The sequence below is a fragment of the Medicago sativa genome, chromosome 8, assembly GCF_051527215.1.
Source record: "Medicago sativa cultivar Bolivia chromosome 8, Bolivia_mono, whole genome shotgun sequence".
Lineage (NCBI taxonomy): Eukaryota > Viridiplantae > Streptophyta > Magnoliopsida > Fabales > Fabaceae > Medicago > Medicago sativa.
Window position 1 is genome coordinate 49,932,318 of NC_140756.1, and position 72,089 is coordinate 50,004,406.

The 72,089-nt window shown below is 34.3% G+C and overlaps 4 protein-coding genes, 1 long non-coding RNA gene and 2 pseudogenes across 6 annotated transcripts; 2 read left to right on the plus strand and 5 right to left on the minus strand.

Annotated features, from left to right (window-relative positions):
* Window positions 1–3,577: 3,577 nt before the first annotated feature.
* Window positions 3,578–10,284, plus strand: LOC146899336 (ADP-ribosylation factor GTPase-activating protein AGD5-like; annotated as a pseudogene). The gene is made up of 8 exons (XR_015022964.1): window positions 3,578–3,778; window positions 4,092–4,150; window positions 4,624–4,714; window positions 5,449–5,503; window positions 5,605–5,695; window positions 5,844–6,036; window positions 8,785–9,010; window positions 10,142–10,284. The product of XR_015022964.1 is annotated as an ADP-ribosylation factor GTPase-activating protein AGD5-like (transcript).
* On the plus strand, window positions 3,578–11,736 carry LOC146899337 (ADP-ribosylation factor GTPase-activating protein AGD5-like). The gene is made up of 11 exons (XM_085735929.1): window positions 3,578–3,778; window positions 4,092–4,150; window positions 4,624–4,714; window positions 5,449–5,503; window positions 5,605–5,695; window positions 5,844–6,036; window positions 8,785–9,010; window positions 10,142–10,323; window positions 10,544–10,793; window positions 10,882–10,940; window positions 11,207–11,736. Exons 9-11 carry the CDS (start codon window positions 10,620–10,622, stop codon window positions 11,361–11,363), a joined length of 390 nt encoding a protein of 129 aa, XP_085592055.1. The 5' UTR covers window positions 3,578–3,778; window positions 4,092–4,150; window positions 4,624–4,714; window positions 5,449–5,503; window positions 5,605–5,695; window positions 5,844–6,036; window positions 8,785–9,010; window positions 10,142–10,323; window positions 10,544–10,619; the 3' UTR covers window positions 11,364–11,736.
* A 1,954-nt stretch (window positions 11,737–13,690) lies between these two features.
* Window positions 13,691–17,879, minus strand: CCDA (cytochrome c biogenesis protein family). The gene is made up of 12 exons (XM_085735930.1): window positions 17,742–17,879; window positions 17,396–17,506; window positions 17,230–17,264; window positions 16,939–17,069; window positions 16,751–16,836; window positions 16,637–16,668; window positions 15,764–15,925; window positions 15,300–15,372; window positions 15,112–15,212; window positions 14,199–14,291; window positions 14,045–14,091; window positions 13,691–13,901 (listed from the first exon to the last, which is right to left on the minus strand). The coding sequence occupies exons 1-12, from the start codon at window positions 17,809–17,811 to the stop codon at window positions 13,826–13,828; spliced, it is 1,017 nt and encodes a 338-aa protein (XP_085592056.1). The 5' UTR covers window positions 17,812–17,879; the 3' UTR covers window positions 13,691–13,825.
* Window positions 17,880–20,520: 2,641 nt separating this feature from the next.
* On the minus strand, window positions 20,521–21,271 carry LOC146899339 (uncharacterized). Its single transcript, XR_015021997.1, has 2 exons — window positions 20,864–21,271; window positions 20,521–20,768 (listed from the first exon to the last, which is right to left on the minus strand). It is a non-coding gene; the product is annotated as an uncharacterized LOC146899339 (long non-coding RNA).
* A 1,980-nt stretch (window positions 21,272–23,251) lies between these two features.
* On the minus strand, window positions 23,252–27,049 carry LOC146899340 (lysine-specific histone demethylase 1 homolog 2-like). Its single transcript, XM_085733811.1, has 4 exons — window positions 26,939–27,049; window positions 26,723–26,763; window positions 24,819–26,364; window positions 23,252–24,259 (listed from the first exon to the last, which is right to left on the minus strand). Exons 3-4 carry the CDS (start codon window positions 26,353–26,355, stop codon window positions 23,544–23,546), a joined length of 2,253 nt encoding a protein of 750 aa, XP_085589937.1. The 5' UTR covers window positions 26,356–26,364; window positions 26,723–26,763; window positions 26,939–27,049; the 3' UTR covers window positions 23,252–23,543.
* A 3,749-nt stretch (window positions 27,050–30,798) lies between these two features.
* LOC146899341 (proteasome subunit alpha type-6-like) lies at window positions 30,799–37,209 on the minus strand. The gene is made up of 9 exons (XM_085735931.1): window positions 36,992–37,209; window positions 36,021–36,115; window positions 35,847–35,931; window positions 34,781–34,877; window positions 34,296–34,354; window positions 34,051–34,133; window positions 32,897–32,992; window positions 31,321–31,380; window positions 30,799–31,103 (listed from the first exon to the last, which is right to left on the minus strand). The coding sequence occupies exons 1-9, from the start codon at window positions 37,065–37,067 to the stop codon at window positions 31,011–31,013; spliced, it is 744 nt and encodes a 247-aa protein (XP_085592057.1). The 5' UTR covers window positions 37,068–37,209; the 3' UTR covers window positions 30,799–31,010.
* Window positions 37,210–48,630: 11,421 nt separating this feature from the next.
* Window positions 48,631–49,162, minus strand: LOC146899342 (non-classical arabinogalactan protein 30-like; annotated as a pseudogene).
* Window positions 49,163–72,089: the final 22,927 nt, after the last annotated feature.

Here is a 72,089-nt window from a genome sequence, read left to right on the forward strand (position 1 = left end):
GCTTCTTTTCCTAAAAACAAATAAACAAATTGGAGTGTTTTAATCATAAAGTAGGATCGTATATGTAAACTTTGTTGAAAGTATTATGTGTAGTTTGTTGAGATATTTCTCCTAAATAAAATATTAGAAATTAAATAAAAATTTAAAGAAAATATTGAGTGGATAAGATCAAAATGTTGTTGAGATATTTATGTTAAATAAAATATTGGTTTTTAAAATAGAAAAAATAATAAAAATATTGAGAATGAATGTGGAAGTGACAAGTGGCATAAAAAACATTACTTTATATATATATACTATTGATTTTAAATATAACATTTGACTTATTTATAAGGCTTAAATGCTCTTTTGGTCCCTTAACTATTTATTTGGTATCGCTTTGGTCCCTTAACTAAAAAAAAGATTGTTAGAGTATTTTATCTTTATCTCCGTTACTGTTTTGGTCCATTCCGTTAAATAAATTCAAAAAAACGTTACGGTTTGTACCAACCCAGATTTTGGGACCAAAATGATACCAAATAAATACTTAAGGGACGAAAATAACATTTAAGTTTTTTTTTTTATCATCTTCTTTTTCTTCATCTTCTTCCTTCATCATCTTCACTATCTTCATTAAAATCTTCATCAAAAAACTAGTAAAAAAAACAGCATATTGTTTTCTTCTTAAATCACTACACCATAACCATCATCTTCATCCTCTCATCACTACTATTAACAACAACACCTAATATCATCATACCCATAAATATTCTAACAACAACACATAACATTGAGTTCAAATTCTGCAGAAATCTTCATAAATCCAATTGTTTCATCAACATCACTAAAACCATACTCACATATCATCGTAACCTCAAAGCTTCATCATTTACCACTTTCTTCACCCAAAGTCACAATTTTTTTCATTTGAATCATAAAGATATTATTTTTTTAAAAAAAAAGAAAGAAGAAATTTGGAACCTAAAAAAAAAGAAGAAAAATATGTTGATTTGGAACCAATTAAACGACCTAATGTTGTTTGTGTTTCTTCAACTTGTTGTTTTCATTTCCATAAAATCAGCTTGGTGATTGAAATATATAGAATTGATCCAATAAGTTTTGATCTGTGTTGTTTAACTATATTAATTGTGATATGATTCTCCGGATTTGAAGTTCGAACTCAACATGATAAAAATTAAGAATTTGAAAGGGCTGGTGTAAATAAGTTTTGATTTAGGTAAGGTTTTTTAATCACAATGGGTGATTTTGCGATTGTTATATTTAATTTGTAGCTATGGTAATAAATTTGAAGAGATGACGATTGAAATTTACAAAAATAAAATTGAGTTTTTTATTTTTTATGGGTTTGAAGATAGGTGTATGTATATGATGAAGATGAAGAAGAGGAGGAGGGAAGAAGATGAAGATAACTAAAAACAATTGATTGTTGATGGTATATTCTATGGGTATGATGATATTAGGTGTTGTAGATGATGAAGAAAATGATGAAGAGGAGAAAGGAAGAAGATGAAGAAAAAGAAGATGATAAAAAAAAACTTAAATGTTATTTTGGTCCCTTAAGTATTTATTTGGTATCGTTTTGGTCCCAAAATGGGTTGGTACAAACCCTAACGTTTTTTTGAATTTATTTAACGGAAGGGACCAAAACAGTAACGGAGATAAAGATAAAATACTCAAAGAATCTTTTTTTTAGTTAAGGGACCAAAGCGATACTAAATAAATAGTTAAGGGACCAAAAGAGCATTTAAGCCTATTTATAAAAAAGCTAAAAAACATATATTTTTAAAAGGCCAATAGGCGAATAAAATTTTGTAAAGCATATCCATTTTTAAAAGGCCAATAGTGCTAAAAAGCATATCATTCTCACTTGATATGCCCCTATATATATATATATATATATATATATATATATATATATATATATATATATATATATATCATTAACTTAGTTCGATAATAATGTGAAGGCTAAATTACATATTTGGTCCCTTGATTAATTTTGTAGTTTCACTTTGTCCCCTAATTAATAAAAGTTTAGTTTTGCTCCCTTAATTCCATCTCTCGTTTGCCAAATTGGTCATTTATGTTATGTTTTAACCCTAAATTATTTGTGATATGATTTTAACCATTTGATTGCGAATGTCTATTGTATGAATCCGTGAACCACCAACACCCAATTTTTTTCCACTTTTTCTCCGTCTTCTTCCTTCTCCTCTTCATCAACTTCATAATATTCATCAATCAAACCCAAAATAAACCAAAAAAAATTATTAAAAAAATTCAAAATGAACTCCCCTCATATGGCCTCTCTCTCGTTTTCTCTCATCTTCCATGGCCTTTCTCCTGTTCGTTTCTAATATTTTTCAGATCTAGCTAATTACTCCTCAAACAACATTGGTTAATATGTTGATTGTTTCAAATTTCAATCAACAGATCAACATAAGTGATTTTGAATGAGAAAATTTCTAAAGTGATGATGGAATTAACTAAGACAAAAAAATTGAAGAATAAAAAAAATGGTTTTTTGGATGTCAAATGGGACCTGGGGAGGATCCTCGTGGAAATAGGGAAAGAATGATTTGGTGTTGGTTGTTCAATTCTATGTATGGGCGAGAAAAAAAGGCTTAATAGCAAGTTTTCGCCCCGCAACTTTCACGAAGTTGCGATTTTGGCCCCTTAAGTAAAAAACTACAAAACCGCCCCTATGTTTTGCGGCCTATAGAAGTTTTGGCCCCCAAGGAAAAAAACGTGGCACCTCACTTATGGTGCCACGTCGCGTAACAGGAGTCAAAATTGGCCTTGGGGCCAAAAAGTCACAGTGCAAAACTTAGGGGGCGGTTTTGTAGTTTTTTCTTAGGGGACCAAAAAAAACTGCTATTAAGCCAAAAATGACAAAGAAGAGGAAGAAAGCTGCTTGAATTTGGGAAGGTGTTGGAATCAAAACCCGGGAAAGTGCTCAAATAAAAAAATTCAAAATGAATTTGGGAAGGTTCTTGAATAAAAAAATTCAAAATGAATTTGGGAAGATGCTCGAATAATTTTGATGTGAATCAATTGTATGTTTTTATCTTTTGGGTTTTCGATGAAGGTATTGTGAAGATGATGATGGAGAAGAACAAGGGGAGAAAGAAGATAAGAAATATAAAATAAAATTAGATGTTGATGATTCATTGTTAAATCTCATAGACCTTAAAAATCTAACCGTTCTCTATTTCAAAAAAAGATCAAACGGTTTAAATTGAAAAATTTAAAAGGTCTATGAGGGACATCTATAATGTTGGTCTACCTTTAACATTTATGGCTAAAACATAAGGACCAATTTAGCAAACGAAAAGGGAGTTAAGGGACCAAAACGAAACTTTTATTAATTAGGGGACCAAATGAAACTCAAAAATTAATTAAGGAACCAATATATTAATTTAGCCTAATGTGAAAGAAAGAGTAATCAAAATTGGGTGATTTTAAAATGAATAGATCAATTTGTTGAATGAATAAAAATAGAAGGACCAAAAGTGTAATTAAAAAGAAATGCATATCGCTTTTTGTATTTCCATTCTTCCTTCACCGTAATCTTTTTGTTTTGCTTCCAACCTAGAGAGAGAGAGAGAGAGAGAGAGAGAGAGGGGAAAGAGAAAGCGCGTTAAAAGACGAATTTAATCATCGATATTCTTCATCGTCTTCCTCTCTCTCTATCGCCTGATCGATCGATCATCGCATTGGTGTAACCATGAACGAGAAAGCCAACGTTTCTAAAGAGCTCAACGCCAAACACAAAAAGGTTCTCTCTGTTCTTGAATCCACGATTTCATTTCGATCAATCATCGTTAATCGTTAATTCTTCAGATTCGAATTTCAATCATTTCCTGATTCAAATTTCTATTTAATAATTTTTATTATTTCGATACTTGTAACTTTCTAAATTCGATCTAAGGAAAGGATCTTATTTGATTTGAAAAAATAAATTAATTTGTATTTGTTGGATTTTTTCTCAATGTATGAATTGATCAATTCATGATATTTAATTTGGATAATTTCCTTTTTCTCATTTGATTAAATTAAATGTTTTTTAATCTAATTCAAATTTTATGCAGATACTAGAAGGACTTCTTAAATTACCAGAGAATAGGGAATGTGCTGACTGCAAAGCTAAGTATGTCATAATCTAAATCATTAGGATGCCATGATATTGTTGTTAAATTGTAACTAAGCTATAGCGTAGCGGATTTTTGAATACACCTTCGATATGCTATTTAGTAGTACAAAATCTGTCAAATGGCGGTTATAGGGGCGCTATAGCACTACTAAAGGGCAAAGGGCAACCCAGGTGCACAAGAGCTCCCGCATATGCAGGGTTCGGGAAGGGGTCCCACCATTTGGGTGTATTGTACGTAGCCTTACCCCGGTTTACACGGGAGGTTGTTTCCAGACTCTGAACCCGTGACCTTTCGGTCACATGACAACAACTTTACCAGTTGCGCCAAGGTTACCCCTCGGCGCTATAGCACTACTGTGTAGCAGAATTTTAACAACCCGCTATTTTCCGCGATTGACAACATTTCACCAATATTGGATTATCTTTGTATATGATTATCTTTTTAATTTTATGGAAATTTTGATTTGCAGAGGACCAAGATGGGCTAGTGTCAATCTTGGCATTTTTATTTGCATGAGTTGTTCAGGAATACATCGAAGTCTTGGGGTACATATTTCAAAGGTAACAATGTTATGTTCCTTTGTATGGTAGAATTGTTGAGGGTTGTAAGTTTCTTTTATGATCTTGATGCTTAAAAAGGTTGTAGTTTGATCTATGAGAAAGTCAGAAATCAAGTCACGAGGTAGAAATTTTGTGCTATGGTTGTTTCATATGGAAAATATATTCTTTGTGAATTCAAGAACATTGAGTTTTTTGTTTGCATTATGGCTATGTTACTCCAGTTGTGTTGTGGGATATTAATTTTACAGTATAAACTATATTGTTTTGTTTTGAGATGCTATTGTTCGGTTTGAATTCACTTGTTAGCTAAAAATACTATAAAATGGTTTCCAAATTTGCAGCATTATTGAAATGCATTCTTGAATTGGTAATTTGACTTGAACTTTTGTTGATAGGAATCCGTTTGTCAATATATGGTTAGACTGTTACCTTTTTAATGTGGATTTAAAGATTGCTGGGATGATAGTCTACTTAGTTCACAAAATGTTTCATTATAATTTTTTCCTTTTAAATTTAAATCAATTATTAATGTGACTCAGTTTGACGTGGAACTACTGAAAAATCGCTCCTAGGTCCTTTTTTATTGGATTTCTGTTATGATTTTAGCTGTTGTTATTATGCTTATGTTAACAAAAGAATTTTTCTAATTTTCAACTTGCTACTACAATATTTTCATTAATATTTTTTTTACAATATTTTCATTATTACATGCTTACTTCTTGGTTTTTCTGTAGGTTCGTTCTGCTACTTTGGACACCTGGCTCCCAGAGCAGGTTGCATTTATTCAATGTAAGTGAATCTAAATGGTCATGACCTTGTGGTTATTGAATTTTGTACATTTGTTATAGTATTCTCACTGTATTTGAATTTATGTGCATTGTTTTAAACAGCTATGGGAAATGAGAGAGCAAATAGTTACTGGGAAGCAGAATTACCTACAAATTATGACAGAGTTGGCATTGAAAACTTCATCCGTGCAAAGTATGTTAGTTTATACCTTGAACCAGAGTGGTTTTTAAAAAAAATAAAATATAATAGTCTTTGTACAGAAGTTTGAAGTGTTTATTTCTTTGTTATGTGTACCTGGTGAAGCTGACTCTTCGCTTTTATTCGCTGCACATATTTGAAGGTATGAAGACAAGAGATGGGTTGCAAGGGATACTAAACCAAAATCACCTTCTAGACTGATAGAAGAGAAAAGTCCTTCACAATGGCAAAAGCCCGTGGACAATACTTTTGAGGAAAGGAAGAAAATCCAACCGTCAAATGCAATTCCTGCTACTAGAATTAGTGTTCTTGCTCCTCCTAAAGGACATGTGCAGGTCGGTCTCTCTCTATTTTTCATATTCTTGTGATGAATTGTGTGTCATTTTAGTTCTAAACTCTGATCATGTAGTCAGAGTAGACCCATAAGTCAGTAGCATTTTTTTAGCAATATATGTACTATAAGAAGAGAAAACACATTTATCCCTTGTCAACTTTGGAGCCATAACAAATAAAATGCTTAACCTGAAATTTTAGAAAGTTAACCCTTTATTTTTAAGAAAACTGTCCCACCAGGTAATTACGTATCCTAAACGCCCAGTTTTGAATTACATTTTGGTAAACCAAGGTATCCCGACGTGCAGCTGTGGAGATTAATCCTTCAAGGTAACTAGATAAATTTAAGGGGTTAACCTCCGCCGGCACATGTTTTTCAACACAAAAGGTTCAGGGATCAAACTGCTGGCCAGTTTTTTTTAAAATTTAGGGGGCATAATTAACAATTGATAAATTGGGGTTATGTGCTGTGCACTTCTTACCAAAACCCAAATTTTAATTAGAGTTGGGCAGTGGGCACATTGTAAAACAATAACATTTTTTATCTAGGAAGAAGGAATATGGTGGGTAACTTTGGGTCACTTTAGAACATAGCCTTAATGTTGTCCTGTCACTTTGTTGTTGTTTTTCTTTGTTAATCCTTCTCTCCCTGCTTTGAGTTCCACAGTTTTGATTTAAGACCTTAGATCTAAGATAAGTTATGAATATTAGAGTAGGTGTCCTTTACAGCCTTCTAGCCTTTTTTTGCTATCGGCAGAAACATGAGTGATTTCCCAATTCCTGCTTCCATTGAATTAATCAGTCGGGCAATGATAAATGAGACAAAGAGTTTTCAGATCTCCAGAACCTATAGGCTGGATCTACCTATGGTTCTTACCTCTCCAGTAAGAACCATATTCCCGCTTGCCATCCCAAATGAGTTGGACATCTTGGGACCATTATGCGTAGTTTGAGAAACTTGGATGCTGTAGTTGGACATCTTTTGACCTCCACCACCTGGACCAAATGGACCAGCGCCGCCATAACCACCATTATAGCCACCGTCGTAGTAGTTGCCGAGTCCTCTATACCTTGCGCTTCTGCCGTCGCTTGCACCGCTGCGAGAATCCCAGGGCCACCACCCCTTGTGGCAACTCAAGGGCTGCCATCTCCTACAGGACTCTCAGGGCCGCCACCGCCTGCTGGGACCCCAGGCCTCTGTCGCCTACAAGAATCCCAGGACCGTCACTTGCCAGGACCGCTGCCGATTTCGATTCCTCTTGAGCCACTGGGGAATAATATTTTCCCTTGATCAAATAACCAAGGGCTTATGATACCATGTGGAAAAGATTATAAAACTCAATGTAGATTACACAGTCAACTTCTCAAATCAAGGAGTGATATACGAAATTAAAATAAAGACTGAATCAACTGTTATCAATAATATAACTACTAAACATTTCAAAAGTTGCTAAAAGCTGGAAGTATGAGTGATAGGAACCAAGGGATCCTATATTTGAACCACACTAACAAAACAAAAGAATGTAGATGAAACAGTGGTAATTAAGGAAAATAGGGTGCTTTATTGATACAAATGAAAATAGTAGAAGAGGGTTTCTCTAACTACTCCCAGAGCAAAGCTCCGACACAACTCAGAGTGGAATCCTACTTTGGCCCTAAACAAAAAAGCTTATTCTGTCATACTCTAAAACTCATATGAATTCCCCTTTATATACAGATATAAGAGAGAACATTCTAGTATTTAATCTTAATGGGCCACTTACTAATAATCTACTTAAAACATCCACCCATACTAGGTCCTAACATTCCCACCATCTTGAAAATCAGACTTGTCCTCGAGTCTGAGCTTGGGAATTTGTCTCTATCAAATACAAAGTTGGGCAATCAATAAAAAATAAGTAAACCACTCCAGCAGTAGTCACACTTTGAAGCTGTCATAGGAGTGTTGAGTTCTCCCGTCGCACCCGTCCATGGCGCTGTTGTCATCGGCAACTCAGGGTTCGGTGCAAATGGACGGATGTCTGGCGGTACTGGTTTGGGAGGAACCTTTGCCGGTAGAGCGACGACCAGTGGCTTTGGTGAAGGTGGAGTGGCGACTACTGGCTCTCATTTGTCACAACCTAACAGCCTTGCACTTTGCCTTCATTTCACTCTTTCATGTGCGAACTACTGAGTGATTGTTATTTTATTCACTAGAAGGTTTTGTGTGGAGAGAATGTTACGTTGTTGGTTGGATCTAATGATCTAATAGCCGATATTTCCACAAAGTCTCTTCTAGGACCAAGAGTTTATATATGACAAGCTTGATGCATACAATTGGTATGCTCTAGCTTGACGGAGAGTGCTCAGATACTGTGTAAAATTAGGATCATTCTCTTCAGATTTGACTTTATCCTTTCCTCATTTTTAGCCTTGCCTTGTATGTGTATATTTAAATACTCTTTGTTATGAATAAATCAATTAAAAGTACAGTTTCACCGCGATTTCCTCTCTGATATCAACTTGGTTGAGATACATATTGATGTTGGTGGATGTTTGGAAGATATTATCAGTGATAACTTTGACATCTCTTACAAAAAATAAAAATTAGTTTAACATACATTTTCAATAGCTTACATGATAAATTATAATATGGAACAATTAATGTCTTATCTTTTCTTGTCTAAAAGAAATTAATTTGCTTGCTCTTTAAAATTGAAAGTATCACAGTTTGTTTCCAGAGGTATAAAAATAATTAATCTCTAAAACAGGTAACTCCAGTGGCTAAACATCAGCATATTGAGAAAGTGGAACCTCTGGTGCCACAAGTGCAAGCTGAAACATCACAGACGACTGCTACAGTTTCTAATCCCCCTCCAAAAGTTGACTTTGCGACGGACCTTTTTGACATGTTGTCTATGGATGATCCAAATGAAAAGGGCTCTGACGCAGCTGATGCTACTGCTGACGATGATAACAACTGGGCAGGTTTTCAGTGTATGTTCTCGGTTTACTTTTTAAAAATACAACTAGATGATGATCCGCATTTCGCGGCTGGAATTTATTTGTCTTCATGATATCTAATATTATAATATGAGCTAGAATAGGTATATGAAGTTATGGGAAAAGTTAATCTGTTATAGAATAGTGATGTCTTTGAATGAGAGGTTTATCTAATACATGACCAATTAAAGAACATTTCTGCTGATGAAAAATCAGGTGTTGATTCTAAAACCGCAGTATCTTATATTTTAAACTTATTTGGCAACCCAATCTCTAATCACTTAAAGAACATTTCTACTAATGAAAAATCATGTGTTGATCCTAAAATAGCAGTATCTTATAGAATTTTGTCCCGTTAATAGTAAATTTATATATTTTACATGTCTATCAATTAAACTAACATTCATAGACGCTCTATAGTGTTGTGATTATCATGTTATCTCTACTGTAAGTTCTCATAATAAGCATGTTTCTAACCGAATAATGTCGAGTGTGAATATCAATGAAAGTTACTGTACGAGAAAACTTGGAAGAAAATGGATTAAAACAATCAAAACTTTTTCTTAAATAATTTGTTGGTAGAATGAATAAAATTTAAAATGAAGAATGTCTAAAATAGGTTTAAAATTTTGTTAGTACAAAATGAAATTAGGAATTTGATAGAATTTTAATGCTATGTAAAACCTTCGATCATTATCTATAACTAACTTAGTGGAAGATCCATCAGTAAGATTTTGTATATGTTGTAATGAAGGGATTTATAGAATTTTTTGTTTAATGGGAATTATGTGTTTTGATGCTACATTTTCAAAATGGAAAAGAGAGGAGACAAAAGGGTAGGTAAGGGATGAGAGAGGTTGGGGTGAATAGTCGCCGAGTTAGATATGAGAAATGGATGAACTGTTTTCCATGATCACGTCGCATCATTTTATGATGTGCAGTATAGGTGATTTGGTGTCAATCAATTGTAATTTGGTTTTGTTATAGATATTATAATAGATAATAGACAATAGTTTATAGATATGGGAATGGGAGCCCCATCACAATAGTGTTTTCAGACATTGTTTTTGAGGATTTGGAGAAGCTTCTTCTAATGATCGTTTTGTATTGCTGTAATTGTTGCAGCTGCTGCAGAGACGTCAACAGCCGAGAAAACTGACCCCAGGAAATCGGTCGAGAGTACACCCCAGCCTACCTCTGGAATTGAGGATCTGTTTAACGACTCATCTTCAGTGACGCCAAGTTCTTCTCTTGAAAAACCACAAAAAGATGTAAAAAATGATATTATGAGCCTTTTGAAAAGGTTAGTACAATTCTTTTAAGATTGTTAGAACCTTTTATATGACTTGATATGGTTAGTCTTATTGAGTTCTTTCATGTCACATGAGCCATTTCGAGTGAAGTTGTTCTTTCACGTTCTATGAGCCAGTACGAGTGAATTTAGCTGCTGATCTTTCTACAGATAGCTTGTTTTGTTTTGGTATTTCAATATGATTTTACCTTACACAGTAAATGGGATATATGCAGAACAACAATATAGTGTCTCCATTTGCTATGCATCAACAACAGTTGGCTATGCTGGCACAGCAACAGTCTCTTCTGGATGGCAGCTGCTGCTGCTGCTGCTGCAAAATCTGCTGGTGGGGATGTGAAATATCCTGCTAATGTACAGCAACCTGGTTCCAACATTCCTTTCCAAAGTTGGCCAGCTGCAAGCTACCCAATTCCAGGAGTAATGCCCGTGGGTGGTCAGGGAGAATTGCAGAAAATTATGCAGGTAATAATCCATGTGAGCTTTAGTTTAATGATTGACGATTTATTCTTATCTGTTCTGCAACTTGTTTAACTTCTTCCTTCTTGGTCAGACAATAAACATGACATCCACTCATCCAGCGGTGAGCTCAGTTCAGTATCCACCATCTAGGTACGCCACTAGTCTGTGTATTTAAAGGTGTTAAATTTAAGTATTGATAGCTGATAGGGATTTGATCTGATGGTTGCATGATCTTGCTGCATAGAATTTTGAATAATCTTATGTAAAGTTGGCATGATCTTGCTGCATAGAATTTTCACCCAGTGTTAATCCTTGTACTTCATTTAGTCATGGATATTTCATAATTTTCGATTTATTTCTTCAATATTTTTTATCATACTCCTCCTTTTGTTTAACCAAGTTGCCCATTGTTGCAGTTTTTTTACAATGCCGCAAGTTGCGCCAGTTAATGGCACAGCGACAACCGTAGCAAGTAAACCTCAATCAGCAACTCCGGTATCGACAAACACTACACAAACGGCGAATGATTATGATTTTTCCTCATTAACACAAGGAATGTTTGCGAAACCCTGATTGGCTTTTATTTAATATTTTTCCCCTTTGTGGGTCATACATACCATGGAAAACTAGTTAAATTTACAGAAAACAGCACTTCCTTTTTCACCTTTCCCTTGACTCATCCTTGGGTTGTAAACCATTTGTAGAGCTACTAAGCCAGTTCGATTCGTCCTCTAATTTTTATATGAAGTTTTTTATTTCTTTCGGGTGATTGCTTCATTTGTATCGATAGGTGTATTTTTACAATAAAATTTAGTGTTATTTTTATATGGTCCTGTATTTCCTTCCTTATACGTATTCTGGACTACGGGTGTTAGGTCTTCCACTATGATGTATAAAAACTTGTTCAATTATGTATAAAAACTGGTTCAATTATTAATATTTTAAATATTGGAAGTTGTGTAATTGTTACTTAATTTAAGTGTTGTGCACACAATGAAAAATTGATGACTAAATGTATTTAAACTTGATATTTTTTTTCAAACCCCTCTGCAAGTGTATGTAGGATTTTAAAGAAAATTCAGATTTTGAACTCGGAATTCGGTATTGATTTGTCATTAACCACTTCAACCCAACTACTGGTAAATTGACACTATTACATCTATATTTTAATAATGGGTATATTAACAAATAAGCTACACCAGTTAACTTGTACAATTCACAAAATTAATTTGAATTATTTTAAGATCAAATAGTTTGTCTCATAAAATTAACAAATTTTGGTTATGGTCTTTCCATAAATTTCATAGGTCTTTATTCCTACACACAATTTTGGAAGTGCATTGATATTCCTACCGGTTTGCTGTGTATTGTGCATTTGTTCCCTTAAGGGTGCGTTTGATTTGTTAAAAAATGAAGGACGGGACAAACAACTCAGGTTGTCTAGTGTTTGATTTGCAAAACCTGTTTCGGGGACAGACAAACCGGAGGCAAGGGATATGACAAAAACTGAAATTTTTGTCCCTCACCAAACCACAAGACAACTTTTTGTCTCACGTACAAGTTGTCTAAAACACCAAAATAGCATTTCGTCCCCCAAAAATCATATAAAACAAAAAATTATTCAATACCATAAAAATTTGTCCTGTGTTGTTTTGCCTTGTGTTGTCTTTGTTCTACCTTGTACCGTTCGTTCAAGCATTCTTACCGTTTTGCAAACCAAACGCACGGGTGTGTTTGATCCGCTAAAAAATAAAGGATAAAACAACTCCAATTATACAATATTTGATTTGTACAACTGTTTATGGGATAAGACAAACTTCAGGCAGAGACAAGACAAAAACATAAATTTTTATCTCTCATTATACCACAACACAACTTTTTGTATCACCTACAAGTTATTTAAAATACAAAAATAGTTTTTTGTCCACCAAAAATCATGTAATACCAAAAATTATTCAATACCATACCATAGAAGTAAGTTTGTCGTGTGCAGTTTTTGTTGCATAGTTAAGGTACGTGATGTTTGGAACAAGTTTCACAGGAATACGATGAATAATATAAATTTTCTTTCCATTTGGCTTGGGCATGGTTAAAGTTGATTAACATGGCCAAATTGATAGAATATAAGAGACTGAATTTCTTTAGTGTGTACTGTATAATGGAAATGGAGATAAACCTCCTTTTATCATCATATTTTTTTACCGTAAGTTATGCTCTGAATAAACCAGAAAACAGTGAGTTTCTTTAGTGTGTATTGTATATTGAAAATGGGTTCTTAATTAACATGGTGTTACTGGTACTTTGACATATGGAAAATGGAGTCTAAACCTCCTTTTATTATTATTTTTTTTACTGTGAGGAAGTTATGCTCTATATAAACCAGAAACAGTTGCATTGCATATGTCATGATGCATTTGATTTTATTATCACATCTTTTAATGATTTTACTGTAAATTATGCTTTATGTTTTTTATTATACTTGCAATAATTCAGTTGAAATAATATTTTAGAGAGATAAAAAACCAATTGTTTCTTTTGAGTGGGCTGAAATCGAAATATACTTATTTTTTAATTACAAAATACTATACTTTCAATTTTTGAAGATATGACGATATAAGAATAATTTTTTACAGGATTAAAATCAAAATTCGCTACTTTATATGGACAAATTTACCCCACTATTTTAATTAAAAAATCATATTAAATAATGATATAGAAAACTTATATTGAATCCTAAAAGTGTTTGTTTGTCCTTGTGAGCTTTAGCTTAAGGACAATGCATAATATATGCAAATTAGAGGTTTGAACCCCGGACACCAACAAAAAAAAGTGTCTGTGTAAACTGCATACGGTATACTTTTATTTATTTTTTAGTGAGTAGTAATTGTAACAACGGTTAATTTTAGAGGGTCAAGAAGAAGGATTCAATTTCATTTAGATTTATCTTATAAGAGTAGTTAGTTGTATGATATATACACACACATGTGACTGCTTCAAGTAAAAGATCGCTACATGTTACAGACCCACAACATTTTCTACATTACCATTGTGGCAGCTGGGAACAGCCTATCTAAGAAGGTATATACACCACCTCCTAACAGCATTGCTCCGCTGTCGAACAAGCAAATCACGACAAGTATCAGAAACATGGAAAATACAAGCTATCCAATTAATTAGGAAGTGGATACTCTTGAAACTAGAAAATAATCATGTGATGCTGCGAAGTGTTTACTGAAAGTTCAGAAACAAATTACCTTATAGGATTGATCCATGCTGAGTACTTGCGAAACGAAAGCAAGCTCTGTAAATACGGATTTGAATTAGAAACGTTGTTTTCAATGAGAGATCTATATCTTAAAGAAACACTTTAATGTTATTTTGTAAAAACAAAACAAATCATGTATGAACCTGTAACGCCCCAGCAAAAGAAGCAGCCAAAAGTAAGGGAGAGATGTATCCTGTTGTGTATGTCAAAAGCAAGCTGCCTCCAATCACTGGATTCTGTACAAAAATATTCATTTCCTTCATTTGCATAAGAGTGACTAAATATGCAAATCATGGTTATCAGATCGAGATTCAAACCATGAATCATAAGAAAATTTTCCGGATCGTGAATTTAATCTTTTATGAATCATAAGATACATTTTTCAGCAAAAAAAGTGATATAGCAAAATGATAAGTTAACTAATGCAAGATTTATCTCATAAATCTAATGAAAAAGAATAATGTCCGGCTATACAAAGTTGACAAAAAAGTGGCAGATCATGAATGTTCGGAATCCAAATTATGCGAGACATTGCTTTTGCTAATTCGAATTGAAGCGTGAGAAAAAATCGGTCTATTTCCAGCATGATATCCTCAGATACCGGATCCTTCATACTTAGAAACTCCAAATGCCTACCATAGTTACGGTCGAGATAGTCACTATCATACCTATCCAAATTATAGAACCTATCCTCGTTCCTAGGTAAAGACTAAACAGAGTTTTGGTAATGATTTAATAGAACACACACACACACCGGAGATTTGTATTGATTGGGTTTATTTTTGTATCGAATCGAGATATGACTCGCATGTATCGTAAGATACTCGTAATCATGATGTGTGAATATTCCTTGATATGCAAACGTAAGTAACTTTGACATATTAGATTTAAAATGCTACCAATAAAATCGATTTGACCGATGTGAGACTGCTGAGTTTTTAAACTGACGAACTGAAACTAATAAGCAAATAAAACTGGTTTACCCTTTTGGCTCTTTTTCCAATCACCATATAAATTTTTACATCAAGAAGAAACATTGGTTACTAACAGGAATACCTTGGATGCAGCGACATATCCCAAAAGGGTGGCTAGAACAGGTGTACTGCATGGTGAGGCAGCTAATGCAAATGTAAGCCCAGCCAGGTATGCTTGCACACCTAACAGTAGAATTTGTTCATGTAAAATGCTCTTCATTAAAATCCATATTGAAAGAACTAAATGTGAGCATGAGAGCATTGACTTACTTGATGGAAAATTGGCGGCAACTGATTTTGGATCAAAACTGTCGAAGAATGAGGGGAGCTGTAATTCAATGATCTGCGAAAAAAATTCAAGGTGAATAACAGACAAATATAAAGAAAAATGTCCATTCGAAGAATTTTTTATCGTTGATTAACTTTCAAAAACTTGCTTCAGTGAATCTGTTGTATGTCTTCTTGCTAAAGTAACTAATTTAGTCTGAATATTTCATTATGTAATTTTATCTTAGTAGTTAAGAGTAAAAGAAACTACATCTTGGTAAAATATAAGACTGCTTTTATATACCTAAAATACTGTTATTTAGAAGAGGTTGAAAAAAAAGGTTCCAAAAAATTTAATGAATAACACTGCCAACTGAGAGTTAGACTATGAATATTGTTGTAAACACAAGGAAATTAAACAAAAAGATAAGAAAAGTGATCTCACAGATTCGGATTTGTTTCAGTACCTCAAGAAGGTTCAGACCCATAATTACAGCCAAACCAGAAGCAGCCACAGGTAATCCTTGGCCAATTTGTCCATAAGCCTTTCCTGCAAAAGACGCTCCTACGCCGAGCAGTGCTAATGTGGTTGCAAGTCCCAGGGAAAATGCTATAGAATCTCCAATAACCTGACAGGAAGAAGACATTGTTGAATGAGAATAAAAGAGAAAGGCGAATGGTGAAATTGATTGTTTGAACTACAAAAGTCGTTTTTAATACATAGGCTCAACTGCTCAAGGCAATCTATACAAATAAATATAGAAGATACTATTGCTATTTACATTATATGATATGCCTATACAACAAATACAAATATCATATTATCTTTTGAACAGACATCATTCTTTGCGAGAATTCTGTCTCTGTTATGTGTTTGTGGAGCACGAAACACCCAAATAGAATTTGTCGAAAACCAAGAAAACAGAACAACAAGTGATGACAGTTATACTTATGAGAAAATTCATACATGAAATGTTATTGGTCTTGGTGACGTCCTCAAATATGCAGCTAACAAAATTTATATTCCGTGAAAATAGGAAGTAGAAGGATCAAGAGACCAAACATCTAAGCATTTGACATAGAAAATGTCTCTTCTGTTCTAAAGAAAGCATGTCCTAAAGAGCAATTCGCTGGTTATAAAATGCTGCCATATATTAGTACCTTTCACCTAAGTGAAAACCTAGAACACTAGAAACCTACACTTTCCTAAGCAATGGTGTCTAATGACATATCCCTTAGTACATTAGTAATAAGAGAAAATCAATCTTCAAATAGGGCCATAAAAATGGATAATAAGAAGAATAATATCATCTGGATTAACTCGGGCGGCAAGAGATTACCTGTGCTCTGCTTTTTCCAGAGCCAAAAGCCCCTGCCATATTATAACAGATTTAGATTTTAGTCATTTTAAAACGTTTTTGGTACCGAAAAACGTAAAACAACAACAAGCTTACCAATGTAACCGAGAGTTAGCGGTAACACACTAAGCGTACAGGGAGAAAGGCTGGTTACAAGTCCTGCCCCATAAATTACAGCCAAACTGCAAAGTTGAATAAGAAGCATATAAAAAACCATAAACACAAGTTTCAATTATTAGCTGAAATGATAGAAATAAAATCATTCGGCGGAATTTATAGTGCACCTAGTGAAACTTAAGGAGGATAGTTGGTCCAGAACTGCTTCATTGGCCTGTTGTCCGGCTGAAAATAGAATGCCTCCAAACCAGTCACCGATGCCTCCATCAGCCAAAGTAAAAACAGGAGCAACCATTTCCTGATTAAAAAACACAATTCTTGTTCCTGAGACCAAACTACCTCGGAAAATAAACAAATCAAAAGAAACATTGGAAAGAGACAAGAATTCCAGAAGACATTAATGCAAAAGGACATAGAAACATTTCAAGATTCTCACCAACAGAGATATTTAAACTTACAGCTTTTGCAGTGACTGGAGCTACCAATTGTGCAGCTGAAAATATTGAAAATTTGACAAAAATGCCAATCAGTAACACAAAAAAAAAAAAAAAAAAAAAAAAATGCAGTAGCATATTTCATTCAAATTAACCACTAGGTTAAGAAAACATTGAGCTTGAGCATTACCTGTGAATCCACCAATGAATGTCATAATACTATTTCCATTGATCTTCGACTTCAACCGAAGACAATTTTCATGTTCAGTAGTAACTTTTTTGGTGGCAATAATATGCTTGCCTATAACCAAAAAAAATAAAAAATATCTCCAAGGATAAGAAGAAGTTATTTAGAATTTATTTGAGCTTATTTTACAGTATAAACACTTGTGAAAATAGTTAAACTTATTTTAATAAGCTTTTGAAGATAATAGCTTAAAAGAAAAGTTGAACTGCATAATCTCTTTTGTACATTAACATGAACAAAATGAGTAAATTCACCAAATTGTTACGAAGATGTGAGTTTGTATGGTTACCATGAATCGGGTTGAGTTGAGTTGAATTTGTGATTGTGCAAGATTGAAGAATGTTCATACTAAAACTCATCTCAATTCGAACACGGAACGGAACAGAAGAAGGGAATGCCAAAAATCCAACTTGAGTTGAGTTGAGTTGTGGCGGTTAGCTATGTTTCGTTGCTTAATTTGGATGGTTCTGTTTTTTACGACACAAATTTCCATTTTTTTTTATAATAATGCAATTCTTATTGTCAAAACATATAATAATACAATTCCTAACAAAAAAAAAATTAACCATTTAACCCCTTCTTGTCTTCCTCATCGTTTTTTGTTGTTCGAAAATTTTAATTTTTTTTTTATTTGAATGAATTACTCTTAAAACTTGCCCCTGAATTGCCTCCTAAATATTCAAAATTTCATTGTTTAAACTTATTTTTTACTTTTTTTCATATTCTAAGAAAAATGCGAAATTTTTTTGCCAAAGCTTTATTTGATTTTTAGAATTTTTTGATGGTATTTTATATCTTTTTATTTTATTTGAAAGATTTTATAGCTTTTTACTTTGGTTTTGGTTGTTTTTAAAAGCAAATTTCACAACAACTCACATAAAATAAGTTCAGATTTTTTATTTTGAGAAAGAGAGGGGTTCTGATTTTTGTTTATATATAAGGATATTTCAAATATTGAATTTAAACCTTTTTTGTTCGGATTATATAATCCGAACGACGGAGGTATTTAGAGAATAAGGGAGGACGCACGAGAAGAGAGGATGATAGAAAGAGTAGTAGCCGTTATTAATAATTTTAAGTTGATTGTTGGGTTTTCACAGGGAGCTGGTTTAGTTCGATTATGAGTAAATTTTTTGTCCATCAAAAGTCTATGAATTGGTTTTTGTTGAATATACAAAATAATTTGATGAAAAATAGTATTTGTACAATCATTTTGAGATAACTCTTTCTTAGTGTATGTTTAGTATCATGGTGATTCGACATATCCACCATGATACTAAACATACACTTATACTCTTATTGTGTTTTACCTTCTCTACCTATTGTTTTAGTTTTCGTGTTAATACTTATATTTTTTATATATTTTTAATTGTGTATAACTTATTTAAAAAAAATGTTGTTCAAATAACATACATCTTTTAAAATAAAGCTCAAGTCAATAAATAATAGGCTGATTTAGATCGGATTGATCAGATACACTTAAAAAGATGTATAAAATTATTTGTCACCGTGTAACGAAACATAAATAAGTTTTTAACACAATTGATTTTCAAGATGAATAAATAGAGTGTTTGAGATTTAAACCCCGAGTTTTACATATATCAAGGCATTCAACTGAGAACACGGAACAAAGTAAGATATATTTAATCCGAAATTTGGATTTTAATTTTTTGTGGAAAAAAATAAAAAATTGGTTGGGTATGGGAGAGGTGAGGAATATAGTGAACCGCGAGTCATCTCGAAAGAGAGTGATGTAGGCAAGCCACTGACCTGCAAACCTCCCCAATGGTTCATCATGGATTCAGCACGTGCAAGGCATGGCATCAGTGTTTCATTTTTTTTTTTTTTTAACAAGGGGAAAACACAGGTCAAACACCCCCAAATAATAATAATAAATCACCTCTTTAAAATAAAATATTTTAGAGGGAAAGGTTTAGGGTTTAAAAATCACGTGCATCATCCACCACATACACCAAGATGCAAGCTCTTGCCATGAAATGAATATATAATATTTAAACTACTATGTCATTTTCCGATGTGGGACTAACTTTTCTGTTATTCATTTTTTTCTCTATATCTTTATTAAACCATATTACACCTAGGAATCTTCAAGAGTGTCATAAACATTTTTTTCAATAAAAATTATTTGTTTACTAACATAATCAATTTGCATTTGCATAAGACTAAAGTGAACACCATACATACCTGTTTACTAGTTTACTAGATGAAGCTGATATAAATGATTTTGCGCCTAAAATCATCAATAAACTCATTGGCCATTATAGCAGCCACCACAAGTAGAGGTGTTAACAGCAAAAGTAAGGAGCAATAAAAAAGAAAGACAAAACTGCGCATACTAAGAAGTAACAATTGGAAACCCTTCTGAATTTTTCAAACTAACATGGCTAATGTCATCATAGTTCAAAAGACTAGGCATAACACGTTTTGGATTGCTGCAATAGGCTTTCCATGAGAAGCAATAACTGAGGAGTTGAGTGAGTTGCAAGCCATCAACGGTAAAGTGTGTCATGTATTTTATCTAACTACTCGGTAGATTCATTTTACTCTATATGCCAATACATGCTCATATCTCTGGAAGCCACCTATTTCTCTTCACATCATGCTTCCTTTTGTAACTTTGCTATGGTTAGATTTGTACTTTTATCATTAGCTAGAGAGAATATATACACATTAAAATAGTTTAACTAACTCCCATAGTTGTATTCTATTGTATGAGGAATATGAAATTTTTTCTGGTGTAAGAGGTATGCATATGATGTCAGTGTCACCCCATTTTCTTTTGGTCTTGTTGCGATCGAATATGAAAGGATACCGCAACCAAGTTGCATCTTCCAGTGACTACTACTTTTTCTTACCTACCATAATATCACAAAACCTCACAATTTTAGTAGGAAGCTGTAAATCTTCCAGTGAGTAGTGGCTACTAATTTTTCTGTTATCTTTTGATCCACCTATGCAAATTGATTCAGAAATTTTTCTATAATACTTTATTTGAATTTGACAGTGCTAACCAAGATGCGAAACAAACTTTTTCAAGTCTGCAGCAATAGAAAACAACACAAGGAATCCTCGCATACTGATTCAAAGGAGAAAAATTTATTACACGGAATAGATCCAATAGGATACCTAAGACTCTATAAGATTGTTTATTTAGATGTACAACGCATAGGAGAAAAAAATCTCAAGCGGTGAATACAGGCGCTTGATCAATTGGAGGGTTGAGTTGAATGCTTCAATATAGTTGCATGTAGAAGACACACCAGGCCAGGTTTCTTCAGTTGGCGTACCAAGCAAGCTTTACATATAAAAATATTCAACTCATTAATTTGATTTGTTTCATATAAGTACAGAGAAATCATAAAAATAGTTATGGTGTTTTGATAACATTACCAAAATATCGCAGCCAATATCTGCGGTTCATCATTACCAATGAACAGAGGTTCGAGCCTAAGCATCTCAGCAAATATGCATCCCATAGACCAGATATCAATTGCAGTTGAGTAATTGGTGGAGCCCATCAAAAGTTCAGGTGCTTTATAGCACGGATTACCCATCTGAAAATTGAAAATAAATTTGCAAAAGCATTAATAACTTCAATTGTTTTGGGAGTAACATTTATTCATTAATAGAGTAGGGTGAAAGAGGAGGTTCAATAGTTTTTGCCGCACTAAAGTCAGATAGCTTCACTTTCTTGACATCTAATTTTTCAACTGAAGCCAGAATATTATTAGATTTCAGATCTCCGTGTAGAATTTTGCGAATATGGCAGAATGTCAATCCAGAGAGAGCTTCGCGCAGAAAAATCTGCAAGGACAAGAGGAAAATGGATTATATTATAGCAACCTTGTTTGCATCTAATATATAATAATTATCAAACTTCAAACAAAAGTGAAAACTATAATTGAAATCAGATATATAATTGTTTCATAAATTCTTCTTCCTTTTCTTGCACTATAAGATATCTAATAGAAACGCAATAAATTATGGAACCATGATGTTGAAAACAAAGATATATGCAAGTTTGATTAGAATCACACAGATTTCTACACAAAATTGTTAACAAAAGTTGACTTACTTTTTTTCCAGTTTGGAATGTTTAAAAACTCCGGATTGGCGACGTGTTTTCGACGACTAGTGTGAAAATGCTCATAAACAAGAAACACTCCATCCTCAGTTTCCATCACTGCCCGCAATCTGAATAGATAACAGAAAACACATATAAATCACTTCTGTGAATGAATCAACATCATTAAATAATGAACATATATGCATCTTATACTAAAATCATAAAATCAATAAATGTGACAAGGCATGAATGATATATCAATTAATATCTACAAAGAAGCTAACTGTAAAAGAAAAAGATTGACCCGACAATATTGGGGAGGTCCAAGTTTTTGAGCATAGAGACGCGATTTAAGATACTGTGGGAAATCCATTGTTTTTGTGGTTTTCTGGAATGGTTAAAACCATGATAGTTACGTCCTCTTCGCTAAAAATCGGCTTGCACTTGATAATATGCCTTCCACCTTCTGCAGTTATCAGCCTATAATCTTTATATGTGCTATTTATCACTTTATATTGCTCTTCTGTTAGATGCAGTCTGCATCATTCACAATCAAATTCAAGAAATACAAGAACAGAGAATAAGTCTATAGGAGTAAAATAAAAATCAAGATTAAATGAAAATTGAAACTCTACAATTCCTGAATGATGAAATTTGGAGCTTTGTAAATACTTACAGTATTTCCATTGTGAGTGAGAGAGAGAGAGAGAGAGAGAGAGAGAGAGAGAGAGAGAGAGAGAGTTTGTGTTATGAATATGGAATGTGAAAAGAGTGGTGGTTAGTTAGTTAATGTGATTTGCAAGTATAGCTTTATACTAGTTGTAATGTAAAACAACTTTTCCCGCCAAAAACAGTTACTGTTAACTAACTCTTTGTGATCCTCTTATAATTGTTGAGTAAAACAACTTTTCCCGACAAAAACAGTTACTGTTAACTAACTCTTTGTGATCCTCTTATAATTGTTGATCTAGTCAAACCCTTATATACTTCAGTAATTATTATTATTATTTTTTTGGGGGAAAACAAGCAAATGAGAATGATCTCTTGAAGCAACCAAAAATAGTTTTTGATACGCATATGTGAAAGATTGAAACCTCAACCAAATGATTATAGCATCCAAGTATATGTTCCTTTTTTCATGATAGAAATTAAATTAAAGATAAGGAGACTAAAAAAGTCACTGCAATAGGCAAAATGTAGAGATTCTAACTAATAGATAACAAAAACTCTCAAAAATATGTAAGGAAAACAGTGTTTTGTGGCACAAAAGATGATATTCAAATCATGGATGAACAAGAACTAAAATCCATGCAAAGAGTCAAGTGTATATTATTAGATAGATGTTTACCATTCGCATCCCTTGCATGCTTGCTGCTTCATGGTCTTTTTTCTTAGCTTCACTTGTACATTAGTATTAATGATAGGAAAAAACAAATCTGGTAGCATAACTGTAAAGATGGTGCAACATATTTATCTAATTAATTTCAGGTTTTGTAGTCCTACTAATTCCTAATCATAACAATTTTAACTATTAATAACAGTAAATCTATTTAATATCTATCATGTTAAGCAGTAGTATGGATCATTAATAAAAACCTTTTTTCGAAAACAGGTTAATAAAAAATTTCAATAGAAAATTTAAAACCCCATATGAAAGAAGTGCATCAAAAAATTGAATAAAGAATCAGAAATTTAAAATTTAAAACCCCATATGAAAAACCTTGTCTTGGCGTTGGAACCAATTAAGGAATTAAAGAAATAACTATGATACAAATACAACTACAAGCAGAGTAAACAATTTTGCCTGTAAAATCCAGTGATCTGTATCTCCTCTATGAGGTGGGGTATAGCTAAGTCTACAACAACATAAAAAGTTTCTAATAGTTGATACAATGGGATTGGGGATCCCCATCTCATGAAATCATTTCTATGGTTCCATTGGAAGACAGCCTATATTACAAGACATCAAGTCAGAACTGGATAACAAGCATCCCTATATGCAAACTACTTCTTTGGGTCACCGGGTTGCGAGGTGATTGTTCGGTTCCTCCTTCCTTTTCGGGAGCCAGCAATGCTAGCTATTACGTCATTGCCAGCAATGAGTAAAGCGCTTAATCCCATTAGCTTCAAACCTAGGTTTTTTGTCAAATATGACAACCTATTTTCATCTCCTTCAGTAATTTGCTGCACTTGATCAACCTGTTCACGGGATAAAATAGTGTAAAGCTGCAACTTTGTGGTATTGGGATAGCAGTTTAATATCTCCTTGTAACTTTCTTCGGTACCACCAAATGTCATTTGCAGAATCGCTTTCGACTGCGGATCTTCTGAGAAAGGATCATATATGAAAGCGAAATTCCCAGATTCCAAATCAGGCCTCTTGAATAAATTAACCAAGATACCGTTGTTGGGTCCTATATTCTTGGACAGGGACTTCTTAGGACAAGGTTGCTGATCACGGGTTAACTGGTAAATGCGTGAAGCTTCTCTCAAGCCACTCATGAAAGCACCATGCATAGTGGCTGGATATTGCCTACAAGTGGCCTCACCTGCAAAGAACAGTCGGTTCCCCACGTTTTCTGCAAGTATATCATAATCTTTACCAGATGATTGCACACTAACATGAGAGTATGAACCATAAGAAAGGGGATCGCTTCCCCATCTGGTACAAATTGATTGTATTGGATCAGGCACAGTGATACCTTTAGGTTGAAAAATACCTGTAGAAAAATATATAAATTGAAAATTAGAACCACATTTTTTTTTAACAGTGAATCAAATAAATTCATAAGTTAAGAATAATAACATAATAGCTTGAGATAATAATGTTCAATTCAATAAAAAAATATTTAATGGCTGTTCAATTCAATAATTGTGAGCTAGAAATTGAGGGGGAAAAGTACACCATAAGCCTCAGAAAAAAATAAAATAAAAAGCCATGCATCATAAGTCAAAGTGCAGAAAGATGAACGATATCGCCAAATAAGTTTCACATGGTAAGCAAGTGAATGGAGAGGAATTATATAGCCAAATAAATTAAAATCATGTGATTCATATTGATGATATGGAATTTTGCAATTGCATGTATTGTATTTCAGAGCAATACGAGATTCATTCACACATTCTACAAGCAGCTAAGAAGCCAAATCAAATCAAATCGTACAATAAAATAGCAAATCATGCAACCCTATCAAATAACACCTAAAACAGGGGGAAGGAAAATGTGCAAAAGGAAACACCCATATAATTTAATGAACAACCACAATAAGAGAGAGGTACCTTTTAGAGTGTTCAAAACCCGATGAAGTAAGACGATTGGATCTGTGGTTTCAAAGGCTTGTGCAGCTTCACCGGCCACAAGCGCAATAAGTCCTGCGCCACCAGAAACAGTGTGGTAACCGTAAAATAAAAAGAACTCCCCACGATCATGACTATTTTCGTTGAGACATCCAAATGTGTCCAGATCTTCCCCCCAAAACACATGTGGAAAAACCATTGCAATTTTGTTCAGAAGCCCAAAACCCATCCTCTCAATTGATTCGAGTTTTCTTGCAGGTAATTCAGGTTCAAAATTAATGGCCTTCTTTTTCAGAACTCCAAGAGGCACGGTGCATAAGGTGATGTCTGCTTGAAAGACTTGATCCCCAGCAATAATCTCAACACCCTCATTTCCATATCTGATAGTGTTGACGGTCTTTTCATAAAAAATAGGAACTCCTTCACACATAGCTTTTATCAATCTCCAATTTCCTCCAGCAAGAAAACAATGATCACCACCCATTTCATAAGGATCATCCTGATCCCAATAGGCAGCTGAAAGATTTGAAAGACATCCCGCATTTGCATATTCTAAATTTGCAAGATGCCAATCAAACATCTGCTTCTCATCAGTAGTTTGAGCCACCGCATATAAATTCTTGAGTGTCTCCAAGACTGAACCAAGTGAGGTATCACTTGCAAACCCACCCATAATTTTTCTGAGTTCCATAACTTTATCAAGCAACTTATTGAATACAATCTCAACCTTTGAATCTATTTCCTTATCGACCGGCTCCCCGTTCGGCTTGAATAAAGGGCAATTGTCTCGGACTTTATGAAGCGGAATCGAAAGCTGTCGTGCCAAAACCGCTAAAGGGTTAGCATGAATTCCAGTAATTACGCTCCCACCAAGATCTAGGGCCGCAAACTTATCCTCATTCCCTACCTTCTGAGTATAAACTCTGCCGCCAGGACGGTTCCTACCTTCTAAAACAACAACCTTATAACCAAACGACAAAAGCTGCCTCGCTGCAGCCAACCCAGCAAGGCCAGCCCCAATAACAATAACCGTCCCTTCCGTCGCCTCAGGCAACTGAGAAGTAAACGACGGTAAAACCCCAAAATTGATATGACCATTATACAAAAGATAGTCATAAGCAGAATTAATCAAATGTTCAAACTCTTTGGTCACAGTTTCCCTAATTTGTCCCTTCGTCAACCACCTCCTAACATTCCCCCTCCAAAGAGCCAATATATGATTCCTAACAACAACATAATCATTCTGCTCTTTCCCGCCTAATTCTGAGACAACCCCAGATCTAATCTCATGCTCAAGCAAAGCATTCATTGGGAAACCAAGTGAAAAGGCAATCATAGCCTCGGTGTTGGTTTCTTTCTGAATATCTTTACTCTTACTCTTCTTCTTCAAACCACTATCCAAACTCTTATCAAAAAGGTCATCATCTATCAAACCCTCGTCGTAACTACGATAATTCACTTTCTTTCTCAACGACATACGCCTTGAAACAGATCCATCTGAAGAAGAGGGAGTTGCCATTGTTTGTTCCTAGTAAAATAAAATTAACCTAATCAATAACTAAACCGAATTTCCAACCCAACAATAACAACAACAACAATAATAATAATAATAATAATAATAAAATAACATCAACTATGAAGCACATACACGGACACCAAATTAGACATGACACGAACGAGACACCGATCATAATTTGATAAAATGACATAATTCAATGTAATTATATGTGTCGGTACGGTGTATCTGACACTGGGACACACCTAATCCGAGGAGTATATGTGCTTCATAGAATAATAATAACAACAACAATCTTATGAGCAAATAGAAAATATGGGTATGCGGATATAAACAAAAGAATCAAAATTGAAGTTGAAAGATAAATTACCAAAAGGTTGATGAAAATAGTCTCAGTTCCAAATCGTTGTTCTGCAGAGTATGTAAAAAAGATTGTTCAGTAAGCACCGTTTGCATGGTGAGTAACAGAGAAACAAATACTAGAAATGAAGAGAGAGAGAGAGAGAGAGAGAGAGAGAGAGAGAGAGAGAGAGAGAGAGAGAGAGAGAGAGAGAGAGAGAGAGAGAGAGAGAGAGAGAGAGATTACATTACAGAGAGAGATTTAGGGGGAAAATGAAATGGTGTTTGTTTGTTGCCTCCGTGAAAGTGAAAGTGCGACACTCACTATGGAAGAGGATGAAAATTGAAACTGAGATGTGATTGATGGAAAAAGGGTTTTGGTTTATTTATAGTGTCTTAAACGAATAAAAAATGAATCAATTTTGACCAATATTAATGCAAGTTTAAATTTTTTTTTATCTTTTTATTTTTATATTTTACATGATTCAACAAATACATTATTCCAGTCAAACAAAATAAAAATAATACAATTTTTTTTATTTCTTATTTTTAACATTAGAATGATTTCACCCTCTAGAAGAAAAAAAAACATTAGAATTATTTCAAAGGAAAAAAAACTGTTTCTAGTTTATTACATTTATTTTTGGGAATATAAAAATGAGAGTTTTATTCTTATACATTTTTTTAAAAAAAAATGTTTGATTAATATTTATATATTCTCGAGAACCCTTCAAATATACTCTCCTGCTTACATTTATAAGCAAAACAACAATTTCTAAGGTTCATCGAATAACTAATGCATTTGATATATAAATATATAAATGTGACCAGATACATTAGTTATATACATTAGTTATTCAATAAATCTAAAAAGTTATTTTTTGCTTACAAATGTAACCTGAGGAAGTAGAGGTTAATGAGTAGTTACACATCAATTTATTCTCAACTTCGTAGGAACGTTTTATTCCCCCTCTTTTCAATGAAAAAGTTGTTTCCCATAAATCTTTTATACCCATATATAAAATTTAATAAACTTCTAACTAACATTTGAATGCATGCATATTTTTATCATTCAATTACCAAATATATACAAATATAACTTAAAACAAATACACCTTAGTTTAAATATTTGAAATACATTAAGGGTGCGTTTGTTTCAAATTTTTAAAAAAATAGATTTTGTGTCAAAAGAATCTAGAGATTTTTTTTTAGAGATTTTAAAAAAAATCTGAAGTTATTTGTGTTTGCCTACTATCCATAAAAATCCATTTTTTTAAAAAAATGAGTTCTAACATGCACATGTGTTATCTCCTTGTTGTTGAAAAAAATAGATTTTGAGAAAAGCTAATCCTAATAGCTTTTCATTTTAGGGTTAAAATAGATTTTTTTGATAAAATGATTTTTCTAAAAATCCTAAACAAACACTTAAAAATGAAAAAAGTGATTTTTTTAAGGGAAAAAATAGATTTTTTTTGGAAAAATCTGAAACAAACGGGCCCTAAATTAAGCAAGATGTGAGTACATATTTCCTCTTAACTTGTGTTTTCAGTTTGCCTAACCTTACAACAGTTGTGAGGTTTTTCGCCTAAATTTTAATTGGATAACATGATAATACTTTTAGATGTAAACAATATGTCCTCGTGAGCATTTCAATTGGTATGGGGACAATGCATAATATATGCAAGGTCCGGAGTTCGAACCCCGCCAAAAAAAAAAAAAATGTAAACAATATTATTTAGGGAAAATTACATTGACCACTCCTAAGGTTTTATTAAATGTCACATACCTCCCCTCTAGTTTCATAAAATGCAGTAACCTCCCCTCAACTTAACTCTATTAACCATCTGTTAAGTTGAGAAATGAATTACCAATTATCCTGTGCAACCAATTAATTCTAACAACATTGATCTAAATTCTTTAGCGAATGAATATAGGCAGTTTTGCGGTGGCAGTGTTCATGTATATTCATTCATTCCCAATTTTATCTTTGTACTATGTAATCAATGTCAACTTTCACACAAAAAAGAAAATCAATTTAAGGTTCGTTTTCCAAACCCACCAGAGTCTCCCATCCAAGATAGAGATTTGTCAAACATAATATTAAAATTGAATTGGCTTGTGGTTCATTTGTTCATCTGCAAGTCCCCCTTTTGATATGTTTTAGTATTTTTATTTTTTGTCTTTAAATTGGCTTGTGTGCTTCAGATTCAGGGTGAAGCTTTGTTTCAAACTGTGGTTTGTGGAAGTTATCTTTAATAGTACGTGAATGGCTAGAGATGGTGAGAGCTTTAAATTCATGTTTGTATTTTAACGGAAATATAACACTGTTAAGAGATGTTAAGAGAGAAGGGAGGTACTTATTTATTTAAAGAGAACTTAAGGGACGTTAATGTTTATTTTAAAATTAGAGGGGGTGTTTGTGACATTTAAAGAAAACTTAAGGGAGGTGAGTGTAATTTTCCCTATTATTTAACATGTGGTCTTGATAAGTTTAAAATGTAAAATTCCACCATATTTCGTACAAGAATGCGAGTTACATACTTGCTCCATTCTTCACATATATTATAGTCATGGAAATGAACATTCTCGCGAGTGTCTTTAAATACCTAAGCAGGGGAGAGAGGCTTTAATGTAGAAAGAAAAGTATATAATTTTGACGTTAAAAGTTTTTGCCCGACAATAAACTTCATGGTTTTGAAGGTGAATGTTAGGATACACAAGTGAATGTTTTTGGGTACCATACAAAAAGCTTATTTAACCCTTAGTAGTGGGTGAATAGGTTTTAGATGTAATTCTAAATTGTCCCTTTTGTTGTTTAAATCAAAATACCTCCCCAAAACAATTCAATATAAGACTTTTGGCCAAATTAATTTCTCCATTATTAATTGTCCAGAAATAATCTATAGAACTCTTCATCAATCTTTCACCAAACAATAAATGTTTGTCAACCAAAAAACTTATTATTTGTCCAGAAATTTCTTTCTCCGGTTCTCACTCTAACACCATCATTTTCACCGTCATTATCATTTTCATATAGGTCTCCCTCTCTCTCGATCCGCAATTTGCGATCTCGTTATTTCCCTTTTGCAATCTGTAGTTTCTTATGATCATAATTTTTTAAGGAGAAGAATGCCCAAAATTAATGGCTAAATTTCAATGGATAAAGGAGAAAATTGAAATGAAAGAAGGTAAAAAGTCCAAAATAATAGCCAAACGAATGCCCAGAATTAATGCTCCCCAATTAAAGTAAAAAATAATATTTTAATTAAATGTTATTTACTTGATTAGGTTGTGAATATATGGTATTTATTAATTTATAAATGTCAAGATATCAAAATTTATATGGACTAAATTTTGTCATAAAACGACAATTCATCAATTTTTTATTTGTCAAAAATTTCATCAATTTTTTAATTAATATTCAAAAATCCATAAATATAATTACATACAAATTTGGGGTGACACTCCAATAAACCCCTTGTATCACATAAACCCATTGAAGAGATAACTCATCTCTAATCCTAGCCATTGAATACTAATATATCTATGGTGAAAAAATCATTTTTGTATGATACACAAAAAGAGTTGCTTGTGTATACTAAATGTCACCGGTTTTGAAAGACTAAAACTGATGCAAAGAAATATAAAATGCATAAAGTAAAGTATTGTTAAAATAGGGGGACAAAAAATAAGGCGGCAAAACTTCAATTTTTTGTTTTTAAATAGAGAAATCAAAAGTGTATTTAAGTCAAATCTTTTTTATCATTCAAATTTATTTAAATTTTTGTTATTGTAAGCTCTAGTTCAATCGACAAATACTAAAATTGTTAGGAAGGAGATTTGTGGTGTCTCAAGTTCAAACTCAAGAAACTTCAATTTGGTATTTTCTCTCTATTGCCTAGAAGATCAGCTAAAACAAACTCTTCAGGAGAATTATGGATATCAACAAAGTGGAAAACCGTGTGTAAGGTATTAGATTATCCCTTGTTAGATGAAGGCCATTTGTGGTAGCTTATACAATAGAAAACTATTGTTTCACGTTCCAGTAAGGAATATAAGTATTTTGGAAAGAAAAAACAGTAACTTAAAAGAAGATATCAGAGCAAATAAGATTGAAAATGGTTTGTAATTCAGATCAATTACGTCGAATTCATCAAACTGGTGTTTTCTGGTTCATAAAAAATCTCAGCCAGGTAAAAGACACATAGATACTCAAGAGTTTGTTTTCTGGTGTTTTCTGATTCATATGATAGGGAGCAACAAGTAAATGAATTAATCTAACATAAGATGGTTTGGATAGTCATATCCTTATTAAGAACTCAATCACGCTCGCTTATTGCTGTCAAGTGCTCGTCAATTTCCTCGGTGGACAAAACTCTAAATTCTGGATTATCCTTCTGCACAACTCCAACCTAGAAAAGGAAAAAAATACAACCATTGAGTCATATTATCATTATGTAAAACTATTTGTGGGATGAAAAATAAGCACAAACTTGAACATAACCAATGAATTTAGAACATAAATACCGCAAAATCACGAAACAATATCATGAAGACATAAATACCGCAAAATCACGAAACAATATCATGAAGACATAAAAGTATTTGAGAATTAAAATTAAGTCCTACCTCAATCTCAGTTGCCTTAAAATCCTCTTGAAGAACTGATTGCAAGGCAGAAATGGCAGTCTGAATAAAAAAACCATCGAGATCATAGAATTAGAACCTTAAAAGGATATCAGACGACTGTTTAACAAAATCGATAAACAATATATATTTACAATAGGTTTCTACTGTCTCCACCCAACGACGATGTAATTTAACAAAGCACAGAAAGTTCTAATAAATATCTGAATTTCGGCTTTACTACATTATCTGACTGATTTAGCACTCAGAAATACAATAAATATCAACATTATTCCCCCAGTTAGCAAAAGATCCAACACTAAGATCACTTGCATAACATTTCACTATGTCTTGCCAACTTTTCACCTTTTACTAAATACGGCCAATCTTCAGCATCCACATATATCAAATATTTTTTTCAAATAATTCTAATACAGATTAATAATCATAATGGTGGAATATATTAGCATAGTATATATTTATCGAGAAAATTTACAAGATTTGCCAGGAAAGGAAAAAAATATGAGAAAAAAATTGATTGTTTATCCACATTGGTCAACATGTCAAGTGTTCTCAGGAGAATTAGAAATTCTGAAAAGGAAACTTAGAACATTATACTGAGCCTCATTGGTCTCAGTAGAATTAGACAAAGTTGAACGCACGGAAGAATCCATCGTCAAGCGCAAATCAAGAAGCAGAACATGAATTGGGCGATGTCACTGTTGAATGTGGTGAAAGAGAAAGTGGAGAGAAAAAATATGAGGGTTTTGAAACCAAATCAGACTCTTGGTACCGTATTTTGATTATGGTAAAGAGTAAAAAGAAAACTAATTTGAAACTGTAACTTTGTAATCAGATAACTTTACAAAGAGTATCCCCTATAGATAGAGACGCTAACTATCAGTAGCTACCGCGTTGAATAACTGTAACTTACTGGCTGTGTTTTACTTAGTTACTATAGTAGATCATTCCAGTCTAGACCAAACAAGGAAAGTGTATAGGCTACCTGATTAGCAGCAATAAGAATGGGAGAGACTAGGCTCTCAAATAATTAGGCCCATATGTATTTGTTAGTGTGTTGTGTGTCTATGAATAGAATAAGGATGGCACATGTAAACCATCAGGTTGTTGCTATATTTGGTATAGGAAAGTGAGAGACTAGGCTCTCAAATATCGTAGAGGTTGTAACTTTCAGTTCCTGTTTGTATTAGGCAGTTATTACTCTTTGCAATTGTGTAACCACCTCTCTATGGAAGTTATTCATAGAGTATAACTACTTTGTTCATCAATATACTATCATCTATTATATTAAAAGTGTTGCATCCATTATATAGCCCATCATTTACCCAATTCATTTCATACTACGTCTATCAGGGTGTTCATATAGTCCAATAACATGGTAGTCTCCCCTTTTATACCAAAAAAGTTGAGTAAAAGAATGTCAATTTCTCAAGCTAGACGCATGGATCCCCATAACATATAGATTATCAACTTAATACAAAGCAACTGCACCTTTCACACAAAATCTCGCTTGCAAAATGGGAGTGAGGAAAAAAATTGAACAAAGCAAAAATATTACCTGAACTGTCTCGGCATAGGTAAATGAAGGGTCATTCTTCATCTTCTTTTCCAAGAAATTGATTGCCTCTTGGTCCTTTAATCCAGCACTTGTGGCCTGAGTACATAATAGATTTTTAGAAAAATAGATTCTTTAGTTTCTGACATCAAGTGCATATAGTTATGGTAACCGATCAAGGACACGTGAAGTGCTAAAGAAAGTAAGAAAACAACATCTCTTTTTTATGGAAAATTGGCATGAGGCATCATTGTAATGCAAGGAATCCCAACCATGTTGGCACCCCAAACATTACCTATCATCTGCAACACTCCAAAAACTAATTATAAATGAGAAGGATGCGAAATTGGAAGGTGAAAACCAAAACCCAATGAACAAAGAATCAATCAATCTGTGGCAAGGAAGACCTACTCTCTTTTGGTAAAAGTGTTCCTTGATAAAACTTGGAGTTAAATCCCATTAAAGAAACTTTATTCTTCCTCTTTTTGGTCCCATAACTAATTTCCAGTTTTCAATTTGGTCCCATAACTCGAGGGGACCAAATTGAATAACCGAGCAAAAGTTGAGGGATCAAAGTGTTGATTTTTTGAGTTATGGGACCAAAATGAAAACTGCAAATTAGTCGGGGACCATTGGACTAATTAAGCCCTTTTTTTCTTTTTTTATTTCTCCCTTTTTATCTCTTTCTTCTCTCTCAAGAAATTATGATTGTGACTAACCGTCCAACATTGTTGATGTTCTTCTTTCAAGTTCTAAGTGGTAAATACTGGAAGTTACAATTTTTCAAAAAAAAATGGAAGTTAAAAAAATTATGCAATTACTTGGAAACTATAGAAAAAAATAGTAAAAATCAAGAATAAAATTGGAAGAAAAAATGGCAACACCAAAACTCAGTATCCATTGGTATAGATTACAAACGTAAATGATAATTATTAAATATAATTTATGACCTACTTATGATAAGTGTAAGTAAACAACTCATAATCATAAAGAAACAATTTACCCTCTAAAGTGGGAGCTCATTTTAGAAGAGCCAAATTTAATAAAGAATCTTAAACATTTATGGAATTGAAATTACTATGGGCAAGTTTTTCATCTTCTCCTATTAAACAACTTAAATAATCGAGCATCAAAGTAAGAAATAATCTTGAATGTACCTTGTGACCAAAGTAATGACCAGCAGGGTCACATTTGTAAAGCTGGGGCCCAAGTTCATCATCAATACCCAAAACCATAGCAACTTCACACCACAATAGATTAAAAATCACAGAATGAGAAAATGACGTCAATAATGACAATAGGTAATTTATTTTATAAAATATTGTACAAAACAAGTATGCAACTTTCGCACAAGGCGAAAATGGTTCATCAGTGAAAGCTTAAAAGGCAAAGAAACACATACCTACTCCAAGTGGTCTCATATAAGCATGTTGAGTATAGACTTGTGATTTGTCTGCAACCCTGTCAGCATGAAAGAATAAAAACTTCAGATAAAAAAAATGCTATCAACAAATTGTAAAACTATTAAGAACGTGTGAGATTTCTCATACTATCTTTGTTATTACGTTAGTTTATCTCCTAGGATCAATTTCTAATCTTAAGGTTTTTAAATTATCTTCTAGAATTAGTTTCCATATAGCTTAGTTATTATCATTATTTGTTTCTTGATTTTCCTACTTATTTAGGGTTAGTGTTCAATCAATCTTCTGTATAATGATAGTGTCAAGCATATTACACCATAATTATCTTCTTATTATTTTACTCTTCATTTTTTTTCTTTTCTAAAATAATGAATTTTAAAGGAAGACATGAAAGAGTCATAAGCAGCTAGAGTCTAGTAATGTAGCAGCACATGCATACATATTGTTAAAAAACTGTATCACCTACCATTTAGACAGCACATCCACAGGCATCTCATATCCATATCTAAAGCGATACTCAGCAGCTTCATTTCTTGCTTGTTGAACTAGTGTCCTGGCATCAGCTGAAAAGAAGCGAGAAATAAATATATTTTAGATCAAAATAAATGTATTAACATATGTCAACTCACAGAAAAACAACATTATCATTGCCTGTGATTGAAATCCAATACATTTTATCACATACCAGAGTTCAAAATATACTCATTTTTGGGGTCGGAATCTAATATATTTTATCATATACAGTTCAACTCACAGAAAAATGATAGGTTTAAATATATATTTGGTTTCTGCAAGTATAGCAAATTTTAGTTTTTGTTTGTATAAATATGTCTTTTGGTTTTCCTCCCAATAAAGTCAGATTCCATTATTTTTAGTCTCTTGCATCATCTACATCTAGCATTACAAAAACGATGATATAGCAAACGGAGGTCCACATGTGTCATTTTATCTGACGTCGCGTCCACTTTCATCATCTAACTCACCATTATGAATTTAATTAAATTAAATTAATATAAAAAAGACCTAAATTAAGATTTCTGTATTTCCCCTAATTTGCTCTACAACCTACACTATTCATCAACCAAATAACACGAAAGACAGAACAAATGCCACGCAAATTACAAAACTAGATAATTGCTTGTGCCATATCTGCTCCTGAATGCAATGGAGGGCGAGGTCATGAAAGATGGTTGGAGACCGGTACAAAGTGAGCGATAGATGCAACAGCTGTGGTACTTTGTGAGTGCAGTGACATTTCGATTGCAGTGCCGGTTTGTGTAGTCAGTGCTGGTGGCAATGTTACCGCAAAGATGGGGAGTCCATCTCTCTTGTCTCTTCCTATTGTCTCTTTATTTTTGACGTGTTTTAATCATTTTTTATTCTACTATTTACTGGAGAAAGAATAATAAAGGAGGAATCTAGAAGAAAGTAGTGATAAGAAGATGCAATGAAGAACATACATAAACGGGATTGAAAATGTGTTGAATCAACTTCACAGATCTAGAACAAAGCAAATAGATGCAATGAAGAACATACCGTGATGCCGGTGGCCGGTAAACCAAGGTACTTGGTAATAGGAAAGAGATGTGTAACACTTGTATGGTCTAAGAGCTTGTCCTGCAATGAACAGTCCCACCTAATCAGCCAACACAAATACTCATAACAAGCAAAAGAAAAAAACCTAACAGTGAACTTCTTGTACTCACCGGAACCTTTTTCCGAGTAACCACACAGACCGAATCTTTTCCCCTAACACCAATCGAGGTTATCCCTGCAGACTTAACAGCCTTGAAAGCATACTCTATTTGAACACATTCAAAAAAAAAAAACCCAATTCAGAACAATACAGCCTAGCAAACTACACAACTCATTTCCAAATAAGTGAAATCAAGCCTCATTAGCCATTACATTGTCATGTAAATTTTCTGATTTCGAATGATAAATATAGGTGAGAAAACAAATTCCGGATTCATGTTAACAACAGTGTTGTCAATCGTAAATTGTAGAAAATAGTTATATGTTCAAGTTCTGTGATACTACAGTCGTATGCTGCTTCTCTAGCCACTATTTAACAACATATTGTACTAAATAGCGTATCGCAGAAACACAACAATTTGTTCAAATTCCAAATAAATACACGTGGAAAAAAATTCCTTATTCATGTTAACAGCAATGCACCTTGGGGGGTTGGCCTGGTGGCATAGGCTTGTGACCGTGGAGTGTGCTCCTCTCAAGGTCTCAGGTTTGGATCCTCTAGGTGCCAACAATTCATGTGTTGGGCTAGTCCACAAGACCACAACGGGTTTTGCTTTGGGTTCAATTCGCCCCCTACTGGTGGGCGGTGGAATTGGTCCCCAAATTAGTCAGTCCTACGGCGGAAACCGAGTTTCCAAATAAATAAAAACTGACTTGTTCAAATTCCACTATACTAAATTTGTATACTGCTCCTATAGCCGCAATTTGACAACACATTGTTCAAATTTTGCTTTAACAACACCGATTAACAGTTTCTATTTCCACTTAATGCAAATTAAACAGATAAAAAAAAACAATTACAAACCTAGCTGAATAAACCATTACACAGTAAATTTATTTAATTGAAACAAGTAATATCAAATAGAAGAAGAAGAACAAAAATTGAAAAGAATTAAACCACAATTTAACCTAATACACGTACCGACTTGAAAGAGGCGCCCCTCCGGTGAGAAAATAGTGATATGACGATCGTATCCACCTCCGCTTCCTCTACTCATCTTTTCTTAATTGGGTGTTTCGGTAATTTACTGGTCGATGGATGATTTCCTTCTTCTGTTTTTTAAAAAGATTGGAGAGTGGGGGTGTTTTTGTTCAGGCTCAACTTCCTACTCAAGAAAAGAATAAAATAACCGAGATACTAAAAAATCAGAATTTATAAAAAATAAGAATTTATTCTGTGTTTGTTTATTGTAGGGGTGTTCAACACTGAACCAATTCAAAAGGAAAATCGAAAAAAACCGCATATGATTCGGATGTATTCGGATCATTTTTTTACTCAACCTCATGGTTTGGTTTGGTTTGCGGTTTTGATTTTACAAACCGAACCAAACCAAGTGTATTGAATTAAGATTTTAAAGGACATTTTTTGCTTAAAAATGTCTCAAAGATTTTAAAAGATTTTGTAGGATTTTAATGACTTTCATGATTTTAAAAGACTATCAGATTTTTAATTTGGATTTCAATGGATTTGCATCATAAGATTTTAAATGATTTTAAAGGATTTTATGGATGAGTAATGCAAACAACACTCTCTTTTCAACACTCTCTCCAATACTCAATCTCTTATTGGTTTAAATTATTGTGGGGCTACACTTTGAAAATTGAACCCACACAAAATGGTGGGACATATATTGATTTCATCCAATAAAAGAGTGAGTAATAGAGAGAGTGTTAAAAAGTGAGTGTTGTTAACATTTCTCTTTTATGGATTTATAAGATTTCAAAAGATTTTATAAATTTTAAGGACTCATTGAAAAGAAATGATTACAACACACTCTCTATCATAATATTTTCAATTCATACTCTTATTTTTTTTATTTTATTTTTATGAGAGATAGAGAGAGGGGGGAAGAGAGGAGGGAGAAAAGGGAGGAGAGAGAGAGAGAGAGAGAGAGAGGGGGGGGGGGGGAAGAAGGGAGAAGAAAGAGATAATAAACTTTTAAAGAAAAACAATCCCAATAAATCTTATGTCTTCATCAAAGACTTTTTCTTGTTAAAATATCACAAGAAAATCCCACAAAATCCATCAAAATCTAATTTATTAAACAATCCTTTGAAATTTGAATGATTTTGAATACCATGAGACTTTTTACGTGATGAAAAGTCTTGATTGAATACCTCAAGACTTTTTTAAAATGACAAAAAATCTTGATTGAATACCACAAAACTTTTTTTAAATTGCAAAAAATCTTGATTGAATACCACAAGACTTTTTCATAATTAAAAAGTCTTTTAAAATCTTTTAGAATCTCAATCCAATACATCCCCCTAAGAAAAACACTAATTAAATATATATCACCTAGACCAATACTCATAGAAACTCAATGGAAACTTTAATAAAATGACATATTTTTTCTCTTATTAAGTTTCTTATTTGCTTTTTCGATCAAAAATGTATTTATGTGCTACTTGAACTCTTAAAGAATGATAAAAAAATTAGTCTTTTGTATTTCATACAAAATAGGATTACTTTTTGTGCACGTTTTATTTTAGTCTATGTGGTTGGGGACTTTCTTAGATGAAAATAAAATTGTAATAATTGATGAAATTTAAAACGTCGCTAAAAATATGTTGTGTTTTGCCTTTTTAATTTGATTTTAATGTTGGAAACAAAAAAAATTATTGTCTAAAAAAAACCGATCCAATCCAAACCGCATTGGTTTGGTTTGGTTTGGTTCGGATTTTATTTTTAAACTCAACCGAACCAAACCAAACTCGCTTACTTATTTATCAATCGGTTCGGATGATTTTAGGCTCAAAACCGAACCAAACTCGCACTGCGAAAACCCCTAGTTTATTGTAGTAAAAATCATTTTTTAAATAAATAATTTAATTTGTTTGTATACATCTATAAAAAGGATTTTTTTTGTTTCAAAACTAGTTCAATCTTCGACATTTATTTTCTTTCTTCTCTAAAAAAAATCTATTTTTTTAGAAGTTGCTCTCAATCGTTTCTCATTTGAAGTTGTTTTTATATATTTTTTTTAGATTCTAATTTTTTTTTAAGGTTGTAACAAACGCATGCAATATTATTAAAAGTAATTACTTTGTTTAAAAATGATTTTTTTTTAAAAAATTAGAACAAACGGATTCTAAGACAAATTATATATATATTATTTTTTTACAATAGCAATATATCATTGGTTAAATGACATAATTACCTTTATATCAAATAAATTAGATTTTGGTTCTCAAACTTCATTTCATCTCACATTTAGGTTTGTGGTTGTCATCCCGTCGAAATAGGAGCGCTAAGTTGGAGGAAGGTTCATACTCCAACCGTTTCACAATACTTGTTCATTTTGGAGAATTATTTTGTTTCATTTTACTTGTCACTTTTAAGTTTCAATGCAACATTAATTATTGGTTTATCAATAATACCCTTACCTATTTATTGTAAAGAGAGAAATAATAGAATGAAATAATAAATGAGTAGGGATATTATAGAAAAAACACAAAGGATTTCATAAAAAATGACAACATTTATTTGATTCCTTGCTATGTGTAATTTCTTCAAAATGGACAAGTATCGTAAAACGGAGGGAGTAAAAGATTTCATCAAATATTGGGGATGAGGTGTACACGTTGGAGACTCTTTCTGATGAAGCGATACATAGAACCTGGAATGTAGCGAAACTTAAGAAGGAGCATAGTTAAAATGTGAAGGCACTTGATGCCCAAAAAAGAATGAAAAAAGAAACCTATATTGTGAATAACCAGCGAGAAGACAAGCATTCTCGTGTTCATTTTTCCGCTTTTTTATTGTGTTTTTTTTAAGGGAAAGGTGCTTATAGCATTTAATTAATAATCAAAGTTTCAATACAATTGGGTATATAAAAATAAATAGCGGGACTAGCGAGAAATGTGGCTTCCCCGCAAGAGTGTGAGCCACCACATTAACTTGTCGCCGAACAAACTCCACCCTAGAGTTGGTAAACTTGGACGAGAGCAAAGACCAAGAAGTCGTGATGATGTTACCAAATTCGGTTATATCTTCCCGACCCGAGTAAGGAGCGTCTTTTGTGGTTTTAGAGTCGACTTCAAAATCAATATTATCAAGGTGCATATCGCTCGCTCATTGAAGCGCATGGTAAAGACCCAAAGCTTCCCCAATGTCAACCGAATAAACACCAATAAAGCTGATTGTTCAAGCCAAAACAAATACTCCCCCTTCATCACGGATGCAAATACCAATGCCCATTTTGTACAACAAAAGGCCATAGACCATACATGTACAACAAAAGGGCACTCAAAAAATACATGAGTTAAATCCTCATGATTAGAATCGTAACTTACGCACGAGTGGGACATTGAACACCTTTATCCAACAACCGAATACGAGTTGGTAAACAGCCCCGACACATATGCCAAATCAGATTTTTAACTTTCGATGAGGTTTTAAGCTTCCAAATTCCATCCCAATATACCGGTTTGTGAAGGTGGAATAAATCTACTAACTCACCGACACATAGTCGGTAAGCACTACACACGTAATAAAGCTCGTTCTTCTCGGCCTTCCAAATAAGAGTATCATGATGAACCTGCTCAAATAGAGGAGTGTTGAGAATTGTAGAAGCTAAATCCTCACTAAAAACTTGTCGGACAACAAAGTTCGTTCCAACGTTTAAAGTAAGGATCCATAAGATTATTTATCGAGGCATGACTCACAAAATTAGCTCCGATATGTTAATTGGAATAGTTTCACCATTGAGCAGCCACAACTCATTTAAAATTGGGATATGGTTCCCATGACCAATACTCAAACGCGCTCCTCCACGAACTATGAAACGAGCCCCTAGGATGCTACACCACGGGTAACTCGGATTATGGCCGGTAGTAGTCGTGAAATAGGAATTGTTAGGGAAATAATGTGCCTTAAAAATACGAGATACAAGGGAATCCGGTTTCGTTTGAAACTTCCAACTTTCATTACCCAACATTGCTAAATTGAACGCCGAAAGGTCCTTAAAACCCATGCCTCCTTGAGATTTATGCATCAACAACTTTTCCCGGCTTAACCAATGGATGCCACGGTGAGAAGTACAATCGTGACCCCACCAAAAATAATTCATCATTTTTTAATGGAACTAATTAAATTAGAAGGCAGCTGAAATATGCTCATGACGTAAGACGAATAGCTTGCAAGATGGACTTTATCATGACCTCGCGCCTTGCCATCGACAAACATTTGCTACTCCACAAATTGATTTTTTGCCACACCCCTGTCTTTAATATATGCAAATGTTGCATTTCGATCCCCGACCAATCATTGAAGGCAAGCCTAAATACTTTCCAATCCCAAGAACCGCACGGACACCTAAGATGTGCGTAATAGCATTCGTTAAGTTTTCCGCGACATTCCGACTATAAAAAATCTCGGATTTTGGCAAGTTGATAGATCGACTTGACGCCACTTCATACTTTACCGTAATATCTTTCATTATATCTGCTCGCGCCTTTTTCGCTCTAAAGAACAAAGAAACAATCATAGGCAAAGAGGAGATGAGAGACCGCGGGGCACCGTACAAACACTAGTGCCAAGGATATTGTTGTGAGTCTCAACACCACTAACAAGGGAAGACAAACCCTCCGCACAAAAATAAACAAATAAGGGGATAGTGGATCCCCTTGTCGTAGACCACGACACAGTATAATGGTGTCATGGTAATTTTTGGATATCAAGCTATTGGATTAGCGTTGAATCTCAAGTTTACGACTCACCACCGATCTTTTATTTTTCCAAGGAAAGGGGAGAAGTTCGAAAAAAAAAACCCTATTTTTAAGAGATCAAAGTGAACAAAAATCGAATTCAAACGAATAAGCGGCGGATAAAATTTTTTCGATTTTCTTTCCTTGGATCATTACAAATTACACATGAATCGGCGATTCGATTGTTAACTCCTAGTGTGGAATCTGAAAGCCGGAACCGGAATCACGATCACAACAAAGCAAGCAGCAAGCATCAAAGCCTCTAGCAAGTCCACACGAACAGTGCTCCTCCAAAACTCGGTGCTAGCCAAGAAATCGAAGTTTCGCAGAAGTAGGGTTTCTCAAAAACGTGTAACCTAAAACTTTAGCACTAGGGTTCTATTTATAGAACTCCTAGTGTGTTCTGCAAGTCGAAGTCACTATTGGGCTTCGGTAAGCCCAATAACGAGTTTAGTAATTCGCTAACTAATTAGCGTTATTTACTAAACGCACCCCTTATATAAGTCATACTTATATCTTTCTCTTTTGACTTTTCTTTGTGTGTGACCGTTTAGGTTCTAGTCAAGTTGGCAATAATAATATTTAATACTATAAACAATGAGCGGTATCTAGCAACACATCATTGCTACCCAAGTGACAAGAATGTCAAGTGATACGACGAAACCTTTTCCATGATAATATTATCGTGCCCGTCCGTCCGCTCTTTCTACTTTCGCGCCAACACATGTGATTATTTTATTATGTTTGTTTGTAGAATTTTGATTAAAATTTTAAAATATTAATAAAAATTATTGATATATTAATTTATAAACAGAATATTGTCTAGGCATATAACAAAATTATTTATGAACTCAACATATTTGAGTTTTCCCGCATATAAAATAAAGATAAAATAATGATCATTTATTGTTTATTCTAATAGTAATTAGTAACATCATAACATAAATGTGTAAATGACATGTTATGTAAAAGAAATATTGCTAGTGATAAAAAAAATATCTTTAAAAACTACATTTTTCGTAAAGTCTCCATCTTGTCCATCAATTTTTCCTTCTTTAATGAGAACTTTTGTTGAATTTTGAGAAACTCATCTTGATAAAGCTACATATAATTAACAATGGCTGAAAACATGATGTAGAAGATAGATTCCGACATTGGGAATGGTCTGCCATTGTGACTTATTTATGGTAATAGCAAAACTTAGTCTAACGGAAAACGTTTTCTACTAAGTACAAAGGGAAGTCCTAAACTCGCATTTGTTTTTAATTTAATTATGGGCAAGAATGCTCTTTTTCCGGCATTGCTTCATGTTAGGATTTCCACATCCAACATATTCTTAAATAAGCCACGACATAGCAATCGTGTCCCATTACACGGGCCATATCTAGGGTCAATGTTTCGCAACAACATCAAAGGTGCACCTTTTTACCTTTAAAATATGTGGTGGGATACTTCCTTGAGCAATTGAGTTTAAGAAGTCTTGTTTATATAAGTTATTTCGAACTATGAACTGTGAGAACCCTACTTATTAATATTTAATATTGTGCCAACAAATCTTTTTCTAAAATATTTTGAATCCTAATATTTTTTTTAGAGGATTTAAAGTTCAATCTTTAACGATATTTTTTGCCTGATGTTTGTTACTAATCTTTTTTTTAGAGGATTTAAAGTCCAATCTTTAACATTATTTTTTGCTCACGTTTGTTACTAATATTTTTTTTAGAGGATTGAAAGTCCAATTTTTAACATTATTTTTTGCTTAAGTTTGTTACTAATATTTTTTTAGAGGATATAAAGTCCAATCTTTAACATTATTTTTTTCTCACGTTTGTTACCAATCTTTTTTTAGAGGATTTGTAACACCCACGTCGTGGCTTTCGATATCCCGCTAGGTGGATACGAAAGGTTCCCGCCAGGTGGAACGGGCACTATCCGTAAGGATGACCCCACGATAATAGAAGGAACCGAAACACATCGGAATGAGAGGGATCCGGAGGCCGTGTAGGTATGGGACTACATGGTTGAAGGAAGGCTTATAAGAATTGTTAGGTACTACCCATATCAACAAGATGCATCTTTTTTCGGGAGCTCAATCCATAGGAACTCCACGGCTTAAGCGTGCTTGGCTTGGAGTAGTACTAGGATGGGTGACCTACCGAGAAGTTTCCGTAAGCATGTGAGTGAGGACAAAGCATGCCGAAAAGACTCGTGTTGGTTTGTGGGGTTAGTCGGCAATCACGTAAGCGATGCAGGATGTTACGGTTGGTATCGGAAGGCGGACCTCTCCCGGTACGGTGTGGTTCGGGACGAACCAAGTGGAAGCCGGTGGGCATGTAACACCCACGTCGTGGCTTTCGATATCCCGCTAGGTGGATACGAAAGGTTCCCGCCAGGTGGAACGGCACTATCCGTAAGGATGACCCCACGATAATAGAAGGAACCGAAACACATCGGAATGAGAGGGATCCGGAGGCCGTGTAGGTATGGGACTACATGGTTGAAGGAAGGCTTATAAGAATTGTTAGGTACTACCCATATCAACAAGATGCATCTTCTTTTCGGGAGCTCAATCCATAGGAACTCCACGGTTAAGCGTGCTTGGCTTGGAGTAGTACTAGGATGGGTGACCTACGGGAAGTTTCCGGTAAGCATGTGAGTGAGGACAAAGCATGCTGAAAAGACTCGTGTTGGTTTGTGTGTGGGGTTAGTCGGCAATCCCGATGCAGGATGTTACGGGATTTAAAGTCCAATCTTTCACATTATATTTGCTCTCGTTTGTTACTAATATTTTTTTAGAGGATTTAAAGTCCAATCTTTAACATTATTTTTTGCTCACGTTTGTTATTAATCCTTTTTTAGAGGATTTAAAGTCCAATCTTTAACATTATTTTTGCTCACGTTTGTTACTAATCTTTTTTTCGGAAGATTTAAAGTCCAATCATTAACATTATTTTTTGCTCAAGTTTGTTACTAATACTAGAACATCAACCCGTGCATCGCACGGTCAAACAAACCAAAAAAGTCATGAATAAGTTTCACCGGATAACTAAAATGTAATTGAATATATATATATATATATATATATTTTAGGGGAATTGAATAGTTCACATGATGATTATGATGTATTACACAATTCATATTAAATAGACATCGTTAGAGTTTGAGGCTTGAACAAAGAGAGACATTAATATATTTTAGAAAATTGCTATTTAGAATGATGCGGCTACAAATTTTAAGCGCGATACCTAAAGAAACTTATATTGAATAGTTAACAAAACTTAATCATTTTCCGTCACTTCAAATAAGATATTCAAGAACATGGTAGGGTTTGCAAGTTGTTACTCGTTAATCATTCCAACACCCGTAACCAATAAGATCAACATGCCTACTTTGAACAACTTATTAATGAATCCAATATCTTCATTCTTATGTGGAATGTGTTAGGATTTACTTTATTATTTACATGATATCAAATCCTCAATGACTTATAGTGACACGCAAAGCAATTTTAAAAATGAATAATAGTATCATAGTAAGCTTAGAGAAGGCATCATACTATGAATATAACTCGATCAACTTACTATTAACGAAGCCTCAACAAATTCACATCTAAAGCCTACAAAATATTCCTTTGGATGACTTAAAAATACTAAACCAATTGCCTTCCACAACCTCATAATCTAGGGCTATATACCGAGACAATCCAAAGCACTACAAATGGAAAACTTCAAAATACCGTAAAGATCCAATATGCGGTCAATTAAAAGAGGTGACAACATGACGATCCCCAAACTAATTAATTTATTCGATAAAGAATAGACTGACATGTTAAAAGATGCAGGAAAAAAATGTGACACTTCATTCAGCTCTCTCCACAAAAACATGTCTACTCTTAAAATAACAAAAACGGGACCTCAATATCTCTAAAAATAAAAAAACATAGAATCACAATAGTGCCAATTACGCTAGGAAACAATAACGAGACTGATACAAACTGGGCGTGGGATTTGGCTGCTCCATTCATGACATACTTGTAGACTGCTACTAATGAATAATTTGTCCAAAACTCCCGAACATCTTTGGCAAACCGTTTCCGAACGAAAACAATTTCTTCTCGAATGAGTACGAATTCTCACCTCCTAATACCGATGCAATTGTTGTTTGTCGTCCATGTATCTGCTAAACCATCAAGAGTATGAATGAAAATAACGTACGGCAGGGAAATTAGAGCAACACATAAGTATTTTGAATCCCCGAATATTAGTTCACCACTTATGCCGAAAATATATACAATCTCACAAAAAAATTGTTGAGCATGAATCCATTGTTTAAATTCACAAAAAGAAGCTATTACAAAATAAGTCTCATCTCAATCCATCAAAAAATAATTATGTAGAATCCAACTAAAGTACACTTAACCTATGGATAATGAAGCATACGACGGGATGGTTACAACTTATAAAAAAAATGTTGATGCATCACTATTGAAAAACCTAAACACCACGAAAACATAAGTGTCTCCGATATGAACATCATATCATATTAAATATAGAACACAATATGAAATTTCATAGCATAACTAGTTGTCAACCGTGCTTCGCACGGGGTGGATTGCTTTTTTTCGGATAATTTTGTTGGCAATCACATTTGTTAACGCTTAAAAGTGAACTCGATTGCGAACATAGATATTACATGCTTATAAATATAAAAAACCATGATCCATAACATACCAAATACTAGATAGGTCTATCATAAAAGATTCCGAACGAAGTTATACAACATAGATTCTAAAGTAGTTGTGTTTTATGGATTACAAAGTTAAATTTCCAAAACGGCCCCATCATCTTCAATCCCAAAAGTAAGCACTACCTTTCATTGTTTGCGGTCGCGGATGTGTCGACGTACATTTTGGTTGGTGGATCTTCTAAATCAAAGATCAACTTGTCATCCTCTTGTAAGTCGTTGTTTCGACGAAGTCCGACCATTCACCACCCTAAGATTTCTCGGCATTTCCCCCCGCCAATTATCTATTAGAGTAAACCATTTAGTTAATCTAAATATTTTTTTTGTTGTCATTAATAATTTTTTTATTAGTAGTAATTTTTTTAAGAATAATATCATGTTATTGTACCAAACATAGACATATTTTTCAAGCATCCAAGGAGTAAGTTTTCGTTAATTAACGGCTACCAAAATGTTTGTTCGCCAAACAACTCTAACATGCACAAAGATGGTGAATCAGTCCAAAAGATATTGACATAGATGAACAATATTTGCAGCATCACTTGAAATATAAAGACATAGCTAGGCTTTAGATAACTATTTATTCATTCTTTTGATGCAAGCAACGTATTGAACATGGTGTTTTGCACACAAGGATGCAATGAATGATAAACTTTTTTTTTCTCTTTCAAATATGTCTTTAGTTCATGTAAATATATCACCCTTCTGGATTTAGCCTAAAAAAAATATAACTAAGTTTAATTAATAAACATAGTATAACTTTCCACTGGATCTAATGTTGTAGGAGTGAAACAAAATCTTTAGATTTACACTATCCAATTGTTGACGAGTTGAGCTATCCTTGCAAACAATTTGTCTCACACTTGCTTGTTTCTTGCTTTTCAATCATAATAGTATGAAATTCGATACGTCTTCTTCATTCGAAAAATTCAAGAACAAAACTTAGTGTGGCAGCATAGTGAGAATATATTCCCTCAATTTTGGACGGCAAAGGGGTCTTTCTTTTGGATTTTGTAGTGTGACGTGTTTGAGGTCCAATCGTAAGCTCAACAATTTTCGCCGTAACAAATATATTAAGAAAAACTTATCGGATATTCAAAGTAGTCTACTAAGCTAAGATGCAAAAACAGGGTAACAAAAGTAAATATATAAATATCAAGCACACCTGTAAGAAATCCTATGACGGGTATAGGTTCCAAATCTTCCTCCGTGCTTTCGAGTTTTCGCTGAAAAATTAGGCAAAGCTTTCGGTAGTATTTCTTTTCCTACTTAGAAGTCACATATTGCAAAATGTGAAGTTTACAAAAAGTGAAAGGAAGCATAAAAGATGTGAGAGCAGAATGTGAAATATTTTTCCTATGAGCATATTAATTACTTTCGATGAAAAATCCAACGTATAAATAAGGTGTTGCAGCCTACGGAAGAGATGACACACAATCCGCCATGTCATAATTAAGATTAAACTAATTGGAACCAATGATGTGCAAATTACGATTACATATTAGCCAAAATTATAAAAGTGAGCACTAAGATCATGTTTGAAGGAGGACCTGGTTGAATACTTGAATTAGCGAATAGAATGCAATTATTCTGCAAAATAAATATAGAAAGAAAGTAATTCAATAGAGTCTAAATTGATAGTGTACATTAGTTTGAGGTTTGTACCAATTCATCCGCTTTAAGGTGGATTTGTTTTTCGCAAGGTTCGATCTAGAGACCTCACTTGAGAATATCTTGTACACATTTGGGCATTGCATACCTAGTGTAGTGCCATTAAGCCAACCCATTAGGGTAGGAACAAAGTGTTTCTTGAGTGCCAATTCTAATTCTAAGCGAATTGTGTTGATTTTGTGACTAATAGAATGAGAGATTTCATTTCATTACTGTTGTTTTCTTTTTTGATAAAAAAATTCTATGACTTATATAAACTTTGTATGCTTATTGAACTCAAGCTAGAACAGTCACAAACCCATTAAACCATAAATTTAATTATCGGCATTAACATGGCAATTTGTGAATCAATATACCAAAAAAATAACAAAAGATACAATTTAAAATTGAAAACTTATATTAATACAAAGACAAATCATAGCAACAACATAATAATAGTCAATGAATCTCAAAATGGTTGATGGAGGGTAATTCATAATGGTTTGAGGCATTAGCAAAGTGAGTCTTTGAGCAATCCGGAGGATGGAAAGCCAAGGAATGGGACCGGACATTTGTATATATAACGGCCTCATACCTACTTCCGCGCAATCTGTTGTTCTCATAACGAAGTGGAGATCCATTCAAACCGTAATTAACATTCGCGAGAACGCTGCAACTTTCAAGAGGAGACCAAACAGGCTTCACGAAGCAAGAGTGAAGTGGATGATCTCGTTATATAATGGTGCATCTTGAATCCTTCTAGTTGTGCATAGAGGTAACCATTTTTGTCCGTCCTGAAAAACCTTGTAGTAACTAACATGACCTTTGTGTGTTTTGCAGGTGATGCTTACTTTGGCCGAAGGAATTGGCTTGGCTCCATTTGGAGACCGGGTTCCGAGAATGGTCACGGGTTTGACAACAGACCGTAGTTTCCACAACCACATCTATTTTCTTCTCTCGTTGTATATGGAACAACTTCGGTAGCATCAAAATATCAAACATAGAGTATAAGCCCCTGATCATCAAAAATTAAAGAAAAATTGAAAAATTAGTTACGTCAATGTGCCGCTCATGATATAATATAAAGTACACTCTTAATAAATTTCGCCTAAGGCCTCAAAAAGTCTTAGACACATCACCGCATGTACAAAGTTAATAGAGATTAAACCAATCTTCACTTATTGCATAAAAAGAGTAATTTGAGTACATTAAAATTTAACTTTCAATATAAAAATCGAAATCAAGATTTCATTCGTAACAACAAAGAAATCAAGATTTCCTTGAGAACAACAAAAATTCGTACAAATATTTTTTATTCATCTAATTTACACCGTATCCCAATCAACTTCATCTACTCTATATCATCAATCCAAAGTACACATCCCAAAAAACTATCAATGAAGAGCAAGCTAAACTCGTTGAAATTTCGAGGACTTTCTTTGAAAGTTCATTCACTTAAGAGTTAAAGCAGATATTTTTACTATATGAATGAATGAAAGAAAGTTTAACATAATGTTAGAGATGTGTGAACCAAATTCGAAAAAGTAGCTATCAGTTCACCATTAGCTATCAATTGACTTCAAGTAGGCGTAAATATACATTTCGGATGCTACATACCACCACTACCGGTCTATATGCTCATGCTATATAAGGATTTTCAATTCGATTATAAGAGTATCATGTGTGTGAGAATATCTTGTACACATTTGGGCATTGCATACCTAGTGTAGTGCCATTAAGCCAACCCATTAGGGTAGGAACAAAGTGTTTGCCGAGTGCCAATTCTAATTCTAAGCGGGAATTGTGTTGATTTTGTGACTAATAGAATGAGAGATTTCATTTCATTATTGTTGTTTTCTTTTTTGATAAAAAAATTCTATGACTTATATAAACTTTGTATGCTTATTGAACTCAAGCTAGAACAGTCACAAACCCATTAAACCATAAATTTAATTATCGGCATTAACATGGCAATTTGTGAATCAATATACCAAAAAAATAACAAAAGATACAATTTAAAATTGAAAACTTATATTAATACAAAGACAAATCATAGCAACAACATAATAATAGTCAATGAATCTCAAAATGGTTGATGGAGGGTAATTCATAATGGTTTGAGGCATTAGCGGTGAGTCTTTGAGCAATCCGGAGGATGGAAAGCCAAGGGACCGGACCATTGTATATATAACGACCTCATACCTACTTCCGCGCAATCTGTTGTTCTCATAACGAAGTGGAGATCCATTCAAACCGTAATTAACATTCGCGAGAACGCCGCAACTTTCAAGAGGAGACCAAACAGGCTTCACGAAGCAAGAGTGAAGTGGATGATCCGTTATATAATGGTGCATCTTGAATCCTTCTAGTTGTGCATAGAGGTAACCATTTTTGTCCTGTCCGAAAAACCTTGTAGTAACTAACATGACCTTTGTGTGTTTTGCAGGTGATGCTTACTTTGGCTGAAGGAATTGGCTTGGCTCCATTTGGAGACCGGGTTCCAATGGTCACGGGTTTGACAGCGGTATCGTAGTTTCCACAACCACATCTATTTTCTTCTCTGTTGTATATGGAACAACTTCGGTAGCATCAAAATATCAAACATAGAGTATAAGCCCACGATCATCAAAAATTAAAGAAAAATTGAAAAATTAGTTCTTGTCAATGTGGTGCTCATGATATAATATAAAGTACACTCTTAATAAATTTCGCCTAAGGCCTCAAAAGTCTTAGACACATCACCGCATGTACAAAGTTAATAGAGATTAAACCAATCTTCACTTATTGCATAAAAAGAGTAATTTGAGTACATTAAAATTTAACTTTCAATATAAAAATCGAAATCAAGATTTCATTCGTAACAACAAAGAAATCAAGATTTCCTTGAGAACAACAAAAATTCGTACAAATATTTTTTATTCATCTAATTTACACTGTATCCCAATCAACTTCATCTACTCTATATCATCAATCCAAAGTACACATCCCAAAAAACTATCAATGAAGAGCAAGCTAAACCTGTTGAAATTTCGAGGACTTTCTTTGAAAGTTCATTCACTTAAGAGTTAAAGCGAGATATTTTTACTATATGAATGAATGAAAGAAAGTTTAACATAATGTTAGAGATGTGTGAACCAAATTCAGAAAAAGTAGCTATCAGTTCACCATTAGCTATCAATTGACTTCAAGTAGGCGTAAATATACATTTCGGATGCTACATACCACCACTACCGGTCTATATGCTCATGCTATATAAGGATTTTCAATTCGATTATAAGAGTATCATGTGTGTGAGAATATCTTGTACACATTTGGGCATTGCATACCTAGTGTAGTGCCATTAAGCCAACCCATTAGCGTAGGAACAAAGTGTTTGCTGAGTGCCAATTCTAATTCTAAGCGAGAATTGTGTTGATTTTGTGACTAATAGAATGAGAGATTTCATTTCATTACTGTTGTTTTCTTTTTTGATAAAAAAATTCTATGACTTATATAAACTTTGTATGCTTATTGAACTCAAGCTAGAACAGTCACAAACCCATTAAACCATAAATTTAATTATCGGCATTAACATGGCAATTTGTGAATCAATATACCAAAAATAACAAAAGATACAATTTAAAATTGAAAACTTATATTAATACAAAGACAAATCATAGCAACAACATAATAATAGTCAATGAATCTCAAAATGGTTGATGGAGGGTAATTCATAATGGTTTGAGGCATTAGCGGTGAGTCTTTGAGCAATCCGGAGGATGGAAAGCCAAGGGACCGGACCCATTTGTATATATAACGACCTCATACCTACTTCCGCGCAATCTGTTGTTCTCATAACGAAGTGGAGATCCATTCAAACCGTAATTAACATTCGCGAGAACGCTGCAACTTTCAAGAGGAGACCAAACGGGCTTCACGAAGCAAGAGTGAAGTGGATGATACTGTTATATAATGGTGCATCTTGAATCCTTCTAGTTGTGCATAGAGGTAACCATTTTTGTACGTTCGAAAAACCTTGTAGTAACTAACATGACCTTTGTGTGTTTTGCAGTGATGCTTACTTTGGCTGAAGGAATTGGCTTGGCTCCATTTGGAGACCGGGTTCCAGAATGGTCACAGGTTTGACGGTAATTTGTAGTTTCCACAACCACATCTATTTTCTTCTCGTTGTATATGGAACAACTTCAGTAGCATCAAAATATCAAACATAGAGTATAAGCCCCCGATCATCAAAAATTAAAGAAAAATTGAAAAATTAGTTACCGTCAATGTGGTGCTCATGATATAATATAAAGTACACTCTTAATAAATTTCGCCTAAGGCCTCAAAAGTCTTAGACACATCACCGCATGTACAAAGTTAATAGAGATTAAACCAATCTTCACTTATTGCATAAAAAGAGTAATTTGAGTACATTAAAATTTAACTTTCAATATAAAAATCGAAATCAAGATTTCATTCGGAACAACAAAGAAATCAAGATTTCCTTGAGAACAACAAAAATTCGTACAAATATTTTTTATTCATCTAATTTACACTGTATCCCAATCAACTTCATCTACTCTATATCATCAATCCAAAGTACACATCCCAAAAAACTATCAATGAAGAGCAAGCTAAACCTCGTTGAAATTTACGAGGACTTTCTTTGAAAGTTCATTCACTTAAGAGTTAAAGCGAGATATTTTTACTATATGAATGAATGAAAGAAAGTTTAACATAATGTTAGAGATGTGTGAACCAAATTCAGAAAAAGTAGCTATCAGTTCACCATTAGCTATCAATTGACTTCAAGTAGGCGAAATATACATTTCGTATGCTACATACCACCACTTCTTGGTCTATATGCTCATGCTATATAAGGATTTTCAATTCGATTATAAGAGTATCATGTGTGTGAGAATATCTTGTACACATTTGGGCATTGCATACCTAGTGTAGTGCCATTAAGCCAACCCATTAGGGTAGGAACAAAGTGTTTGCTGAGTGCCAATTCTAATTCTAAGCGAAATTGTGTTGATTTTGTGACTAATAGAATGAGAGATTTCATTTCATTACCGTTGTTTTCTTTTTTGATAAAAAAATTCTATGACTTATATAAACTTTGTATGCTTATTGAACTCAAGCTAGAACAGTCACAAACCCATTAAACCATAAATTTAATTATCGGCATTAACATGGCAATTTGTGAATCAATATACCAAAAAAATAACAAAAGATACAATTTAAAATTGAAAACTTATATTAATACAAAGACAAATCATAGCAACAACATAATAATAGTCAATGAATCTCAAAATGGTTGATGGAGGGTAATTCATAATGGTTTGAGGCATTAGCGGTGAGTCTTTGAGCAATCCGAGGATGGAAAGCCAAGGGACCGGACCAGTTGTATATATAACGACCTCATACCTACTTCCGCGCAATCTGTTGTTCTCATAACGAAGTGGAGATCCATTCAAACCGTAATTAACATTCGCGAGAACGCTGCAACTTTCAAGAGGAGACCAAACAGCTTCACGAAGCAAGAGTGAAGTGGATGATCCGTTATATAATGGTGCATCTTGAATCCTTCTAGTTGTGCATAGAGGTAACCATTTTTGTACGTACGAAAAACCTTGTAGTAACTAACATGACCTTTGTGTGTTTTGCAGGTGATGCTTACTTTGGCTGAAGGAATTGGCTTGGCTCCATTTGGAGACCGGGTTCCGAGAATGGTCACGGGTTTGACGGCGGTTGTAGTTTCCACAACCACATCTATTTTCTTCTCTGTTGTATATGGAACAACTTCGGTAGCATCAAAATATCAAACATAGAGTATAAGCCCCTGATCATCAAAAATTAAAGAAAAATTGAAAAATTAGTTACCGTCAATGTGGTGCTCATGATATAATATAAAGTACACTCTTAATAAATTTCGCCTAAGGCCTCAAAAGTCTTAGACACATCACCGCATGTACAAAGTTAATAGAGATTAAACCAATCTTCACTTATTGCATAAAAAGAGTAATTTGAGTACATTAAAATTTAACTTTCAATATAAAAATCGAAATCAAGATTTCATTCGGAACAACAAAGAAATCAAGATTTCCTTGAGAACAACAAAAATTCGTACAAATATTTTTTATTCATCTAATTTACACCGTATCCCAATCAACTTCATCTACTCTATATCATCAATCCAAAGTACACATCCCAAAAAACTATCAATGAAGAGCAAGCTAAACACGTTGAAATTTACGAGGACTTTCTTTGAAAGTTCATTCACTTAAGAGTTAAAGCGAGATATTTTTACTATATGAATGAATGAAAGAAAGTTTAACATAATGTTAGAGATGTGTGAACCAAATTCAGAAAAAGTAGCTATCAGTTCACCATTAGCTATCAATTGACTTCAAGTAGGCGTAAATATACATTTCGGATGCTACATACCACCACTATCGGTCTATATGCTCATGCTATATAAGGATTTTCAATTCGATTATAAGAGTATCATGTGTGTGAGAATATCTTGTACACATTTGGGCATTGCATACCTAGTGTAGTGCCATTAAGCCAACCCATTAGGGTAGGAACAAAGTGTTTCTTTGAGTGCCAATTCTAATTCTAAGCGAATTGTGTTGATTTTGTGACTAATAGAATGAGAGATTTCATTTCATTATCTTGTTGTTTTCTTTTTTGATAAAAAAATTCTATGACTTATATAAACTTTGTATGCTTATTGAACTCAAGCTAGAACAGTCACAAACCCATTAAACCATAAATTTAATTATCGGCATTAACATGGCAATTTGTGAATCAATATACCAAAAAAATAACAAAAGATACAATTTAAAATTGAAAACTTATATTAATACAAAGACAAATCATAGCAACAACATAATAATAGTCAATGAATCTCAAAATGGTTGATGGAGGGTAATTCATAATGGTTTGAGGCATTAGCGGTGAGTCTTTGAGCAATCCGGAGGATGGAAAGCCAAGGGACCGGACCATTTGTATATATAACAGCCTCATACCTACTTCCGCGCAATCGTTGTTCTCATAACGAAGTGGAGATCCATTCAAACCGTAATTAACATTCGCGAGAACGCTGCAACTTTCAAGAGGAGACCAAACGAGGCTTCACGAAGCAAGAGTGAAGTGGATGATCTGTTATATAATGGTGCATCTTGAATCCTTCTAGTTGTGCATAGAGGTAACCATTTTTGTACGTCCGAAAAACCTTGTAGTAACTAACATGACCTTTGTGTGTTTTGCAGTGATGCTTACTTTGGCTGAAGGAATTGGCTTGGCTCCATTTGGAGACCGGGTTCCCGAGAATGGTCACGGAGTTTGACGACGGCCTGTAGTTTCCACAACCACATCTATTTTCTTCTCTGTTGTATATGGAACAACTTCAGTAGCATCAAAATATCAAACATAGAGTATAAGCCCCCGATCATCAAAAATTAAAGAAAAATTGAAAAATTAGTTACCGTCAATGTGGTGCTCATGATATAATATAAAGTACACTCTTAATAAATTTCGCCTAAGGCCTCAAAAGTCTTAGACACATCACCGCATGTACAAAGTTAATAGAGATTAAACCAATCTTCACTTATTGCATAAAAAGAGTAATTTGAGTACATTAAAATTTAACTTTCAATATAAAAATCGAAATCAAGATTTCATTCAACAACAAAGAAATCAAGATTTCCTTGAGAACAACAAAAATTCGTACAAATATTTTTTATTCATCTAATTTACACTGTATCCCAATCAACTTCATCTACTCTATATCATCAATCCAAAGTACACATCCCAAAAAACTATCAATGAAGAGCAAGCTAAACACAGTGAAATTTCGAGGACTTTCTTTGAAAGTTCATTCACTTAAGAGTTAAAGCAGATATTTTTACTATATGAATGAATGAAAGAAAGTTTAACATAATGTTAGAGATGTGTGAACCAAATTCAGAAAAAGTAGCTATCAGTTCACCATTAGCTATCAATTGACTTCAAGTAGGCGAAATATACATTTCGGATGCTACATACCACCACTACCTTGGTCTATATGCTCATGCTATATAAGGATTTTCAATTCGATTATAAGAGTATCATGTGTGTGAGAATATCTTGTACACATTTGGGCATTGCATACCTAGTGTAGTGCCATTAAGCCAACCCATTAGGGTAGGAACAAAGTGTTTCTTTGAGTGCCAATTCTAATTCTAAGCGAAATTGTGTTGATTTTGTGACTAATAGAATGAGAGATTTCATTTCATTACCGTTGTTTTCTTTTTTGATAAAAAAATTCTATGACTTATATAAACTTTGTATGCTTATTGAACTCAAGCTAGAACAGTCACAAACCCATTAAACCATAAATTTAATTATCGGCATTAACATGGCAATTTGTGAATCAATATACCAAAAAAATAACAAAAGATACAATTTAAAATTGAAAACTTATATTAATACAAAGACAAATCATAGCAACAACATAATAATAGTCAATGAATCTCAAAATGGTTGATGGAGGGTAATTCATAATGGTTTGAGGCATTAGCGGTGAGTCTTTGAGCAATCCGGAGGATGGAAAGCCAAGGGACCGGACCATTGTATATATAACGACCTCATACCTACTTCCGCGCAATCTGTTGTTCTCATAACGAAGTGGAGATCCATTCAAACCGTAATTAACATTCGCGAGAACGATGCAACTTTCAAGAGGAGACCAAACGGGCTTCACGAAGCAAGAGTGAAGTGGATGATCTGTTATATAATGGTGCATCTTGAATCCTTCTAGTTGTGCATAGAGGTAACCATTTTTGTCCGTACGAAAAACCTTGTAGTAACTAACATGACCTTTGTGTGTTTTGCGGGTGATGCTTACTTTGGCTGAAGGAATTGGCTTGGCTCCATTTGGAGACCGAGTTCCGTAATGGTCACAGTTTGACAGCCAGACCGTAGTTTCCACAACCACATCTATTTTCTTCTCGTTGTATATGGAACAACTTCGGTAGCATCAAAATATCAAACATAGAGTATAAGCCCCTGATCATCAAAAATTAAAGAAAAATTGAAAAATTAGTTACCGTCAATGTGGTGCTCATGATATAATATAAAGTACACTCTTAATAAATTTCGCCTAAGGCCTCAAAAGTCTTAGACACATCACCGCATGTACAAAGTTAATAGAGATTAAACCAATCTTCACTTATTGCATAAAAAGAGTAATTTGAGTACATTAAAATTTAACTTTCAATATAAAAATCGAAATCAAGATTTCATTCGGAACAACAAAGAAATCAAGATTTCCTTGAGAACAACAAAAATTCGTACAAATATTTTTTATTCATCTAATTTACACACTGTATCCCAATCAACTTCATCTACTCTATATCATCAATCCAAAGTACACATCCCAAAAAAACTATCAATGAAGAGCAAGCTAAACCTGTTGAAATTTACGAGGACTTTCTTTGAAAGTTCATTCACTTAAGAGTTAAAGCGAGATATTTTTACTATATGAATGAATGAAAGAAAGTTTAACATAATGTTAGAGATGTGTGAACCAAATTCAGAAAAAGTAGCTATCAGTTCACCATTAGCTATCAATTGACTTCAAGTAGGCGAAATATACATTTCGGATGCTACATACCACCACTACCGGTCTATATGCTCATGCTATATAAGGATTTTCAATTCGATTATAAGAGTATCATGTGTGTGACATATTTTGTACGCTATATGCGGTCTTCTTTGTATAATTGTACTTAGTTAAGAACAATGAAAGAACTATATTACTCTGCAATCGAATTATGCATCCATTATAAGGATTCGTGCCACGATTCTTGTTATACATTCTATGTCTTGAAATATATCGAGTTCATAAGAAACTCCAGTTAGATTTTGTTAAATGAGAATGGGATGTTCTTGATACCATATGAAGGAAATATATAAAAGCTGATATTTGATTTGCGGTAGATGATGAATAAAACCGGGGCGAGGTTGAGATCATCTATAGAACCGACATTTCGTTTTTCAAATTTTGAACAGACTTCATTTAGTTTTGCTTTTGGGTCACCAAAAGTTAAGGTTCAACAGTCCATAATCCATATGAGGATATTTGATAAGCAAAAACTAATATTTGATATGCATGAATGATGTCCGTTTAAAAGCAAGACTAAATGATAAGAATGGGATAGAATGATAAAGGATATGTATGTAATGTATGTATGAAATGATAAGAAAAAAGTAGATGTTACCGAATGAATTAATGAAATAGAATGATGCTAGTATAATAGAATTATACCTGCACAAGACTTGATTATATACCGGTACTAAGAAATGACCAAAAACGAGAAAATATAGTATGTAAACAATGTTTTAGTACGTTTTAGTGAGAGAGAGAGAGAGAGAGAGAGAGAGAGAGAGAGAGAGAGAGAGAGAGAGAGAGAGAGAGAGAATTTGAGACATAGTTCTACAATCCTTCTTTTCCTTTCATGTAACATTGTTCTGCAATCCTTTAAAATACAAAGAAAAGAATCGACAAAACTATACCTTCACAACTCACAAGCAACACTTTGGACATAAAAAATATATTTTCCTCTAAATCCCATATAAATCAACGGATATGTTGGTAAAAAATCATCTAAGATATAGTAGGTTACTAAAGGATAGAAGTATACATTGCAATAAACAATTGCATTTCAAAGCATCATATTATTGTTCCTATTCACCATTTTAATTTTGGTTTCTCGGACTTCATTTGAATTTAATACCGGAACATCTAAAAGAATCAACTATTCTTTTGAAAGATGCACCAAAAACACATCATCAAGTAATCAAACATGAATAAAACAAACTTTACTCGATTAAGAATCCACGTCAAGCCAAGCCAACGACGTAGTGCACTCATTTTTAGAAGCACCATTAAACCGATCTAGATTATAAATTGTGTCCAAAGTCTCGTTATTGTCGTTATATTACTCCTTCTAACCTTAACCGAAAAGATTTCCACATTTGAGCTTATGTTAGGATGACTATTTAAAAACGTCTCAAACCATCCACTCCCAAATCTCTGCATCGACGAGAATAGTAAAATACCGCACGGGTGGCACCTCGCATTCCTCCCTAACAAACAAACAAACAACGATGCAATCAATATCGCAAAATTCGAAACATTCGAAACAAAATCTCTTATTCTACACTTAAAATTCAATCACCTGCTATAAGTTTTGTGATTTGGATAATGCACATAAGGAATCTCCCAAGGTTCAATGTTAGGTCCGAGAAAAGGCATTTGAATAACATTGATATCTAGAAAACCAATTCTCGCTACCGGTGCTTATTGCAAAAGCCAACACGATCAACCTCCAAACCAACGTCGAATTCTTCAAACCCTTCACAAGCAAAACATCCTGTAACCATTAATTACAACATTATTGAAATTGATTCATCATTAATTAATCAATAAATATGCTAAAAATAAGAAGTTTTGAAATCCCTATATATTACAAGTTTATCTTGCTTCATGAAGGAAAGCTAGTCCCTTAGCCTGCACCTAATGCAATTTTCATTCTAGTTGACCATGGTAATGTAGCGAGTATCCTGCTTGAATCACAACAAAGAAAATAAGAAATCGGACCTTACGGCATGATTAATATATGTATATAATATAGTATTGGTAAAAATAAAGTAAATGCAACATACTTCGAACAATTGATTCTCCAAGCTCCCTCTTGTCATGTACTCATACACCAAAAGCATCTGCTCCTCCTCACAACAAGTATCCAATTAGGCAACAATGAAGAACACATTTCGGTTAAACCTCATTGAAGCAATCCTAAAAGTTCGAGATACTATGAAGTTACCAAATCGAGTGAGAAAATCGGATACTAAATTTTACTCTTCCAATTTATATTTCAATTATCAACTAAATGCATCACTTGATCCATCATATATTGCTACTGGAAATTGAAAAACACAAACACGGGAAACACTAAAAAGAGATTACAAATATTGAAACACTTGACCTTCATGGATATATATTTTTGCTTCTTTAAGAGGAAACTCTATTAGCTTCAAACACTTGTATCTTTGCTTCCGGTTATTGTTCTTTTCCACAAGAATATGTTGTCTTCCTCGGGAAAAGCGGATATACCGTAATCACCACTCATCCGACGGTCCAATCACAAAAATACAAAACATTAATATCTAGGTTTTCAACTGATCCACACTATTAGTTAAACACATGTTTGGATTCACAATGTGCCACACGTACTTTTGGCAAAAACTTTGAACCTCAACAAAATAAAGAAACGATAATGATAGTCGATATAAGCTTACGAGAGAAATAAACAAATGGTTTTCACATGAAAAAAATGAAACATTGGTACCGACCTGCACTTTTATATCATAGTTCCAATCTCACTGAACCATCAATCCTACAAACTTCAAAACCCTTATTCGGTAAAATATTAATCCATTATATTGGGCACTTTAGTCCACTTACTAAAAATTCAAATGCGATATCATGATATAGCGTAGTTCATCCAAATAAATTGTGCATTTGAACAAAACATGACCGTGAGTGGTTTCAATAGTGTATTTCAAATCAATGGTGAAGGTTGTTTAAAAGTTACTATTTAGTAAAGATCAAATGTGAACCGATTGATCTTAAATCTCCAATATCAATCAATGTCCATATATTTAAGGATCTAAAAATAGTAATCAACCCAATTAATTATAACAATTAAATTAACTATGCAATGAAAATTAAGGATAATTTAGTGAAATTTTAGGAAAACTCACATCATAAGCCTCATTGATCAAGTAAAACTCCGCCTAACAATCTCTTCCTTTGCACTCATCTGGATGGCTACCGAAACACAAACAAAACCCAAATATTCATCTAGAAAAACCTAAAACAAATCCAATTAAGATGCCACATTTTTATATCTATTTAGAAAATGTGCAAGCTGCACCTATAAAAACGGATCAACATCAAACTCAACAATCAAAACAAAAGCATCGATTAGTGCTTTCATTCATTTACGTACATTGCACCTACAAAAGCATCAGTCATTCACTTATGGTGTTCAAGTTAAATGGCAACCATCTTATATGCCTAGTCATACTTTCTATTCACACGGTTCAATAATAGACATCAACTATGGTTTTTGAGCCGGCGGCGCTACTTAGCCTAATTGTTTACATCAAAATATGACAAAGGAGAATTTGTATGCTCACCAAATCATCAATAGTAGAATATATCACACACCCCTTGTCTCTAGCAAGTAGAAGCGAGAAAAAAAAATCCCGGCTTTACAATGTATTTAGCTTTTAGCTTCTTCACTTGCTATAACCAATCCTTGTATGCACTTTACATTTCGAATAACTGCGAAATGACAATAAATGCCTTACTACAAATTTACAATTACGGATAAGTTGAACATTTAAAATCTCTAGAAAATGAACTCTTACCCAATAGCATAGTCGAAATCCAAGCCACCCAAACCACCTCTATCATAGGATCACTATCTACAACTACTTGTCAACAAAATTTAGTTTGTATAATCTCGCCTACTCAAATCTTTTTCGATTTACGTTGAACTATTATCAATAGTGTATTTCATAAACCCATTTTAATCTTCATCAAATCTAACAAACAACCGAACCTCAATAAGAACACCCAATTCAAAATTTAAGCTACAAATTTTAATTTCATCAAATACGACAAACAAACCAAAAAAACATATGAAACCCATAAAACCAAATTCATATTCAAATCAACACCGATAATACAAAATCATCCAAAAACAAACAACAAAACAAACTTTCACCGACCCACTAAACCAATTCTCAATTTTTTCCACCGATCAAAACTCAATAATCAAAACCCAAGACAAAATTTCAAAAAAAATCACAAATCAAACAAAAACCCAAACAAATTTGATATGAAACATACCGATTCAAAGAGAGACGTTTCGATATGAAAATGGATCGATCAACGGTGGAGAGGAGAAAGATTTGAGTTTTAATGCATGCTTACCGCTCCAAAGCACTCAACTAAAAGGATTGTGAACTTGCATGTTGATAATCTTGTTGGAAAAGGGAAGTTTTGGTGAAGATTGTAAAAGAAAGGGAAACGGACGACAGTGAGAGAGGGGAGGGAGCCCTGATTTGTTGTGGGGAATCCAATCCCACCGCCGGCGAATTCTTCTCGGCACTCCCTCCCACCGCCGGCGACTTCTTCTCCGTACGCCCTCCCTCTCCCTCGACCCCCTCTTTCCCTCGACCCCCTCTTTCTCTCGTTCCCGTATTTCTCTCTCTTTTCTTTTTTCTCTTACCAAGATCCCCGTTGATTTTACCATAATGCCCCTCCCTCAAATTACGGGATTACCAAAATGCCCCGAGAAGGGCAAAAAGGTAATTTCCATGGACATTAATTTTCTTTTTCTTATTTAGTATAGTAGATATTACCTTATGAGAAGGCAATCAATTTATTTGATATTTTTAATTATTTTCTTTGTTGGTATACACCAAATATGAGCTACTCTAACTTAGCTTTCATCTTAAAATCTCTCTTTCCTCTAGTAACGGCTATAAGAGCGGAGTGTAAGTGTTGGCTAGGGGTGGAAATGGACTAGGCCGGGCCAGGCTTTGTAAGGCCTAAGCCTGGCCTACTTCAAAAATTATAGGCCCGAGCCTGGCCTATTACCCGTCATAGGCTCATTTTCGAGGCCCGGCTTTGACCTTTTTAAAGGCCTGATGAAGCCCTGAAAGCCTATTTAAAAGCCTATTTTTTGCTAAGGTCTAGCAACACATGTAAGCCTACTCCTAAATGGGCCAAAACTTATTAAGGCCTAAAGCACGCAAATATGTTTGCTACTAAATAATGAATTATTATGAAAGTCTAATCACACCAATATATCACTACTAAATAACCAATCATATGAAGGCTCGTGTTTACGAAAAAAACTTCAAAAATATCAATAATGGAAGATATATTATATATGAAAAGCTTAATAGGCCGGCTGATGGGCTTAATAGGCTTTTTTGCAAGCCTTAGCTCGACTGTTTAATTAAATAGGCCTTATAAAAAGCTTGAGCCCGACCTTGTTAATGAACGAGCCGGGCCGAGCTAGGCTTTAAATAGGCTAGGCCGTAGGCCCTTGTCGGACGGCTTTGGCTTTGTTTCCACCCCTAGTGTTGGCCATACTTTCAAATCAAAAATCACCATGTATAACCTTTGTTTTTTGTTTCAAAGCTACCGCAAGTAAAGAGATGAGTACCTTAGATATATACAAGGAGTGATACATACAAATAAAGGTGCAAGTGATAACAACTAATGTGCATTGAATACGCATTACAACTGTCTCTTTGTATCCTTTGGTAACTAAATAATAGGCTTAGAGTTGCGACATCAATGAGAATAACTAAAATTGAGCAAAATTAGAGTTCCCTTGATAACTAAATAGTAGGCGCAATTTTAAAAATTGGCCAAAATATAGTGTAATTTAGATTGTAAACTATACACCAACAAACTACAAATTTGTTTGAGTATATTAGTACATGAAATATAGTGTAATTCATTTTGGCTAGTATCTAATCTTCCTACACACATGTTTGCAATACGAATTAAGCATGTAGTACAATGCCGATGCATAAGTTTCGCCCTCTAAATTAACCGGCCATAAACAAATAAGTGATATATTCGGATTAGCTATCCAGACAGAGAAATAAATTTAACTTATAAAAAACACTACGGTTTTAACAATCGGACTTACCGGGCGCACCAAGTACACGTCTTTGTTTGTGCAAAATATCATCAATTAGATTAGGCGAAGTGTTATTCCAAACAACCTGCGGTACGGACGGCTAATCGAGAGACCATCAATGCTTTTGCAAAAAGTCTTCGCAAATAATGTATGTTTCGACTGAACTCTTTTGCATGAAATTAATGTCGGATACCACTTGTCTCTTTAATAAAATCACCAACATATAAGAAAGAATGTCAAAAAATAGAAGTATAACTCTGCCAAAAATTAAAATTGCTTAAAGGTCCATAACCGTAATGTCTTAACCCGAGTTGTTTGGTTTGCCGCAACCTTCAATATTCTCGGTAGAGTACGCATAAGGGCAAGATATGGCGAGGTTTCTCTGAAGCTTTGCATTTGATAAAACATGTTTTCCATGTCCAAGAAGCTTAGAAGACTATGCTACAAATTTGCTGCGTTTGAACAACGAAAAAATACATCCTTAGTGGCGAGTTCTGTTTTATCTTGGTTTTCGGGTGTCAAACATTGATTACGTTTGAACCTTTTAAACCGGTGATATCTTATTTTTTCTTGGGAAGGGAAAAAGTAAGCAAAACCCTTGAGAATCGAGGTCCGGGAGTTGTTTTCGCTACGGGAAGGTGTTAGGCACCCATAACGACTATAGTATCCTATAGGAACCGTCTTTAATTTCTACGCGCGCGCTTTATTTTTAAATGCTATTTTGAAAGTATTTATTAAACCTAAGAGTTTCTAAGTGAAGAATTGGAGGGAGAAGAATGTGTTTGAATTTTTATTTTATTTGAATTGAAGGAATTTTGTTCCTTGCCTACGTACCCGTTTAAGGGATCAAATCCACCGTAGTTCTCTTCCAAAAAGGGTTTTTTTGTTTTTGTTGGTTGATTTTAAGTTTGCAAATTGGAATTTTGAAGAATGGAGATTGAGAGGCCTCAAGGGCATGAGATTGGAAAAAAGTGAGGTGAAATTAGTTACTTGCAAAAGGGTCTAAGTATGATTAAAGTTCGGTGAAATTTGATTAAGAAAATAAAAGGGAAAATTACAATGGGATTTTGATCCCAAGGTTTATTATGAAAAAAAGGCTTGAGTGATATTGTTCACTTTTTTGGAAATTGATTTTTCTAAGTATAAAGCCTAAACATTCATCTAAACATACAATCCTAAACATACATCTAAACATGCATATTCTAGCTATATACCTAAAGTGATGTGTGTGCATGTGTCGGTGCTTGTGTCGGTGTACATTTTTAGAGTCCATTGTCCTTATTACATCATTGGCCTAGATACATTCTATGGTCTTGCAAAGAATTAAAAGGTATGAGGAAGAAATATTACAAAATTTCCTAAGTTTTACACTCTACTTTTTGCATGAACTTCAAAGGGTAGAAAAATAAAAGGATGAAGATGTGAGATGGAAGATGGGATGCTCATGATGTATGAAATACAATAGAGGAAATTGTTAGTAATATAAGGCATAAAGAATAGAGATATAGGTAAGTAAAGCTATCATAACCAAAAAGAAAAAGAAAGATGTAAAAAAAAAAAAAGCAAGAATAATGTATAATAGATCTAAAATTTCTCACCAAGGCAAGGCTTAACCATGACTCATAATTCTCATGGTTCAACATATTTTCAAGACATGAAATCCAGGTTTAAAAATGAGGATCTAAGAGTCTATAGTGAGCCTTACATCTTAATGTGAATTTAGACCTATTTATACTATTTATTCACCAACATTACTTGCAAAGCAAGCAAGCAAACAATGTATGCACATGACCGGTAAGAAACATTCAAACTGAGGTAAACTCTTCACCAAATCACATATCATGAATCACGAAGTGTACGTCAAGAATTAGAGACAAAATTAGGCTAATTTTCACCAATTTTTAACATGAAATTCAAGAAATAACACTAGAAACTATCTCAATATTTTTTATCAAATTTTTCAGCATAAAACCAGCACAAAAACATCACAAGAACATAAAGGAAGCTCTGAAAAAATTTCTAAAATTTTCTAAAACATTTTAAGCATGCCGGGGGTGCAAATACGAAATACGGCGTAGGAAATAGCAAGAAAAATGCAAGGAAGTGTGGTACGCGGAGAACAACGAGGCCCGAGCCCAAAGGTGGATGGATCTTGGATCATCCAAACGCACCGAGGGCGTTGGATTGATCCGGATCAACCTAACCTAGATCGGACGGTGGCTAACACATGGTTCGGGAGTGAACCGGAGCGGAGTTCAGTGAATCGGTGCAGTTCACGCTCCTTTAAAAGCTCAAGAGGCCGGTTCAAGGCCATTTCCCACTTCTCTTTCTCTCTCTTCTCTCAAGTCTAGTGTGAGAAGCTCTCACTTCTCTCTAGAGTTCCGTCGTCTTCTCCGACGAGCACAATGGTGCGGGTACGGTGGCTCGCGGTGGCGCCGCCGTGCACGAGGCTTTTCTAAAACAAATAACACCGTTATGCTCGTCCCGGCTTCCTCTTTATGATTCGACACCGATTTTTTGAAACAAGGCTTTGATGAAAGCGAGATCTAGGTTTGAATCCTACGGTTCTTCGAGTTTTCAAAAATTTTCGAAACTTCTTGAACCGAAACCCTAATCTACACTATTTTTTCTCACTAATTACGATTATGTGCTTGAATTTGCGAAATAAACGGTGAATCTTCACAGTTACATTTCTAGGGTTTCGGTTTCAATCTTTTTCGAATCTTTTTGGAATTTCTGCTTCGATTCACCGTTTATTTATGCATATACACCTTCGATGATGATTCGAAACAAAAAACGAGAAGGTTTTGAGAGTTTACCTGGAGATTCAAGCGAGAATACGAAGAGGATCTTCGTGAATTTCCTACGAGCTTACGGTGAGTGATATGTTGTTGCGAATCGAATCAATGAACTTCCTCTTCTTCTTCTCGATTCGAATCTTCTTTGTTCCTTCTTCTTCTCTCCCAAGCTCTCGTGATCGTACGAATCCCCACCTCTGGTGGAGGATTGGTGCTTGAATTGCGGAGGAACTCCGTTCGATGATGAAGACTCGTCTTCGAGTCACCGAGAACGGTGAAGAACTTCTTCAATTTTGCTCCATTTGTGATTAGGAGAATTAGGGTTTGGTGATTGTTCTTGTGTTCTTGGAGTTTCGTGTTTTTGATCGTAACCGAACGGAGAGAGAAAGTGTGAATCTGTTTTTGATGATTTGGCACCGAGTGAATGGTATATTCGACACATGTGATGAGTTGGCTGGTATTTATAGGCCAACTTGTAAATTCTGATCCAATGAGCCTTGGACACTGTCTTGGACCGTAACTAACTCTTACTTGGTGGAAATTGGCTTTGAGGACCTTTGTGCAATTTTGAAACTCTTGGGGGCCAATACGCAATTTTTATGACTTTGGGACTTTTCTACAAAATATACCAAATAAAGGACCACACTTTGCAAAGACACTAAAGGACTAAACTGCAAATAAAACTTAAGAAGACTAAAAAATTCGAAATAGGCAAAAACTTAAAGAATAAAACTTGAAATTAGAAAAGAGGACTTGAATGCAATTTTTGGAACTTTTGAGGACTTAAAATAAAATTGGACTAAAATTGGTAATTTGATTAAACGTAAAGTGAAACGATTAAAACTGACAAAACGGACTAAAATGAACCAACTACCTAAATGAGGTACTTTAAAGTAACCTCTCTCTGTCGAAATGTCGTGTGAAATGACTAAAATGCCCCAGAGGCCAAAACGACTAAAAATGACTCGGATGCAAATTAAAAATGGATTTTTAACGGGGAATTGAAACAAAAATTTATTTAAACCAATTTGAAAGACTCAGAGACAAATTTTAAGATTTGAACAAAGTTTTGACACTTGAAAAGACTAAAATGCCCCTAGGGGCAAAACCGACTCAAAATGACTTCAAATGCAATTTTTGAAATGGGTTTTGACATAGAATTGAAATGAGGACTTATTCAAACTACTTGAAGGGACTCAAACAAATTTTAAAGATTGAAAAAAATTTTGACATAGGAAATGACTAAAATACCCTTACATGTGAATTTTGCAAATAACATTGAAATAAAATGCGAGAGAAAGATGCAATTGATTAGAGACGATTCAAATGACTTATAATGCAAGAAAAGAAGAATTGAATTTTTAGGTCCAAAATTAGGGTATAACAGCTGCCCCTATTTAAGTTTCTTTGTCCGGAGAGTCAAGAGACTAAGTCTTTGATTTGACGGGACGAAGATACTTAAATATTAACATTTGCCTTTGCTTTTGGACATAAAAATACGTTTTCGTATTTTCAAAGACATGAATGCCATGCAATACTTTGATTATGAATGCAAGACAAACGGCGGAGCCTATGGAACATGTCATGTCCACAGGGATTCGAGTGGACATTGACGGGGTAGGCCAAACCGGGGGATAGAAAACAAGTTGTTCTTTGGATTGAACTAGCCACTTGACCAAGGAAACATAGACATATAGGCGGATGCAAGCTGTTCTTTGGATCGAACCTGGACACTTGATTGAAAATACAAACGGATAGGTAGGCGCAAAGCTTGTTCTTTGGATCGAAGCCATTTGTTTGGTGGAGATATAGACAAAAGAGTAGATACAAACTTCTTTGGATCGAACTTGCCGTTGGATTATCACCACATCATGTGGGTAGGTGCAAGCTTGTTCTTCTAGATCGAACTTGCCGTTTGACCGATAACAAAGCATAAGCTGGGTACAAAGCTGTTCTTTGGATTGAACTTGTCGTTTGTCGGAAATATAGGTATATAAGCGGGTACAAGTTGTTCTTTGGATCGAACTAGTCACTTGACCGATAACAAGATACAAATTGGAAGCCTAATTTAACAAGATACCAATTGAGGGTAAATTGTCATTGACTTGATTTGAAAATAGACATGACCATTTTGTTGGCCCAAGACAAATTGAGAGTGAATTGACATTGATTTGAATTGAAAATTGATATTGAAAGAGAGATTGAGAATTGAGATTGAGCAGAGACATAGACATAGACATTGAATTGGAGAATTGAAATTGACAATGAGATTGGATTGAGAATTGGAATTGAATTGAATTAAATTGACATTGAAATTGGATTGAAGGTTGAAATTGAATTGAATTGGAAAATTGACATTTGAAATTGTGATTGGATTGAAATTGGAGATTGAATTGAAATTGAGATTGAGGTTGCTTCGAATTTGACAGTTTGAAATTGAAATTGAGATTGCTTCGAATTTGACAGTTGAAATTGATTTGAACTTGACGGTTGAGATTGAAATTGAGATTGACGGTTGCAATTTGGATTGAGTTGAAATTGAGATTGGAGAGTTGAGATTGCATCCAATTTGACGGTTGAAATTGAATTGAATTTGACGATTGGAATTTGAATTGGATTTGACGAGTTGAGATTGATTGGAAATTGAAATTGAAGTTGCTTTGAATTTGACGAGTTGAAATTGAATTGAATTTGACGAGTTGAAATTTGGATTGAATTTGACGGTTGAGAGTTGGATATGCAACATGTATGTATGGTATAGCAAGATTATTGGATGGATGAGCACATAAAATGCATGATTATGCATGTATGAATGCTTGAAATGCATGATTGGTTTGTAATTTGACGAGAGAAGTTTCACAAAGGCGGACGTAACATTGGAAGATTGGGCACGTAGTGGCTCGTGCCGCAACCTATTCACGAGGGGAAAACCTCTTTGGAGAGACCGTCGTTGAGAGACGCACCGAAACCATGGTGAGGGCAATAAAACTTGTAAAGGAAATAGCCTTGGGAAGATTCCTGGGTACAGTCGCCGTTGCTAGGCGTGTCGATCTTTGGGTAAACATTGGATGTTCGCATACTGTGGTCAATGCTTTGCAATATTTTATTCTTTCATTTTCGATCCCATTTTTGCCTGAACCGCCCCTTTGGGTTTTCGATTCACCGGGGAATAAAATTCTTTTCATTGCCCCATTTTTGCTCGATTTGCCTTCATAGGTTGTCAATCGGCGGGGTGCTCATTTTTGCCTAAGCCGCCCTTGCGGGTTTTCAACTTAGCGAGCTTTTTATTTGTATATTTCATTTTCCATCATTTTTCATTTTCATTCTGTTTTTTCATTCTTGCTATTGACCACATATCATCCCGGGGAGTAACTTGCTTGTAACATGTATTGAAATAGACATTGACACTCATTTATTCATGCATGTTTCATTGAAATGTACCCTATTGCTCGGGTTTGCTTTCGAATAGACGAGAAAAAGATTTTTTAGTTTTCAAAAGATGTTTGTTTCGGACATTGACATTATCAAATAGAAAGAAAATGTTTTGTATATGGCATTGAAAATGGAAAGAAAAAGAAAATAGAGTTTCAAACAATAGCACGAGGCTCAAATTGATGTAGAAGAGTGAGAGTCGGCCAAAGGCATGACTTCACGGATTTACAAAGCTTGGAAAATGGTAATTTTATTGGTTGGTGATACATTGAACACGATGACCGCTACATTTCATAGAAATTTTGAATTCGCAAGTACGAAGCCTACGATGAAGATAATCATTGACGATTGCGGGTGCCCCATGGGGTGATGGTGATTTGCCGGATATAGTTACTTGTCTTTTATTGACCTCATTTTTGCATGAACCGCCCTCTCGGGTTTTCGGCTCATCGAGGCGCTCATTCTTGCGAGTTGCGTACAATCTCAGCCGAGCTCTTTCATATTCATTTTTTTTGTCCCTAACTTTTGCCTGGATCGCCCTTTCGGGTTTTCGATCCATCGGGAAGCGCATTTTTGCCTAGGCCGCCCTTTCGGGTTTTCGACCTACCACGCTGTTCTTTTCTTTTTAGACAAAGTATTTCTTGACTATATCGGCATTAACGGGATTTGGAAGCTCAACACCATCCATGTGGGTAAGAATCAAAGCACCACCGGAGAAAGCCTTCTTGACGACATAAGGAACTTCATAGTTAGGTGTCCACTTGCCCCTTGGGTCGGGTTCTTGGTTTATCCTTCTTTTCAATACAAGTTCGCCTTCCTTGAATTCTCGAGGTCGGACTTTCTTGTCAAAAGCATTCTTCATCCGCACTTGATACAAGCGTCAATGAGCCATAGCATCCATACGTTTCTCTTCAATCGATTCAATTGATCATACCGACTTTGACACCATTCGGCCTCGGTTAATTTTGCTTCCATGATCACACGAAGAGATGAAATCTCCACTTCCGGAAGGGAGAACTGCTTCCATACCATATACCGCAGAGAAAGGAGTTGCCCCGGTTGAGCTAGCACCGTAGTACGGTAACCATGCAAGGCAAACGGTAGCATTTCATGCCGCCTTTGTAAGTAGTGACCATCTTGAACAATCTTCTTGATGTTCTTGTTAGCGGCCTCAACCGCACCATTCATCCGAGGTCTATAAGGAGAAGAGTTGTGATGTTCAATCTTGAATTCTTCACATAAGGCTTGCATCATACTATTGTTCGGATTGGAACCATTGTCGGTGATGATCTTGTTGGGAACACCATATCGACGGATGATGTTATTCTTGATAAACTTGACAACCACTTGCTTGGTCACATTTGCATAGGAAGCAGCTTCAACCCACTTGGTGAAATAGTCGATTGCCACTAGAATGAAACGATGTCCATTGGAAGCTTTTGGTTCAATTCTTCGATCATGTCGATGCCCCACATAGAGAAAGGCCATGGGGAAGAGATAACATTGAGAGCATGTGGAGGCACATGAATCTTGTCAGCATAAATTTGACATTTGTGGCATCTCTTAGCATGTTTGTGGCAGTCACGCTCCATGGTTATCCGGTAATAGCCGGCTCTTAACGAGTTTTCTTGACATGGTGTGACCCGAAGCATGGGTCCCGAAAGGTACCGTCATGTACATCATGCATCAATTTCTCGGCTTCTTGTTTGTCAACACATCTCAACAAGACCATATCATAGTTCCTCTTGTATAGGATTTCTCCGTCCGAAGGAATCTACTAGCCCATCGTCTCAAAGTTTTTTTATCCTTGTTGGAAGCACCGAGGTGGATATTCACGATTCTGCGGGAATTGTTTGATGTTGTAATACCGGGGCTTTTTATCATTCACATCTTCCTTAGCTTGATCTGGCATATCTTC

Excerpts from the sequence above, each read along its gene's own strand:
- LOC146899337 (XM_085735929.1), top strand. The coding sequence starts at position 10,620 with ATGGCAGCTGCTGCTGCTGCTGCTGCAAAATCTGCTGGTGGGGATGTG. Across the intron at positions 10,794-10,881 it reads AATTGCAGAAAATTATGCAG|ACAATAAACATGACATCCAC; the intron begins GTAATAATCCAT and ends CTTCTTGGTCAG. Across the intron at positions 10,941-11,206 it reads GTTCAGTATCCACCATCTAG|TTTTTTTACAATGCCGCAAG; the intron begins GTACGCCACTAG and ends CCATTGTTGCAG.
- CCDA (XM_085735930.1), bottom strand. The coding sequence starts at position 17,811 with ATGAGTTTTAGTATGAACATTCTTCAATCTTGCACAATCACAAATTCA. Across the intron at positions 17,265-17,395 it reads ATTCATTGGTGGATTCACAG|CTGCACAATTGGTAGCTCCA; the intron begins GTAATGCTCAAG and ends CAATATTTTCAG. Across the intron at positions 16,669-16,750 it reads GCTAACTCTCGGTTACATTG|GGGCTTTTGGCTCTGGAAAA; the intron begins GTAAGCTTGTTG and ends ATAATATGGCAG.
- LOC146899340 (XM_085733811.1), bottom strand. The coding sequence starts at position 26,355 with ATGGCAACTCCCTCTTCTTCAGATGGATCTGTTTCAAGGCGTATGTCG. Across the intron at positions 24,260-24,818 it reads GGTTTTGAACACTCTAAAAG|GTATTTTTCAACCTAAAGGT; the intron begins GTACCTCTCTCT and ends ATTTTTCTACAG.
- LOC146899341 (XM_085735931.1), bottom strand. The coding sequence starts at position 37,067 with ATGAGTAGAGGAAGCGGAGGTGGATACGATCGTCATATCACTATTTTC. Across the intron at positions 34,134-34,295 it reads TATGAGACCACTTGGAGTAG|TTGCTATGGTTTTGGGTATT; the intron begins GTATGTGTTTCT and ends TGTGGTGTGAAG. Across the intron at positions 32,993-34,050 it reads GTCATTACTTTGGTCACAAG|GCCACAAGTGCTGGATTAAA; the intron begins GTACATTCAAGA and ends TTATGTACTCAG.